The sequence below is a fragment of the Sinohyriopsis cumingii genome, chromosome 13, assembly GCF_028554795.1.
Source record: "Sinohyriopsis cumingii isolate HCF-2022 chromosome 13, ASM2855479v2, whole genome shotgun sequence".
Classification (NCBI taxonomy): Eukaryota; Metazoa; Mollusca; class Bivalvia; order Unionida; family Unionidae; genus Sinohyriopsis; species Sinohyriopsis cumingii.
Genome location: NC_142973.1, coordinates 30,052,613 through 30,124,701, shown reverse-complemented (window position 1 = coordinate 30,124,701; position 72,089 = coordinate 30,052,613). Strand labels below are relative to the sequence as shown.

Below are 72,089 nucleotides of genomic sequence, written 5' to 3'. Positions count from 1 at the left end.
TTAGTAAATTACATACTTCTGATCTCATTTTCTCGCTGCTGCATTCTAATTGATCCTTGCAAATGCTAATTTGTTCTCATAACCATTTTACTTGCAACTGGGCACTTGGTACACACACAACATACATTGTTTCTTGTTGGGATAAATTATCATGTGAGATGAGACATTTTACTTTTGTTTGGTTGGTCATGAAAATTCAAAATAACTGTGACTATAAATAACTTAATACTGACAAAAAATAGTTTCCTTTCCTGTTATTTTTTAAATAGTCACAGGAAAATCCTCTTTACATCATTGTATTGTACACATTCCTTTTGTTTAATTGTTTTTAAATTCTTCAAGAAAAATAATGTTGATATATACAAATATTTCAATTCTCAGAATCAAATGGATGCCTTTATTCTGCTTGAAATAAAAGGTTGTACCTTCTGGCCAAACAATGGTTCCATTTGGCAGACAACCTGGAACTGGTAGAACAGCATCTTCTAATAGGTTGAAAAATACTGGACACTGACTGTGATCATTGGCCATGCATATTCCTGCCCCAAATGTAGCAAGCATCTGCAAATCTTTCTTCACTATTTGACATCTTTGAAAAAACACAGAAAAACTGATCAGCATTACAATCAGCACCTACATAAAATATAAAACAAATTATAGTTCTTAATTTACCTGTAATGAAACTGTCAATTTTTCTTCAAACATTGAAGGTAGTTACGTTCAAAACCTGCACTTTGATATAGTTATCAGGGTTCAAAATATACAGTAGGAACAATAAATATGTATGAAAAAACTGGTCAAATATTTGTGCTACACATCATTTTAAAAAGAAAGCACTCCCAATGAAACAAATGTCTGAATTTGACTCATAAAAACCTTTCAAACACCTTGCTCCTAAGGCAATTAGAGATCAAAATTACAAACTTCTATATGCCCTAAACATTTGATCAATATTTTCAGTATATTCATGAAATTTTCTAGCAAGCACCTTCACAATTGGAATAAAAAGAGCATTTGGTTTCTTTCAAAAACGGCAGCACAGCTGAAAAGATATGGAACTGTTTTTTTTTAATTTTTGGCCTCTGGAACCAACCGTTATGCTTGGGATTACTAGCAGTAGTCTCTTATTTATCCTTTACATTTCAATGGCTGCACTAACACTCATTGTGTCTGTATCAGATACTGAAGCAATGTCCCCATTATTATTAATTTCTGTTAATTAATTTTCTACATTCCATTAATGCATAATAATAGCATTTATATTTATATTGGTCAATATCATCTCCAGTAATTTAAGTATTCTGCATGACAGAGTCCATTGTTTTTGAATACCCCAATGATCTGCTTGCCCAGAAGTATCTCAAAATGTGATGTAATATTGAACATTGAGAACCCAACCACATGGTCTAATTGTTACAATCAAGCCTCCTGATGAATTTGAGGACTTTCCTAACAGATGACACATAGAGCACAAGCTTGAAAATAAGCTAATAAGATTGTTGTCGCTGTGTACATTTTATAATGTGCTGTAGATGTCAGCATGCACTTCTCATAATTTTACTGTGCTAAAAGCACAGCCTGGAGAAAACTGCAGATAAAAACTATCTGACACTTGATTCAGTATTTTGATATTTGATTTTTAAAAAAAGTAGCAGAAATGTGCTACCTACTTCACATATAATTCTAACCATTAGTTATCCTCTGATCAATACCTGTCTTCAATACTTATACACTTTATAAGCAACCAAGGTGGAATGTTGTTATTAGTGATAAAGATTCATCAATAATATCTATAATGTCCAATATTAAACAAGAAATAGACATAACAGAGACATGCAGCTTAAATCAAAGGACATATTTCCATGACTTCATAACCCCAAACCAGGTGTATGATCCAGGGGCAAACAAATATGTGCTACTATTATTATACATTCCCAATAGTGTATAAAATGAATGCAAAAATAACTGTAATAGGGACAAGTATTAAACTTCTTGACTCAATGGCCCCAATCAAAGACATTGCAAAAGCAGGAGTGGTACAAAGTGACACATAAAGAAGTGATGTTATATTCAAACTATACATTCAACTGGATAAAAATTTATTACAATAACAAAAAGAAAATCAAAAACATTGAAATTTTTAAAAAATGTCTCCCACTTCTTGAACACATAAACCTAAAAAGAAACCTGGAGCATCAATGGTATAGGGAGAAATAGATGTTTGGCATCATATAGTATCATTACTATAATGTGACCTCAGGAGATATTTCAATATCAGATATAAATTAATCCAAAGAGTCCTACTTCTTGACCATATGGCCACATCTAGGGACATAAACCATGGGACAATGGATCATGTCATATTCCAAATGTGTAATAGATATACAGTTGTTGCGGTTGTTATGGGCTTAACACCACTTTTCAGCAAATCAGAAGTAAGTAGCCAAGAAAACCATGGGAAGAACCACTGACCCATGGGAAACTGCTGGCAAGCTTTCTCAATACCCACAATGGCTGAGCCCTTGACTCAAACCCACATGGACAGAGGTGAGATGTCAGTGATTTTATAAAGCTTGTAATAAACCTTAAATGCATGAAAAGCATATTACAATGTAAGAGATGGAATAAAGTCTTTCAACAAATTGCGTTTTACAGGTTGGCTTTTGGGCTCCACCTAGGACAAAATTCATGAGTAGAAGTAGCTCAATCCATATGGCCAGTGTGTGATTATATTATTTTCCGAACACAAAGTGAATTGTTTATGGAAATATAAATAAAAACAATTTTAACGGAAAAGTTTTACCATTATAAATTTTGAAACCATTATGACACCCAGAGTAGGAGTGGTGTTAAAAGCTGTGTATTCATGTGATGACATATTCAAAAATTATTAAGTAAATCGGAGAAGTGGTATCTGAAATGCGTATGACAAACTTCAAACAAGAACTTAACCAAAATGTTATTCTGAAAGCATTATTCAGCCTATCACCCTGCCCTGAGGTAGAATGCTGGGACAGGAACTGTACACAGAGATGTGGTGTTATGTGATGATTTTATATTTCAAATTTTAAGTGAATTTGTCAAGAGATTATTGAAATATAAGTAAAGAAATGCATTTTATCCACAACTTTAACCAATATGTTTAATTTATGACCCATGGCCCCACCCATGAGTAGGAGTGTTACTGAGAAATGGGGAGTCTGTGATAATGTTATATTTAAAATGCAAAATGAAGAAGGTAAGGGCTTCAAATGTTGGAAAACATTTTAAGCAAACTGTATCCACAATACAGTTCTTGACCCCCTGATCTCACTCTGTACCAGGATCCCAAGGCAGAAATGATACTGACAAAATGGGTGTCATTTGATGATGGTATATTCTCAATATCAAATTAACTGGTCAAGATATTGTAGAATTACATCTTATGAACAAGAAATATGTCTATAACCACCAATTTACCCATATCATGCAATTAAAAGGCAAAGTTTTTAATTCATACTGGGACCATACCTACATAACAAACACGAAAAAATCATTTAAAATCAAATGCAACCTCATCATGGAGTTATTGAAATAAAACTTCATATCAAATCTTGTTTCAACATATGACATCCTTTAATAGTGATTGAGTGCTTATTAAGGGGGAAAAGAACTAATTTAAATGGGTCATAACTCCTTACAGTTTTGCTGGAAAAAAGCAAAAACTTAACATGATCAAGTTCTTCATGTAAAGCCAGATGTTAAATTCTACTTTATTCTATGAAATTTGTCAAAGTAATTAAAAGCAAAACAAAATGAAAAGATCAGGTTTTAATTCAAACAGAGGTCGAAACTCCATAAAAGATACCAGTAAATGGTGAAAAAATAAACTTTACTCTGTTACATGTTTACCCTCTAATAAACAGTAACAAAGAAAGAGTGAAAACAAAAAGCTTTGAAAAATTTTACAAATAATTTATTTCCCTGGAAAAACAATGTAATAATGAAAAAAAATAAGAACTTATGGTTTTAAGAATTAAATACAAAGATAATCCAAGAATAATCCACAAATTAAATTTTAGAAGTCCTAGTAATGAAATGTTCTAATGAATTCAAGTTTGAGTCCCAACAACAAATCCAAAATGGAAGGCAATGACATATACTGTAGCCTTTATATTACGGATGTGTCTACAGTTCTTTGTTGATCCACAAACAATATTCCATTATTTGAATTTACAAATAAAATTTAAATAAATGTATTTGTCCAAGAATTCTGTATGAGGACTTACATATTCCCAGAGAAACAAATTAATCTTTTAGAATCCAAATAGAGAAAAAGCAAAACGCTTTATGTCCCAGTGTTTAGAAGCCTGACTGACTAATTTCTCTATAGACAAAGGTTATAAAGCAACCTTAGATGCAAAACAGATTCCCGGATGAGGGTCAATCCTCCAGAATTTCGAGAACAGCATAGAAGTATTTACGTCTAAAGTCGCGAAGTCCCAGTCAGCCTCAATTACACTATTATCATTCACACATTAAGAATGAATTAAAAATATGAAGTTGTTTACTTGACTCTCAATCAAGTTCAGGAACTAGGTCAGCAAAAAGATACAAAGTTCTATTTTTAGGTGTTTTCAACTAAACAGCCAGGTCACACTAATTTCTGGAAAATATCAAATTCCTAGTAAACAAAATTACATTACTTTGACAAGTAATGATTTTTTTTTTTAAATTTAAAACTTACAAACAGACAATTAAATTAAATCAAATATAAATTAAATCAAATATACATAACAACTCTTTCTGTAAAAACACAAAACAAACTCTTTCTGTAAAAACTCATACCAAATTTGATTTCATTCCATGTAGTCCTTCAAATGTGTCTGAGTGGGAAAAAAACCTAATGCATAGTTATAAATTAAATTGGATCCAAATAGCCATTTAATATTTCCAGAAAAAAGGTAAGCAATCTAGTAATTTATCATGTAAAGCCCCAAACTAAATTTCATTTTGATCCATTTAGACCTTCAAAAGTTACTGAGACAAAATGAAATGTATGACAGATGTGACAGACAGAACAGAATGTGAGAAAGAGAAAATACAGACATTAGTATCACTACATGATCCTTTCATGGATATGGTAGGAGCAAATTCATTTTAACCAAAAATATGTCCCTATTTAATTCCTGACCCCATCTCCTCACAAAGGGAAAGAACTAGGAGTAAGAGTTGTTCTGAATGAATGGGACTACGTGATAACATTATATCCAAAAAGGAAATAAATCCTGGAAAGTATATTTAAGCTACATGTACCTAAATACACTTTTGACCAAAATGTTTCCTCATTATAACTGTTGACCCAATGGCCTGACAAGGAGTAGAAGGGGTATTAATTATAACTGAGTCTGTGATGATATTAGATTCCAAGTATAAAACAAGCAGTGAAAGGAGTTACTAAGCCACAGGTGCTATGAGAAGAAAACAAACCCTACTTTAACCAAAGCTGTCCACAAGCACATATAAAACCCAACATTTGATTCAGGAGGATAAAGATCGTACCAAGACATTTTCTCATGAAAGCTATTAAATGCTTGTAGCAGGTTTATGATACTGGTGCTCAGAATCTGAATTAAAAATGTTTGCATAAAATGAACCATTTTCACACTTTCGGATGACTTTCAAGGATCATTATATACTGAAGGATCAAGTATCATTTAAAACAAAAACCAGTATATACTTCTGAATTACCTAATCAACATTAAAATGCAAGAAAAGATAATTTCTAACTTACAATCAACCATTATATTTGTAGCTATTTTGACAATACAACAATTACCTTACAACAAGCTCCTGTTCCCCAACAAGATTGAACTTTACACCAGTTGGCCATTCAAAGTCCAGCCCTGAAAAAAATGCAATTAAAGTGAAAGTTTTATATTCATAACAACACTTAATGACATTTTTTTTTTAACCATAAAACTTGGGCATAGATTAATGTCATAAAATTAAACACTGTAATAAAAAGACCCACCAAATTTGGAGCATAATCAAGGCATTTTCTCTCTCCCATAAAATTTTCATATAATAGTATTATTTTCAAAAACAAAGCACTGAAAGTAGAATTACATGCAAGGATAATCCATCATCATTCTTGTTTCTGGATGCTAATGATAACATTATTAAAAGCTTTACCAAGGTAACAAATTCTATAAATGTTAACTCCCTGTCCATTTTTTTAAAGACATTTTGTTCAAGATGAGAAGCACTAAATACATGATATAACTTTCAAAAATGTCAACATGTTGAAAAGCTACAACAATATCAGTGAAGGCCTGGGTCTGCATGTTGTGCACACAACATCTTCAAATGAGAAACTTGACCCAGAACCTTAGCAAAATGTATAGGCTGCCAATGGCAGAAACATGACCCATTTTCTCACTTCCGACTAAGTTTCACTCAAACTAGGTGAGAAAAATAAATTTTCCCAATGATTTTCCTCAATAAAAAGACCACACTTGTAAAAACTTATCAGTTAAATTTCATCATTTCTATTAGCAGATCTCAACAGTTTCTCAAGCAATGCAAGTAAGACAATGTAAAACTTCAATCTGAGGAGAAACTTCATGAAACAGCAAAAATGGCTTCTTCTGATTCTTAGGGCAATTTTCAGATGTAGAACAAGGAAGACATTGGGTACTCACCATTGTCGAGTGCTGTCAGGTCAATCGTATGTTTCCAGTTCTCAAAGCCCATGTTGAGAGTGTGCTGACATGGATCAAATCGTATGTATCCCCGAAATGTATGAGCAAATATCTCAAACAGTTCTACCGTGACACAACACTGAACACCAAGGCAAAGGTCATCAAATGAGCAATACACAAGTCCTGTGTTAGGCATAGTTAATGATAGCTGGGGACAACCTAAAACAAATGTGGAAATAATTAAAGAAAATAAAAAGCTCTTCTGTATGAAAGATATTACTATTAACCCTTTACCTCATATGGCTTTTTAGCCCTCCGATACACATGTAGCTAAGTTACCCAGTGCAGTGCGCTATAAATAGAACACCTGTTACATATTCGACTCCATACACATAGGCCTGCCTGTTAACTGTTAAGCAGTGTAGTGTATGTTACGTTTAACAGAAATTTTAACCATTTTACATATTTGGTATCTATTATGTATGGAAAAATTTAAGAGTAAAATCTGATCGTTATAGCTTTGTAAGTATTTTTTATGGAAGAATTTTTTTATGTGCCTTAAAATCTTGAGAGAACCTGTTCACCGTTAAGTCAGTGAAGCCGCATGACCAACCGTAGATGCCATTTAACATACTCGAAATTTACAAGTTTTTTGTCTGCGTCTACATCACTAAGTCATCTGAATTTGATAATTTATAAAAACTAATTGCTACCTACATCAATATCAGAGCCTTTACCTAAATTATTGAAGCTTTCATAGCTGTGATTCTAATCATGAAAAGTACTGAATGAAATCCGTGACCTCCGTTCTGGAGAGTGGAGAATATGACCCAGTTACTTTAAATAGCAGATTTTGACCAGAGCATAAACAACGATCACGTGATCCGACATAAGTCATTCACAGCAATGAATGAGGTATCCAATTATGGATTTTCTCCGAAGGTGGCGCTACAAAAACCTGCTGAAAATGGCCACTGTTTACCGCAGGCGTCAAAATGCGCTTCCATGCAAATGGAGTAGAGGCGTTCAAAGGCACTTGCATGAGTTAAAGGGTTAACTGAGCAGTAACAAAAGAGCTTTTAATCATTCCAAAAATTAAGATGTACATCAGCATAATAAGACAGCCTCGGGTATTGTTCATATGCTACATAAAAAATATAAGTAGAGAACATAAATATATCATATTAAAATTCTTTTCTGGTTCATAGTATACTTTAAATTTAGTGAATCATATACATATACTAAGACAATCATGTGCACAGAAATATGTGAAAAACATCCATCCAATTTATATGACGAAAAAAATCTTGTTAATATGAACCTTCACATCTAGTTTGACTAAAACCAAACAATGTGAATGTGTTTGCACATTCACATGCCATAAGGATGTGCCAAGTTAAGAGCTCAAAAAATACTTTTGCCCCTCTAAATCTAAATCAGGCCCTTCCCATATTCTCAGTGAGATGCCCTTTGGACTTGTCACCAGAAATGTGTTATCTAATTTAGTTATCTAAACCTTAACTAAACCTTATGCCTACCATGAAGTTCTTGAGAGACACTGGTAACTTATTAATACTCATCCCCCTGTTGGGGTTCCATTTGTAGGTCTCTACACCTTATGAAGGTCCTCTGCTCAACTGTATCTAAAGCTACAAACTTTATAACATGAAACATATGACCTATGAATAAAACACTATTATTCTTGTTGCTATATTTCTTTGTTACCTATAATTAGCAATCCTCGTACTACATGATTAGTACCAAGCTGTCCTTCATTCAGACTGATATCAAGTGGTACCTAATTAATTGTTTGACAATAAAACTACATTATATTTTTCTTTTTAAAGGAACCAAGAAAATTACATTATATTTGAATTCATTTTGTTCAAAAAGATGGTGGCTGCTGATTCTACAGATGTGGAGTTTAGTGTTTTCAGTAATTATGACATTTTTCAGAAACCTTGGTTCAAATGAAGCCAAAAATATGAATACTTCTGTATACAAGGCATTGGAATCTTGGTTTTTATGTCACTCTAGGAGGGCAATAGCTGAAGAAAACTAGATAACATACACATCATCAAAGTTTTCAGGGTTCTTGTTAAGATGATGCTTTTCACCAAATTAAGCTGAAATCAAATGCAGAAGTTAAAGCCAGAGTGTTTTAAAAAAACTATGTCTAGACTTGTGTACAGACAGATGGAATTATGGACACTATTTCTTTGTTCTTTCAGCTATGTCGCAGAGGCCAAAAGTTGCTTCATACATAAAAAGTGTTTGTTGAACTTACTACCATCTTTATCGAGTAGCATTTGTATTTGTTCTTCCCTGCTGCCCACTGTGCTCAAACCCCGGTTTGACAATTCATTGCTCAACTGATCATCTGTCATGTGACGAGGATTTTCACAAGGCTTGTTATCCAGAACATCCTGCACATGTAACATATAACAATTATCACCTAACAACATATTTATACACAAACATGGAAAACAAGCTGCATGTAAAGTATCCAAAAGTATGTCATAATCAAGTCATTGTTTAGAGGATTAATGACTTTTATTATAGTGTAACAAACCATGCAATGTTCAAAGTATTTCCTTGATATGGAAGAGAGCAAACACGATGTGGGAAGGAGGGACGAAATTCATCTAATGATAAGGAGACCATGAACCTAAATTCATATTTTAAAACCATATTCAAACTATTAAGAATAAGACAGATATCTGAACCTCATTGGAACAAATGATAAAGTATGCTGTATTGATGTAACTTATAAGAGTAGAGTTACATGATAAACATGCTTCTGAAGTCATAGGTACAGTTACTTACATGATAAACATGCTTCTAGTCGTAGGTACAGTTACATGATAAACATGCTTCTGAAGTCACAGATACAGTTAATCCTTCAAAGTCATTGGTACAGTTACATGATAAACATGCTTCTAAAGTCATAGGTAGAGTTACTTACCTGATAAATATGCTTCTAGAGCCATATGTACACTTACTTACATGATAAACATGCTTCTAGAGTCATATGTACACTTACTTACATGATAAACATGCTTTTGAAGTCATATGTACAGTTACATGATAAACATGCTACCAAAGTCACAGATACAGTTACTTACATGATAAACATACTTCTAAAGTCATTGATACAGTTACATGATAAATATGCTACCAAAGTCATGGATACAGTTACATGATAAACATGCCTCTAAAGTCTTAGATACAGTTATATGACAAACATACTTCTAAAGTCATAGGCAGAGTTACATGTTAATGCTTCAAAGTCACAGGTACATTTACTTACATGATAAACATACTTCTAAAGTCATAGGTAGAGTTACCTGATAATGCTTCAAAGTTACATGTACAGTTACTTACATGATAAACATGCTTCTAAAGTCATAGGTACAGTTACTAACATGATAAATATGCCTTATAGTAATAGGTAGAGTTACATGACAAACAAGCTTCTAAAGTCATGGGTATCAAATATCATACCAACGTACCTGAAAAAATATGAGGGTCGTACTAAGAATTGAAAGGGGTCAGATGACGTACCTTTATCGTCTTGAGAACCTCTGCCATTGCAACTTTACTTTTATCCATATGAAGGAAATCAAGAAATTCAATAATGGAACCCAATTTTATTTTCCGGAGTGAGAACTTTTTCAAGAATACTGCTGTTTGATTGATTAAACTCTTTATCCCTCCAACAATTTTATCTGCAAAAAAAATTTGCTGTTAGACATGATTTTAGTTTAGCCTTTAATTCCTACCTGAATCAAAGTTTTTATAGAATAATAATTTCCTTTGTAAAGCAAATCTTTCCCCTTTCTCATTCATGAAAATAATTAAAAGTTACTTCAATCTGAAATGTTACAACTGTACAGCCCAAAGGTTCAAAGCCTTTAATGAATGCTTTGGCAAATATTTGCCCACAGCAATGTATGATCACTCTTTCATGATCAATACAGTCAAATATGTCCTAATGGCCACCCTTACTGCACAATCATCAACTCCCACCCAGTAAATTTCATATATATATATATATATATATATATATATATATATATATATATATATATATATATATATATATATATATACAATCTGCAAATTTTTCTTATCTCACTTGTATTTGTAGCTTTAGTCAAACTTAAGTTTTACTCATAGGTGTCAATATGTCAAAGTTGAAAGTGAAGCACTTTTTAGCATTTGTGTAGAAAGTTGAATCAATCCATCTGCTGGATAGTTGGATAGTCAGAAAGTAGTTTTGTTATTGCAGCATAAATTAAATTCACCTTCTGTGTCACTGTGACAGCTATAGTCAGATATCTTAATATATATGCCTGTGAAATAAAGCCATCTCTTAAGTTCATCTTTGTGAAGAGATATATCGTTTTTCATTAGTGTCAGGGATCATTTGATCCTCAAAACATGTCGGTAAAATGCAGGTTAAATTTTGGTTCATGGGTCAGAACAAACAGCTGTGTCTTCTTTGATTTTCTATTCATCACAGGCTTCTCTGTTGAATGTCTGTTGATCCTGATGAGTCAAGCAGCAATCCAGATATTGTTTTCATAGCATGAACAAACTAAGACTAAGATTAGTGTATATTTCTGAAGTCAATGGCGATTTCGTTTATCGGATGGATGAAAGTTAGCAAGATACAGTAATCTTGTGTGGAACATAAATTTGGGAGAGAACAATATATTGCCATAATTATTATTTAGTTTTACAGTGCACAAAAAAACACTGATAATGTAATAATGATAATAATAATAATAATAATAATAATAATAATCCTATTTGGACAAGGTATTTGTTCAAAAATCAATTTTTAAAGGTGAACCTGTGTACAGCAGTCACTTGTGTTCAATAGCCAGTTTTGTATTTTCCTATAAGTGGCACTAGTGACAAGTTTAACTGAATTTAATTTATGAACCATGTACCAAGTAACCATTAAATAAGTTTCTGAACATGAACAATACATATACTAAAACAACACTCTGAGTACAGCTGATGTCGTAAAAGTACAAATAGCAAAACAACTAACTAGCATAATCGTGTACAATTAAATACTTTTAAAAAATCTGAAAGCACAGTATTTTTCAGTATTATTTTCATGAATGTTATAATGAAAGAGAGAAAAGGGTAATCTTTGTGTCATCAGTAGTACCTCCCAAATCAGCTGGGCTAGCTGCTGTATCCATAGGCACATCAGAACTATCTTGTAATCTGCTGTACATTGAATTGCTATCACCTATCAAAGACAAATTGAAAAAAAGAGTAATACAGCCTGCATAGATTTATAAAAAGAAATTTCAAAATTGTGATGTACACCTCTCCCTCAGTAGCTTGTGCAGAAGAGGGGTACAAAAACATAGACTGAAGCAGAAGCAAAGGTGAAGTTACAGATGGAGATCTGAAAAATTCAGAAAGTGATGGACAGTGACAGTGTGAATGAATGAGTTAAGTGATTTAAAATTGTATTTGGACATTTGTCAACAAATAGCATCTTCTAATGAAATTCTTCTTGTTTCTATCTAAATTACATTTTTTTAAAAATATATCCAATCTCAGACAGATTGTTAAAAGCATTACTACAAGTGGTTTCAACACACTTTCCATGTGTACTAGCGAGGGCAAACATTATTCACATCTTTTCATTGTGAATTGTGCATGCATTTTAGTGTTACTGGAGATTCAGTATTAAACAAGATTCATTTTTAAAAAAGAGCAAAAGTTGTTACAAGAAACGTCAACATTGAAACTTATTTTATTTTGTTTTAATAGTAAATTATTGGTGCTGTGATTTCTCTGCAAGTAATAACAGACTTTCTGCTCATCCCTGAGCAAAACTCTCTGAGTGCCAGAGAATTTTAAGCTACCTAATCTTTGGAACTCAAAATGAATCCTATCTGTGGTTTTTCATGCACTCAGTCCACCTTTCACTTGGTTCCTTTGCTACTGTTGATGACAATTGTGAATGGGTACGATAAACTACTGATTAAAGTTAGATACTTTAATTATGTTACATACACGAACAGTGTTTTCAATGCTCAATTAGTCAATTAAAATGAGTACACTTAACACACATCTTTAACCTCTAGTTCTTATGAATATAGAACTTGCATGCATAACAACTTTAATTATTTGTAACCCTATTTACTGATCTGATACAAAAGACTAAGGAACAGACAATACACTGCAGGTCAACATTTAATTCAGTGTAAAAATGTAACCAACATTTCCATAAGTCAGAAATCAAAACAGAGCTGGTACTTAATTACATCCTCATGGAAATGCTCGTTGTTATGCTTGATTGACATTTTTCACATTGTACAAAAAGACATCATATGTATGATGATTACACAGACTTTAAAACTAAAAAATGAAGTTCACTTGACAAAATTTATTTAACTGGTATTATTTCTTATAATACTTCCAACAGTAGGTATTATTAACATTTTTATTGATTAAACTTTCATTGTACTTTGTTACTTAAAGTGTACGGAGAATATTTTTTACAGAAAAGTTTTAAAAAATATATCACTGGTTAAAGATTTGAATTTCTGGGCACTTACCACCACTTTCAACTAAAACAAGGAATGTATCAAGAATATATTTACCAATTTTGATCGTAATTTCGTTCATTTAAAAAAAAAACAGGGTCTACTGTTTGGCGTTTTCTATGAGAAAAAAAAAGGATCCACACCTAATTTCATGTTATAAGCATGTCTGCAATTTATCCAAGTGCATTATAGCAAGGGAGCAATTTATAATGTAATGCTTCTCAGAAACTGAGCATAATGAGTTTCATTTCAGCAAACCACTTTGGTTTCCCAAAGAAAAAGTGTTTTGATGCAAGTTACTTCACTTTACAACCTTTTACTCAAAACTTCAACACAAAATCTGAATGTTGTACTTTTGTTCAACCATGACTCTTGGGGTGCTTAGTAATATTTTCACAATACTTGGGCCTAGCAACAAAAAAAAACTCATAATAATGTTCATTATTGTAATACCAAGACAAAACTAACTCAAAACCTAAGACCAACTCAAAAACTGATAAAGTGCTTTCCTTGACTAATAAGATGAGATGATTCTGCTGTCATTATAACAATAAGATGATGTCACATATTCAGGTACATTTTTCTTGGCCAATTTTTGAGATATGCCTCGGTCATTAGCTGTGCCTTTTAGTTACATCCTTTTTAGTCTTAAATATAATTTGGCTTTAACAGTTGCAGAAAATATGCTTGAAAAAAATTTGGCAGAGTTTAGACTTTTGTTTCTACAAAGATACTAGTAACAGAGATTAATCTAAAAAAATGTTACCAGATGATCTTACTAAAGAAGCCTCATTTAAGTACACAATAGTCTGGGTTGAACAAGATTACAGATGTTGAAATGCCAATATTATTGACTTAAAATGATATCCATGTCTCACTTTCCACTAATCTACGTGACAAAAAACATACGATAAGATACATAGTTTTCAATGGGGGCCCCGAGTGGCCGAGTGGTCTAAAGCGCTCTTCGTTACAGATCACTGCCATCTCTGTCTGCGGCGGTTCGAGTCTAAGATTCATCCAATGTGGGCATGTGAGAAAGCTTGCCAGTAGCTTCTCGTGGGTCGGTGGTTCTTTCTGGGGTTTTCCGGATTCTTCCTCCACCATTAATACTGGCCGCCATGTATAGCCTGTTGTGCTGAAAAATGGCGTTAAACCCCACAACAACAAGTTTTCAATGTACTCTTATGACTGGATAATAGTCATATAAAATTACATATAGAACAATTTACAGGTTGAGGTAATGAGGATACTTCATGGCTGTAGATGCAGTGAAGAAAACTGAAGCAAGCAGTTGATGAGCACAGCATATATAGCTACATTAGGAAAACTTAATGGACTTGCTGCAAATCATTATTTAGTATGAATAAATTTTCATTAACGTTTTAAAATTAGCATTCCTGAAATCAAAAGTTTGGTGAATACTGATCATTAATACTGTTCCATTTACTAATTTATGTCTAATATTTTTTCAACAGTGGGTTGCAGTAACCTAATTTTGGTCTGAGAGGCATCATTATCCCCAAGATGCATACAAAGTATAATCTCAACAGACCCACTGAGATGAGAGTCACAGTCAAGATAGAGAGGAAAAAAGGAAGACATACGAAAGTGCACCTTCTGTACAACCCACTTATTGAAATTTACACAGTCCACAGGTTAATCCATGATTACATCCCTATGAAGCTTTAAGTATTTCTCAATAGCCATTGTAAACTTTAATTATGCAGAAAATAAGATCAGATTAAACAAATTTTGACTCAAAATATTGGAACTTTTTATAATTAAAGTTCTTTTTGCAATTTGTCTGAGCCCAATATGCAGTTAAACAGTAACAGAACATACACACGTCACAGTTACCAATGACATCTTAATGTAGGTGTGACATATCACAGATTGCGAATCAATAAATGGATGCAAATTTAAGTATTCAGTTTACCGTGATGGCATAAATGGACACAGTAAGAGAGCGATAAAGTGATAAAACCATGACAGCACTTGCATTGTCTGCTTAAAAAAATGGAAAAAAGCACCTGTCCTGGACTAGCACCTTGGAATTTCTTGTTATGCCAACTTCAAAAATGAATAGTCTTATACATCAAACTATGGGATTTGAGCAGTACAGATATATGAATATACTTTTATCTGTGCTGTGGTAATATGAAAGCTCTACTCAACTTCATAGACATCTGGAAACTAACAACCAAACCTACTTTTGATGTTTTCAATATCTTGTCCAGGTTCCTTTTTATCATCAACTTCACCAAGTTTGGGATCTTCTTTATTATCAAGTTCTGGAGTTGTGTCATCTTCGTCACGTCCTTCCATGCATACAATGCAGTCTTCAGCTATTGTATCATCCTAAAGGTTGATCAAATAATTGTTATAACAACTTAACTTGTTCATGTATTTTACTGACATATCACTTTATTTATCTCTCATTTATCAATTAAGGTCTCATTATTTATCAATTTTATAAAACTTACTAACTCTTTAGTCTCATTGTCTTTATTTATGATTTGTAAAGAAATTATTTTCAAAGTAATGCACCCAATCTTTTTAACTGCACAAAGGGAAGCATTAGTTATGGCTAATATAGGCTTTCATACCATATCTAATTTCCACTGTGTACATTGTGCAATGAATCTTTTCTTATATTATTTCATTTATATTTTTTACTGTCACTATTAGAATATCATATAATGAATAATACCATGAACACTAGTTTGTAGTCATCACATTTCTGTACCCAAACTGGTAACTTGGGAAAACGTGGTGACAGATAGCGTGTTGGGTCCATGGTGTCTTCTCCTTTCTTGATGGCAAAATGGATGTGATCCGTTGCTTTACATGCAGATCTTGTTGCTGTACCAATAGGATCACCAGCAGCAACCTATGATGTAAATACTTTCTATGATATTAAGCTACAATGTAAAAAAGCTATGGTACATAACAAAAAATTATAAACAAGTTCTACCTCAAATTATTTTGCAATTTAAAAGCAAACAGATTATAACCTTCAACTACATTACACAAAACACACATGGATGGATGTTATCTGGTCAAAAGACAAAGCAGCATAAAGAACTAATGCACAAAGAACCATTAGAAGAATGACCAATTTCCCCAACAAACCACTTCATGTCCAGTGTCCTTGCCCTTTGAGTCATTAGCTGCAGACTTGACAGGTTGTTGCCCTTCCTCAGACTGTAGACTATGTAATGAGTTTAGTAACAACACTGGATCCAGGAAACTTGTTTTACTGAGTGAAAAACCAAACATGTATGTAAACTCAAGTGACACTGACTATTGACCTGTTGACATTAAAATCAATAGGTAACTGTCCCTGACCAAGGGTAGTCTACCTATTAACTTTGATGAAAATTATGCCCAGGAAACTTTGCATATCAGGCAGAAAGGCAAATCACATTTTCAGCTCCAAAAATCATTAGACAGCTGCCTCCACCCATGGGTAATACACATATTAAGACTGAGAAAAACGTACATAGCAAACTTAAGTTGTGTTGGCAGAACCACCTTGTCAACACACAAAGTGATTATTATATACCTCTACACCTTCTGTTGGCAGGATAGAAGTGGATAACAATACATTGTTTAAGACAGTGATGATTTTGTGTTTTTCCCTAGAATTTCATAAATTATATGCCTTGGTTCAACAGTGATTTTTATTCCAAGCAAACTATTTGCCATGAAAAGTACCAAAAAAGCCTGTCTTTTTTCCAGGTATTTCAAGAATTAAGTCCCCTGAATGTGTTAAGATATTTTTTTTACCTCCATTTACCACTTACCTCTATCAAACAGATACTTTCAACAGTGCAGTCTGTCTTTTTCTGTTTATTTGTTACATGTGTCAACTTTTAACATCAATCAATATTTATCATCCCCAAAAATGTCCATGGGATGGAATGACATAGAATAGTTAAAACATCTGGTTGCACTTAAACAGATGAAGTTTAGTTAACATGTAATGAAGCATGGTTATCATTCAAAAGATAATCACCAGGTGTGAATATTACTGCAAAATAGTTTTTTTCATCTAAAGCAATATTTAAAGTAGGATATACAAAATAGTTTTTTCATCTAAAGCAATATATAAAGTAGGATATAGCCAATATTAAACATTCTGTCATTGTATACATTCTATGAAAGTTCTATCAAATGTGTACAAAAATCAAGCACAAGAAGATAAATAGATGAAAGGGAAATGAGGAATATACCTAATAAAATGCAGCAAAGGTTTTAAAATGTCAATAAAACATTAAATTTACGGTCTGAGAGATTTTTTTTTTAAAGTCTCTGCAATAAATTCAAGATAATTCTCCATTAGAGCTTATATAGTTTAATTTGTGATAAAAACAACACTACATACATGCTTATTACCTGTGTGCAGTCAGCAATAAAATAGCACTATATTTTCAGATACATACACGCAACTCAATGTAATCAGGATCGTCGATGTGCAGTATGCTACTGTTAGGGTACACATTGGTGATAACAATCTCTGTACCCTTTGGCAGCTTCTCCACATTTGTGATGATAACTTCACTTTCATTTTCAGAGCGGATGGCAATTCCAGCAAATGGGGCCACAACCTTATTAAAAATAATTATGTTAAAAATCTTCATAAATTGATGCATCATAAGACATATGCTGGGAAATGTAGATCAATGTCACAAGTCTCCATTTTTAGTTTAAAACAATTGAAATCACTTGCTGCAAAAAAAATCCCATAATTTAAACCTTTTTGACAATATCCTTATGACAAAAAACTACACAAATGCATGCACTAATATTAGTGCTTGTATTTTAGCTCATTACTGCCCACACTTCATTAGATACAATTCGTAAAAAAAAACGTATTGAAGAATGGGCCCAAGCGAAACTGAAAGCAATTTTGAATAAGCAGTGCAATGTAGGTTACAATTACCTAAATGTAGTCCATAATGCATGTCCATTTTCATGTGTGACCACACATTCAATTTACAATGTTGGTAAAAAATGACTTACTGATAAGAATTGCTGCTTGAACAGGGCTTATAGCTTGGCAGTAATATGTTTGCAGAGAAAAAAGGACAATGTGAATTCCAGCAACAGTTCATTTCTACATGCAGAGGTACAATACCTTACAGACTGTAAAAGGAACTAATCAAACTAAAGAAGTAATTTAAGAAAAAATATAAATCAAGTATTATATACGACTAACTTTTATTGTGTGCATGCTTTTGGATTATGACCGTCTCAAGAAATATATACCAGAGAATAATTTAGAGTAAAAGCATGGTAACCATGTAAGTTTTAAATTATTACTATTATCAACGTTCCCATGCTTTTCTAAAGATAATTTTCCAGGTTGTTGTTGTTGTTGAGTTTAATTATAGTGGCGTGCGCAGAACTGTGCATGTGCCACTTTTTTCTGACTGCACCGCAGCCTGCTAGTTGTTCCTAGGGAAGGGAATGGTGCCACCTCCCCCAGGCTTTTATGGGTTCAAGGAACCCTGATAGTTTGGCCTCAATCTGTGGGTCCATAAAGGTCCCTTACAGTTGAATGGTTGGCTGTCATCATTGGGAAGGAGAACTTGGGAACGGGCCTGGTTGCTTCACATCGCTGGTTTCTTGTTGCATTTGCCTGGTGTCTCTTGCTTTTTTTATAAAAAAATTATTTGTTTTATTTATTTATTTTTTATTTATTTATTTTGTTTTGTTTTTTTCTTCTTCAAAATGTTCTAAAAAGGGGGGTGTTCTATGCTGTTTATAGAGGTTGTTTGTGAAATCATGTATGAAGAGAGATTTTCAAGGTTATTATAGTATTACTAGTCGAGGTGTTTAGGGTATCCTTCCTTCGTTATGTTATTTATAAGTTTTTTAGATATTGCTTCTTTAAGTTATTTATTTATTAATGTTTTTTAGAGATTGAATGTTATTTATAATTTATTTAGCAAGAGACCGGAGTCCTAGCCGATTACACGGTTCGTTAAGGACATCTAGGACCGGAGTCCTAACTGATTACTCGGTTCGTTAAGAACCATGGAAATCCGATTTTGTGGTTTCCTTAGTTTTTTATAGGTGCTTTGTAAGTGATTTATTAATAATTTTATAAAATTGAATGATATGTTATGGGTTTTTATGTGGGGGCTTCAAAATTTATTTAGCTAGTTGCTAGGTCTTTTGCTTTTGTGGGGATAGTAATTATATTTTGTTCCTAAGTCCTGCTGAGTCTATGAATTTATTTATATTTTTATATGCTGATTGTTTATTTATATTAGAGTCCATAAGTAACTCTGGGTATGTGTGTGGTAATCCAATCTCTTTTTGGTTTTTGATAAATATTTTCCTAGCTGGTTGATATTTTGGGCATATATTGAATACATGGTGTAGATCTTCGGTGGTGTGGCAGTTAAAGCAGTTAATGGTTGCTGGTTTGGGTCCTCAGTAAACCTTCCAAAACTGCTTGCTAGTTTAGTTTTTCCAGTTATTATCCTGTTTATGGTTTTCTGTTCTAAATAGGTACCCTTAAGTAGCTGCATGTTCTTATCTACAGTTTTTTGGGTTTCATGGTGCTTTTTACCTTTTGTGAAGGAGTTCCAAAAATCTTGCCTTTTTTGGTCTATATATGTTTGTGCAAAGTTTAGTGCTTCTGTAGAGCTATAGTTAAGCTTGATTGAGTTTTGATCTCCTAGTTTGGTTTGTGCAACTTTGTCTGCTGTTTCGTTGCCAGAGATTCCAATGTGCGATGGTATCCACATGAGCTCAACTAATTGATGTGCTGTGGTGATATCATCGATTAATTGGCATGCTCTGTCAAGGAATAGTTCCCTAGAGTGTGTATTGCGATTTTGGATTGATTTGATAACGCTTCAGGAATTGCTCATAATGACTGCTTTAGGTATTTGGTTGTCTTTGATCCATTGTAGTGATTCAAGTAAAGCCCAGAATTCAGTGGTGTAAATGGAGCAATAGTCAGGTAATCTGGATCCCATTTGTATGTTGAATTCAGGGATAACTATTGCTGCTGCTGTTCTTGGTGGGTTGTTTGTTTTTGATCCATCAAAATCGATATATAAAACCCTAATTAGATCAAAACTGGACTATGGTTACCAAGCATATAACTCGGCTAAGCAACCTGTACTACAAAAACTTAATACTATCCAGAGAAAAGCCTTACTATTATGCATAGAAACATTCCCCTCAACATCATTAGAAGAACTACAAATACTAACAAGAGAACTACCCTTAAAATTATGTAGGCAAGAACTGCTCCTCCGATACTCCATTCAATTACATACCCACCCAGACAACCATCCCAGCAAAATAGCTATAAACAAGTGTAAAGTATCTTCAAACCCAAAATCATACCCATCACACCAAGCAGCAAAGTAATCCTTGAACTAAGAGAAAAGATACCTCTACTAAAAAGACAGGTAACAAACAATACAGACCAGAACAAATCACCATAGTTACAAAAACCAAATTAGGCAATAAAGGACAAGAAAACTTACTAAAACCTGTACTGTAAACGAAATCAACCAAAAATACCCAGACTAAGTTAAAATTTCCAGGTCATTTCAAGGTTTTTCCAGGATGAAATTACTTTATTCAAACTTCACATATGACCATTACTGAATGGAATAAAAGAACATTTCAGAGCATGAAACATGTATTTTCTAAATCTAAGGACTTTTCACGATCAGGAAAAGTATTATCATTTCTCTCAGCTTTTTCCCATTTTCCCGGTAGTCTGAAAACCCTGTATTATAAGAATTGACCCAGAAAAGATTGAATTATCAGTGATAAAAAACAGTCATAACTATCTGTTCATTAACACAAAAATCTAACGGTTGGACAGTTTTAATGTGGATAACAGATATTCCAATCTCTGGGTTTTAATAATTGTTATGTCATTTAATTGATTTGTGATTACTTTAAAACCTACCACGTCATCTTCTTGTACTCTCAGATCCACTCCTTGATACTGGTATTCTTTAACATCTGAACCAGCATCTAATTTAGATGGATAGAAGCCATCTCCCTTACATCCACCACCCTCTACTCTTGTCTCCCGTGGAAAATCTTTGTGGCACTTTGGACCAAATATTCGGTCAATAATACTGCGGGCAATTCTATACCTGAAGTTGTAACATTATTTCATTACAGTTTAGCCGCGATGCAAAAATAAAATTATCCGTCTTCCATCTAGTCATGTATAGAAGGGTATTGCCTTCAAGTCTGTAAACCCACAACTAATCTCTCCCTCTATAACCTTTGATGTCCACCCTGCCTTTATTTCGTTTATTTGACTGACACCCTGTCCTTTTACAGTAATGTGCCCCTTTGAATTGATATTTTGTCCCAGCAGTGACAGTCCAGAGTCAACTTTTAGTATGTGCCAACATGGGACAGTATAAATTTGTGACTTTCCAAACGTGTAAGAAAAGAAATGTTTGCAGCAAAGAATGGTTTCATTTATCGAGATACAAATAACAGCTAAATGTAAACTGTACATATACAAAATTGCAACCAAACTAAACATTGGGAAGATGAACTCTTCCAAATAAATATAAACATGAAGTCCTACAAGACAAAAGAAAGAAAAAAATCATAAAACAAAAATCTGTTTCACATGATAGAATTTGAAACATCATCAAGAATGTGTTACACTGTCAGTGCACACAAGCATGGTATGCAATCTATTTAAGGTTTGCACTTTAGAGGATATGAATGGGTTTGTATGGGTCCTATACATAAATGGCAAAATACCACCTCATCTCTGCAATCTATGTCAGGAATGATGTTCTTCAGTGACACATTCAGTGTTCTAATCTTGTTCATTGAGTTATCATTCCACATATTTTGACAAGAATAGAGAGCAAACCAATTGACATAATACTCGATGCCACCATAATGACTCTTCCTATCTAAATGGGTGACTGTGGCAACTTTATCTGATACTTCATTATATAAACTGGTAGCCAATAGTAGAAACTCAAACTCTAATACAGCTTATGTTGATAAGTTACTACATGTTATTTCCATTATATATATATATATATATATATGTAACTTCATTTGGTACATTATTACAGTTGGAGATGCATTGTCTCCTATATTGATATGAGTGCCCTTTTAAGAAATTCCCTGTTCCTTGTTGGGTTTTTTTGGCAGGACTGGCACCATCACCACACCCATGTCAGAACAATGCCAGTCATTGGGTAGTGATGGGTTCATTTCAAACTATGGCCACAGCTGTTGTGCCCTTAACTAAGCACACTTAACCTCCCTTTTGCAAGGATACGACCAATGCCGTTTCACCCTTGAGAAACACACTTAACCTCCTTAGTTCTAGTCAACCACTCTGTAAATGGGTAGTTTTGCAAATTAAAATAATCAATGACTGGTTAAGAACAATTCATAAAAGTAAGTTTCATATGTGAAATTTTCTCTGCAATAAAACATACCAATTAAAGTTTTAAAGTTACGGTGAATTTTTAAAAACCTACCATGAAATTAAATCTGTATTTATTCTTACCCTTCCTTTATTATGTCATATGCATTCTTGATATTCTTCACTAGTTCAATGACCTTAGTCAATTTTTCAAAAAACTTTCCTCCAAGCCCTGTCAAATTCTTGAAAGGTGCTGTGATCTCACGAGCAATGGATAGCAGTTCTTCCACAACCTGATTCTTAACTGATGCCTGCAACGACACATTCAAATATATGAATCATATTTCGATAATTTGCATAAAAAGGTAGTATTCTGACTCCAATGGCAAGTAATGCACAATAAAGATTTATAATTACATTGCTCCTACGTTTTTCTAAAGATAAATTTCCAGGTCATTTCCAGGGGTTTTCCAGGATGAAATTATTTTTTTCAAGGTTTACATATGACCATTACTGAATGGAATTAAAGAACATTTTAGATTGTAAAACATGCATTTTCTAAATCCAAGGATGGTTCTCTTTCAAGACTTTCCAAACATCTAAGCCAGAAAAGATGATGTACAAAACCTTAAAATGTATCACAGAAAACAAGTTTGATTATATTCCTATCAATTGGCATGTATAAAGTCATTTCAATGTAAAAAATAAAAATTCTAACTTTATTTTGCTGACCTGCATTATGTTGATAAGTGGGAAAAACACAATGAACATAAATTAGTTTTGTTTCCTTTCAAACCTTTAATTCTAAAGAATTCTATAGCAATACATAAATATGCATCTTATAGAAAGTAAACATTTCCCATTACAGTATATATAAAAAACAATAAAAGCAAATAATTAGAATCTTTTCTTGTAACGAAGAGAGTTTAACCCTGAATTTATCTGTGCCAATAAAATCCCAAACAAGATTTTTCAAACAACCTAATATCCTTAAGACAATCTGGTTAAAAATCCATCATTTAAAAAGCATTTTCAAAAGGTTTGATTTAAATTTTGACAAAAGACCTTCAAAATTATAAACTGTTGTACAAACAAGATCTGAATTATCTGTAAAATCAAATTATCTTCTTGTAATTTGTTAAACCAGTCCCCAAACCTGTACTGATACAGGGGCTCAAATTGTTTTTTAATATACAATATAAGGGACAAAAATTTATCATTTCAGCTCTGTGATTAAAAAATTTGGACTATAAATTTGGTTTAAAACGAATAGCAGTCCATTTTCTAATCCAGGTTTCCTCTGAATATTCCCACCCCATTTTTCATATTTGGCCATTTAGGTTGGGGTGTGGGATCTTTGCAAATGAATATCGAAAATTTGGAATTGGCAGCCACCGTGAGGTAGCAACATATGGTAGTTGCTTACCAGTGGGCCTAGAAAAACTAAACTTATGTTATATTGTCTTATAACCACATGAAATCGATAGGAAAATGATTTATTTTCTCAGAAATAGCAAGTGTTATAATCGTTATGTCTTTAATCAAGTGACAGACTAGATGTAAGTAAGGCATTGATGAAACCTGACCCCGTACTTGCCATTTGCATTACTAGTCACTTCACAAATCTCAAACGATGACATCAGAAGTTCATTAGTCAAGTAATATCAATGAGAAGCTCCATTTTAATGTTGTTGTAGAGAAATTCAATTATATTAAATGAATATCAGATACTTTTTGTAAAAACCAGCAATCTGAACAGTATTATTTATCAAGCAGTGAGCACATGTCAGTGTGGTAGTCCCATAATACAACTCCAGAAGTTGTTCTCGGAATATATCAATATGGAAAATTTTGTGTTCTTTCATTTTTGTATTTTTATTACAAACAGTATAGACTTTCATTTAATTTTTTATTATTTGGAAACATAAACACATTGTAGTAAAATTATGGTGAGGTTTGAGTAAGAAATTCTGCCCATTGAAAGTAACTACAGTTTTTGGCAACTTTGAAATACCAACAAGAAGCCATTATTCACCACTTGATTGATAATAACATAGCATAGAATATCCAAATATGGTCTGGCAAGCCTTATATAGAAAAGGGGTCAGGGCGAGAGTATCACCTAATCTGTCATGGCAGACAAGTTGAGGTTAGTGTAACCATGCCAATTTATTTTACTGTGTAAGGGCCTAATAAATTTAAAATAAGACAAACTTCTTTCACAACATGATTATACTTATGTAGTAGATTTCTACACTGATTGTTTTTCCGACTTTAGTGATGATTTTTTTTGCTCCATTACATGATATGGGATCAGTTCGTAGCCTCAACCACAACAAATCAAGTTAAGGTTATGGCATCATAGCTACCAAATGATCCATACCGCACTGTCCAAATATTCAGGTTAGAACTCGATAAATTTAACTCACGATCAGTTTAGTTACGACTTAATTACCTGACTGTTTCTGGCATCAAGTGGTGGTGGAAAATTACCGGATTTTTCCCAACTTTCATCAATATTTACGAAATTCTAGGACTTTTCATGGTCTGGAAAAAAATTATCAGCTTTCCTGACTTTTTCCCGATTTTCCAGTAGCGTGGGAACCCTGTAATTATTCCATTTCACTGCCCTCAGTAGAAATTCAACTTTGCACAAAAAGCATGAAGAAAAACCATTAGTATGATTCAATCTTCCACGTAATTTTCATTTTAGCTGTTAGACTAAGCATATATACAAGACAGCACAAAATTTATCAGAACTTGAATACATAATGTGGGCTTCATACCTTATGCTGTGATATTTTACACTTATTGTTACATGTACTAAATAAAAAAAAACTTTAAAAACTTATATTTACTTCAAGAGCAAATAAGTTACATGCAATATAGGATGTATCTTACAGACGTATTTCTTCCACCTGTGAACTGGCTGATGGGATCATTTGTATGGTCTATTATCTTTGCAGCCCACTCTCTGCCACCATCTGCAAGTGCCTTCACTGCCTTGACAGCCATATCCAGGATTATTTCAATTTGTGAGCCAAGATCCATCCAGTTGGGTTTCTTATCTGAAAATATATTTCTAACTTAAATATGCAAGAAATAGAGGTATGACTCAAACTTTCTATGATTACAATATAATTTCTGCTACAATTGTTAACGATATCTTACTATGTCTATTCATGAAGAATGAACACATGTAATTAGAAAATATTTTTCTTTGTGCAAGAAATATTGTGCCATGAATTGTTTTAAGACAAGACAGTGTACTATTTAAAGATAATTATGATAACTGATTCAGTGTACTATTTAAAGATAATTATGGTAACTGATTCATTAAATGAGAACTTCTTACATCATGCAAAATATAACATTTGACAATAAATATTATTTTTTAACTGGAAACCACTGTATATACTCATAAGCTGACCATTTTTTTTACAGAAAATTTGATTCATCCAGAGTAAGGGTCATCTTTTAAGCACAGCATACCAAATTATTTTATAAATCATGGGGTAATGTTGGAAACTTGAGATATCTGCAGTGCACAAAAATACTGTCAGTTCAAATATTTTTACATTTTCATGCCCATATTCTCACTGAGAAATGCTTATATGGTATTCACTGTGTTTATCTATTTCATGATGGTATTCACTGTGTTTATCTATTTCATGATGGTATTCACTGTGTTTATCTATTTCATGATGGTATTCACTGTGTTTATCTATTTCATGATGGTATGCACTGTGTTTATCTATTTCATGATGGTATTCACTGTGTTTATCTATTTCATGATGGTATTCACTGTCTTTATCTATTTCATGATGGTATTCACTGTCTTTATCTATTTCATGATGGTATTCACTGTGTTTATCTATTTCATGATGGTATTCACTGTGTTTATCTATTTCATGATGGTATGCACTGTGTTTATCTATTTCATGATGGTATGCACTGTGTTTATCTATTTCATGATGGTATTCACTGTGTTTATCTATTTCATGATGGTATTCACTGTGTTTATCTATTTCATGATGGTATGCACTGTGTTTATCTATTTCATGATGGTATGCACTGTGTTTATCTATTTCATGATGGTATTCACTGTGTTTATCTATTTCATGATGGTATTCACTGTGTTTATCTATTTCATGATGGTATGCACTGTGCTTATCTATTTCATGATGGTATTCACTGTGTTTATCTATTTCATGATAGTATTCACTGCACAATACTTGTATCTAATGTTATGAGAATCAAAATAATTTGAAAATATTACACTTAAATTAAATAGTACCCACCGTTAAGTGAAATGCAGGTCAATATTAATTAGCTGGGGCGTTTACTAGCAAGTATGTTGCTTCCATTTTCATGTTAGGCCCATCAGCTTACATTTGTATTAGTATTTGTGTTTTGCTGTACAACCACTGTTTTTGATGCATCAAAGGGTTTGATTCAAGCTGTATTTTTCCATAAGTTAGCTTTAATTATGAAGTAATATTTCCAAAGTTTTCTGTCTTTGCATGTGGCCCAATTAAGCTACTGGCTTGTAAAGGCAGCTCTCATTTTGTTCCTGGTTGAAAATCTTCTGACCGAGCCTCAAATTTAGTACACATACTTGTTCAATGCAGTTCTACATCTTCCTGCTAATCTTTGACCTAATTCCTAAGCTTATTTTCCCATGTGACAACCCTTTGATCAAGCCACAAAATCTGATACTTTCTGAGTGCCAAATAACACAGAGCGATTATTTGATCACATGTGATCTTGCCACACAATTGACATGTGTTCAGTTGCAGCCTTTAGTTCATACATTTCACACACTGTATGACAAAGCTCAGGCATTACATAAGCACCTGTATATGACAGTGAATAGACGGAAATGGAGTCAAACAATATTTACAATGACTAGATGACCATGAAGGGTTTTAGAACTTACAGACAACAAGCAAGAATTCTTGAATTTGGTACCAGATGACATCAGAGCTGGTATAGAATATTGTGAATCACAAAAATATGGACTTAACTTTCGTTGTTTATTTGTAAGAAAACAGGAATTAACATATTATGCGATGATATGAACTGGATCATTATGACCTCTTTTTATATCAATATGTGACCTATAATTGAAATTCATGGAGTTATATATATATATATATATATATATATATATATATATATATATATATATAGTGTTATGTATATTTAATTTTAACTGTTTGTCAGTTTAAAATTTTTAATTACATGCTATTGTAATGTAACATGGTATGCTAGACTTGACCTTGTCCAAAACAGCGTTAATTTCTGCTTGACCTGCTCGACCTTTTTTATATTTTTTTTATTTCATTTTACGTCAACAACTAATACATAGCTAAATTATTCTCTATATTTATGGGCTTAATATCAGGATCTTTATTAACAGAAGAAGTAAATATGTTGATTTGGGTCAAAGTTTTGGAGTTTCCAAAGTGAATTTTATAGGTTATGGTTATTGTTTTGTTAACATTAGGATTATTTTAGAAGGTTATTTTCCATTAGGTAATGAGTTTTTAGAAAATGCTAATTGTGACCCGAGGTCAAGTAGAGAATCCTGTAATTGTAAGGACTTGGTCGTTCATGCTTTAACAGCTAGCACTTTTAAGTTGTACTATATGTTGTGACCAGGAGTTTTAGGCTGGAACCTTTTATTGTTCAAATTATTGAATTCAAGTGATTTTTTCTCTGGAAATACAAACGTGCTGTGATAAAATTCTTGGATAACAATACTCACTGGCATTTATACTGAATTCAAACCTGGAATTATATTTATGCGATTCAACAAAAGACTGTTGACACATCAACACTTCAATAGCTACTGCAGACATGTCATCAACTTCAGTTTTGGGATATTTTCTGGACTTTTACTGAATTTTATTCAGGACTTTAAATTACTAGAACTTGTGTCTGTAATTCTTGGATTATTTTGGGATTAAATCGCCAACCATACGTTGTTTTATCTCATTTTCACTTTGTATTCTAGGGAAATAAACTTATTTGTTACATTTTACAAAGCTTGATGTCTTTCACTCTTTTATCTTACTTTTTTGAAGAGCATAGACTCGTAACAATGGACGGATTTAAAACGTCCAGCATTGTTGTTTATTTTAACAGAGATTGACCCAAACCAAAATGCATCCTTGCTGAAAGCTTGTGGCAAGCTTGCGGTAAGCTTGCGATAAGCTAGTTTGATGTTTATAAGCTAACATGGATGCTTGTGCAAGCTTGTACAAGCAAGTGCAGGCTTAGGCAAGATAGCTGGATATAACCACAAGCTTGCACAAGCTTTAGCAAGCTTGTACAGGCTTTCTTGTTTGCTTCAGAAATTAAAACTAGCTTGCACAAGCTCTCTTGTTTGTTTCATAAAGTAAAACTACCTTGCGCAAGCTTACTTGTTTTCTTCAGAAAGTAAAACTAGCTTACGCAAGCTTTCTTGTATGTTTCAGAAAGTAAATTTAAACTAGCTTGCAGCAAGTTTCTTCATATATATATATATATATATATATATATATATATATATATATATATATATATATATATATATATATATATATATATCCATTGCTTGTGAAAGTTTGAGACCATGTATCCAAGTAGCATGCACCATCATTGTCACGCCCCTACGAAAACAAATTCATGACTTGATGAACTATCATGAAGTGTTCATGAAAGTTCCTCAACTAAGTTCATGAACTTCAAGAATTTTGATGAATCATGTACTTGAAGTTCATGAACACACCGATGAACTTTTATGAACTATTATAATATCTTTGAAGTTCCTGAAATGTCATGAACTAATGGTTCATGAACAATTCAAGTATAAAATTGATGCAATACCAAGGTATTTCTTAAAAAATGTATATTAAATATCTATATCATTATATTCATAAAATGTTCATGAAAATTCAACATACAAGCTTCTCACAATATTAGTGAAATTTAAATAAAGGTGATACACTGTATAAATGTTCATACAGATCTTTAATTCAATACTTGTGTACTTATCCTGAGTATTTCTGGATTAATATGGGAAAATATTTTCTGGCCAGCATCAACAAAATGTATTTGCTTTAAAAAGCTTTCAATGACTTTGTCCTAATGTTTTTTTTCTTCTCCATTACTGTTATAAACTGCATATTCTATTGACTTAGTCACTGGTTGCCAATTTGCAGTAAAAACCGAAATATATTAACAACGATTATCCTGATTGGATGACTATGAAAGAAGATGTGATATGATTGGTTAATATACGCACAAGATTTCAACAGTTAAGCTTCCTCTGAAACCAAAGATCATGCAGATGGTTAGGCAAAAACCTCGAACAAAAACCGTGGACTCCATGGAATGGACAGATGAGAAAATTTTCAATATCATTTTTTTAAAGTAAGTAGAAATGCAGAGAAGCGATTTTGAAGAATATGAAGGAAATGATTTGGTGAGAGCAAAATTAGGCGGAAAAGCTTACCAAGCCTGGATGACCAAAATTAGGGCAAGTATCTTTTTCTTGGTCATTCGTGATCATTTCAGTAGTAGTTATATGGATATTTTATTGGTTTATATATGTGATCATATTATTTATAACCAAGCTAATGACACGATTTTGTTCAGACCTAATTTAAACTTGCTCATCGAAGTTTTGAAAATTACTAAACATTATCACCCCCACCCCCCAGTTCTCGATACCAGACGTGGTATGATATCGATAGGAGTTGAGATGTTCGAGATTGTTTTCTTTTACATGACATCACTATTTCTATAATCTGATGTAATTTGGTAATTTAAAAAAAAAAACTCAAGAAAATAGTTAATGCGTGAAACTGTACACAATACAGGTGCAAATAACAATGTGATGAAACCGGAAGCAGCTATATGCAACATGCGGAGTCGGAATGGATGCATTAGTAACATACTAAGGGCCTATACCACACAAGTCTGGCGTTTTATCAATAAAAAATGGCGAAAATATTTGAAAGCATGAAATAACCGTTATCTGTAATATATACGGTTATTTAGTGTAACGATGTTGTCAAAAAAATTGTCATATTTTATTGAATAAAACATCCGTCTCCTGTGACTATACCTATGGCTAGACAGATTCAATTAATATAAAACTAGTGACAAAATTCTGCAATAATATAAATGCTCAGTATTATGTGTAAGGGATTAAATCATTTTTGAGTTGGATCATATTATTCCAGTAAGTAAAGTGGGGTACAATGATAATGTGTTAAAAGTTAAAAACAATGTTGATCAGAGATTATCTGTAATTAACTAGCTTTACCTTTTTTTTTCAGACCAGATAGCAGAACAGTAAAATTGTTAGAGGATGAAGTTTGTAGGTTAAGGAGAAAAATTTGAAAACTGGAGGAACCAAGATGGAAGAAACATTAAATTGTGACTGCTGCAACAATGTTAAAGATCCAAACAGTAATCGGATGGAACAGCTTAAGTTGCAGATGGAGACATTCAGTAGTGACAATGGACAGGATTTGATTAAATTATAGACCCTGAACATCTTCACAAAAGAGTTATCAGACAGGTCAGTCTCTGGAAGAAGACTGGTCAGGAGAAACCGCAGCTGAAAGACAGCCCCATGACGTTGAAATATGCTTCAACAGTTGATTGCAGGCAACTGCCCCAATATCTCTTGAACATTTTTCAAAGAAAAATTACAGAACATACAAAAAGTGTTGCAATGGGTAAAAAAAAAAAAAAGAATATCACTTGTCAGTTTAAATTTATCTGAAATCAAATACAGTTTTTAAGATAAATATGTTGCATTTTATACTGTATTAACCCCCTCCCCCATCTAAGGTTATTGTATGATTCAGGATGAAATAGGTATTTGTGACATGTCAGGTAATCATACTTTGTTTTATAGGCACTGTTCATGAAGTCATGAATCATTGAGAAACTTTGTTCATCATAGTTCATGAATATGTTCATGCACTTGTTCATGAATGATGATGATCCAATTTGTGGACTGTTTTCAGTTCATGCACATTCATGAATAATTCATGAACCTTTTGATGAACTTTCATGAATGGTTCTTGAACCAAGTTCATGAACAGTTCATGAATTATTCATGATCATTTCATAGGGGTGTGACACTTGCAGCTAGGAGAACACATAAAGCTTCTGCAGCCTTAGGTAAGCTTGCAGTGAATGAATAAACTTGAACAATGGAATTAAACTTAATGTTTTGGCGGAACAGATTTGTTTTCCACTGCATCGCAACTATAAGATTACATTATTTAATCATTAAATATGCAGATTACTTCATTGGAATGAAGTAAAACTTTGCAATATATTATGATAATATGGTCCACCAAGAGCAGTTGAGTCTAAAATGCATTTTTGTGCAGGGGCCTTCGGACTCCCTGACCCCCCTTCACATTTTCAGGGTTTCTTTGGAAGGGGGGAAAACACAATCATGTCTGATTTTTGAAAGCCCAGATGCTTGTAGCAAGAAATCTCTGCAAGCTTGCAACAAGCTTGCACATTTAAACTAGTAACAAGCTTGCGCAAGCTAGTAACAAGCTTGTGTATACTTATTGTACTAGGTAAATAAATAACAAGCTTGCGCATGCTTGTGCAAGCTTAAGCTTGTGCAAGCTTGTGCATGCTTATGACACTTTTGTTAAATAAGCTTGCTGCAATGTTCCAAATACAAGCTTTATAAATAAGCTTGTGGCAAGCTTGCTGCAAGCTTTAAAACAAGCTTGCAATTTTGGTTTGGGGACAAACTGAAAGTTGTCAATTTATTTGTTACATATTCCATTCAATAATACAAGAGTATTTTACACTTGTTTTTTTTGTTGTTAGTTTTCCTATCTATCAGTCTATCTATCTATCAATATTTATCTCTATTTAGTTGGGCTTGTTTATTTTTTCAAAATGAAACTCTGACTCAGTCACAGACCAGTTTATCTGTGACCTTCCTACAAGTTGGGTACTAATTTCAGTTTGTCCCCAAACCAAAATTACAAGCTTGTTTTAAAGCTTGCAGCAAGCTTGCCACAAGCTTATTTATAAAGCTTGTATTTGGAACATTTGGAACAAGTCACCCCTTCAGACAGATCAAGCTTGCAAATTAGTACCCAACTTGTAGGAAGGTCACAGATAAACTGGTTTTTTGTAGCCCTTATATTTTGAATTGACTTATAAGTGAGTATAGATGGTACAGCATTTCAATTCATTAATGATCACTTTATTACACAAAATAAAACAAATCCCGAAGATGCTAAAATGTATGCTTCCTTTTTTCATACATGAAATTTCATTTTGACCAAAATAAATTCCAAGAATTATTTTACTTCCCAATCAGTTTTTTACAAGTTTCAAATAGTTTTCCATTTGTAGAAAAAGTGAACTTTTGAAACTTTTCATGCAAGAAACATTCATAAGGTCCACCAAAACTCATGTATAGTAAGAGCAGTTCTATAATGCTAAGTTAATAAATCTAAATGTTCTAATAGTTTAATTCATTAGAAATAATACTGTTACATTTTCAGTGACAGCAATAACAGTATAAAACAATTTCTTTCAAATTCCTTTACCATTTAATTTAAAATTAAATTAAATCTATATAGAAAATAGCTGCATACCTTTAAAGGAAAAAAATACTTCCATGATATCATCCTTGGCACGGAGTACTTCTTGGATTGACATGGTAATACTACAAAATATGATATATATCAAAAGCAAAGAATATTCACAGGCTCATCATCAACCCCAAAAAATCGTAAGTATACATGCCTCTACATTCAGTTAAGGAATGACTGCTTATTATTTTAGGTTTAATTAACTATAAACCAATATTTGCTTTTCAAACTGTATTTTGGGGTGTGGTTGTCTGACTTGACAATGTCACCTAGTCATTCTGGTGATTCTGCATCATAAATATTGTATGCTGGCTATTCGGCCTTGAAAATTCTGTCACTCAGTAGTACTGGCTATTCGGCCTTGAAAATTCTGTCACTCAGTAGTACTGGCTATTCGGCCTTGAAAATTCTGTCATTCAGTAGTACTGGCAATTCCAACTTTAGAGCACGTCAGCTATTCCGTCTTCACAATTTTGGCATTCAGTAGAAATGGCACATACTAAATACAAACTAAGATGGTATGATCACGTCTCATGCTCATCTGGCCTGTCAAAGCACAAACTTTGCAAAGTCCCAAAGAGCAGTGGAGAACAGGGCAAAATGGAGCATGATTGTCTCAAAGTCATGAATGGCTCCCCTACAAGCAGCCATGTTACAAGAGAAATGAAAAATGAAATGAAGAACTGGCAATTCCACCTTACAGATACTGGGTAATTCTCTACAAGTTTACCTCAACTAACCTCGTGCAGTGGAGGGTGAGACCCAAGGAATGTGAAAGATATATGTAAATATGCACTGTTTAATAGTCGTATTATAGTTGTTAAATTAAACATTTTGTAGAGACTACTTCTTTATGATTTCTTCTTAGGCTATAAGGCATCTTATGTACAGTTCACCTGTTCATCGGTCCATTTAGCTGTACATTGATATTGAATAAATTGACGGTTTAAGTTTTCAGCCTGTCCAAGATCCAATCTATTGTATATTCTGTAAATACTGCTTCTTTCAGACAATTATGCCTATATGAACAAAATGAAATCCTTGTTGTATAAAAGCACAAATGATTTTAGTGAAAACAATTCCTGTTTACTGCTAATTAATGTTCAAATATGTCAAAATCTGTGGGTAGTGGGAATGGCCACTAAGAATGGACCAGAGTCCAAGCATAAAGTATGGATGAGCGGCCTTGATAATAAAAACAAAATATTAATGCAACAAAGGAAGTGTTGATTTTCTAAAATCAAGAACAAGTGACCTGGCGAAATAATAAATCAAGCTGCTGCATAAATATCTGACTTATTAAAGTGTATCAATCATGAGTTATTTAAAAAAACACTTAGCATTTTCTCTGTGAATCACAAAACACGCTTCAGCAGATTTTTCATGCAACTTTTCAAACACCACATGAACACCTTCCACATTATACGAGAGGGAGTTAACTATAGTAATACAGTGGAACCCCGCTATAACGCGATGATCGGGGTCCATAAAATCGGATCGCGTTAAAAGCGGGGTCGCGTTAATGCGGGGTTTTACAATATTTAACTTTTTTTCCGAGAACATATACGTGTATACATGTACAATGATCAAAAGTCGGCTTATCATCAGATGAATATTAACTGGAATGCATTAATTAAGATATATTCAAAATAATCGATGGCTAATATATTTATAGGTTATTACTGTGCATTAAAAACATTTACTAATTTTTATTTGTTTGAATGATAATACAGATTGACCGATAATACCAGACTATCGCTATATCATGAAAAGTGTATCAACACCGTATGCTACCGTGCCGTCGTGGCATGCAGTTCATCCATAATGGATGTAATTTCATTGAAAATCGTACAGATTTAAAATATTCAATAATTTTGTAATAGTCTGAATTCGTCGTGTAAAATATAGGATGAACAAAATATTGAAACCATTTACTTGCCGTCTGATATCGTACGGTCATTGCATGCAGCTATTCCCGGGTCTACATACGGTGTCTGTACAAATTTCATACCGCTAAAATTTTATCATATGCGACAACTGCAAGAATAATTAACAATCAATGCATGATTTCAGCGTGCAAATAACTTTTATTTCAGATTTTGTGAACATCAAAAGAAACATGTGAAAACTGATAAATTAATCGTTGCGCAAAGTGCAAAGTCAGTGTGGTTCCAAATTTAAATTTCATCATTTCTTGAAAAATATATCCAATGACGTTTGACTGTTGGGTTCTAGCAAAGTCAAGAATGTTTCTTAATTGAAGGACTTTGACGCTGTCAACATCTTGTGTTTCCAGCCACCTTAAACTTGCTTCTAAATGTACTACTGCTTCAGACACTTCTGGTGGGGGAGTTGGGGTGCCATCGTCATCGTTATCATTATCGTCACTGGTTTCAGGTTCTGATTGTGCAGCTTCATTCTTCCTGCTGACATTTGTAACAATTTCGTCATCTGATATGTGTTCGTATATAGGGCAGATGTCATCTACTGAATACCAGTTAAGGATATCATGATGACTGTGCTCGTATTTTTTGAGTGCTTCTTCTGCTAAACGTACGTCGTCTTCAGTGAATCCTGTAAATTCAAGCTCATCGTCACTATCATTTTGTGTCGAGGGCGTAAAAGCTGGCCCAAGACCCTTTATCCAGCATCATTCAATGCAGCGTGCAGTGATAGCATCCCAGGCTTTACCTCCAAGGTGACATACTTCTTTTAAGTTGAGTAATGCCAATGATGTGTCGATGGATGCGTTATTATCTGCTACCATTCCCTTTATCATTTCACGGCGATAATTTTGTTTAAAATACGGAAATTATGCCTTGGTCAAGTGGCTGGATTTCTGACATAGTGTTTTTCGGGAGGTACGAAACTTTGATCTTGCCATCACTGCTGACAAGATTTTCTGCTGGGGGGTGGGCAGGGCAATTATCCAGCAGGAGGAGAGCTTTTTCCTCCAGCTTGAGTTTTCGTAAATGAGCCCAAACATCTGGAACGAATGTTTTGTGAAACCAGTCGTCAAATATGGAGCTATTCATCCAAGCATTCTTGCTGTTAGTGTACTGAAATGGAAGTGCCTTCATATTTACATGATGAAAACATCTGGGAGCTTTCGATTTTCCAATCATCAGAGGTCTGACTTTGTGGCTGCCAGACTTGTTAACACAAAATAAGAGTCACTCTGTCCTTCCTCTTCTTGAAACCTTCTCGTTTGTGACTGTCAGTCTTGGTTACAAGGGTGCGATCGGGTAACATTTTATAACATAAACCAGTCTCATCGCAGTTGTAAACTTGGTCGGCTGTGTAGCAACCGTCCTCCAGCAACTTTTTAAGCCCAATCGGGTAGGAATTGGCAGCCTCTTTGTCAGCAGAGCGGATTTCCCCAGACACAAGAACTTGGCTGATAGCGTGCCTTTTCTTGAATCTGTCTAGCCAGCCATTACTCGCGTTAAATTTGGAATCATCTCCATTGATACGGCGATCAAATTTCTCTGCTTGGGCTTTTAGAATTGGTCCAGAAATTGGAACACCTTCTGAGCGAGCTTGTACAAACCATTGGTACAAAGCTGAATCTAGGACATTGTCATTAGCTAACTTAACCCTTTTACGCTGTAAACCAGTTTCCTCTTCAAGAATGTTGGGTAGACTACGGAGCTTTCCTTCATCTGATTTCCACCCTCGCAAAGTGGACTCGCTGATTCCTAGATCTCTGGCAAGCTGAGTTTGTTGTTTGCCCTTCTTTAGTTGATCTAGGGCATACAGTTTCTCTTTAGCAGAAAACGACTTGCGTTTTTGAACTTGCTTTTCCATAACAGTAAAATATTTTTTTATATAAGCAAACAACGTACACAGATAAAGCTCGATAACTAAGTAATGAAGGCCTGCAATGGTTACGAATCACTTTTTATATAAAACAAAATTAAGCTGAACGGATGTACAATTTCATACCCTTTTAATTTACAGATAATAAAGTGGATATTATTTACTTTCAACTGTTTGTTGTTTGATCACACCGCCAAGCACAGCATACATGTTGGCGGCTTTCGTCCTTTGATGTTTATTAAATTGTGTGACTCTTGTATCAACCACAGCTTTGTCTGCTGCTTGGCTGTGATTGCAGTTAAATAAGAAGCCCATGTCGGCTATTGTTTGAGCAACGACTGTATACAGAATTCATGGAAGACAATCACAAAGATGATTTACTGGCTTTACTCATGGATCCGTAATAAGTAACACTTCCGATAATGTTTACTTCGGCTTAACAATTCAAAAACCTAATGAAACCAGTTTTCTCTTCTAGAGTAGAATACGGAGCTTCACCACAACCTGTTCAAATTGATAAATTTCAGAAGCCAAGCGTTGTACACACTATTTCTCGTACGTTATATATATCGTATTATTTTAGAATTCATACACGATCACTTCTCCAAAATCACTTAAAGAACCTGGATAAATTGTTAAGTCCGATCGTTTATTATTAAAAGTCATACGCGAATTCTTCCACCAAATTATAATAAACGTTTTACACACTATTTCTCGTACGTTAAACAAATATTTTCACGGTCCGATAAAAATACACGTAAATGAATTTCAAATTTCAGGAACCATGCCACGATTATATTATTTTAAAAGTCACAACTAATCTCATGCCCAAAATGAAGTTAATTTCTTGTTTTGTTTTTTTTACTTTTCTCCAATTTTTTTTTCTCCATGTGTGAATGAATATACAAAATTTCGGGAGCCATGCTACGACCGCGTTATATCCGAATTCGCGTTATGGCGGGGCGCGTTATAGCGGGGTTCCACTGTATCACATAAATTCTACACAATTCTTTCTTCAAATTGCAACTAAAACTAAACAGAATATGCACTTCTATCAAGTTTCCTTTAAACCATAATTCCATGTGAAACATAAAAATATGACTTAGCTAAACAAACGGATGAGTCCATGCACTTATTCAATTTCACTTATATAATCAATCATGACCTTGATAGATTTTTTTTTAAATCATAAAATGTACCATTGACGAGAAGAATGTGGAGTGGAATCTCATGGATCCCTCTTCCTTCATGTTATTTTCTCTAACAATCAAATTTTCAGCTTTATATTTTAAATATTTTTTGCATGATGAATTAAGTATTGTCATTTTCATAGCATTTTAGGTGGACAATGTAATTCCTTAGCAACTGGAGCTGCAATTTCCATGATGCTGATCTTGCTGTCAATGTTAAAAAAGCACAACATTGTTTTGCATGCAATTTATTTTACCCATGATTCTCTGTTAGTGGTCTGATAAGTAGTGCCAGTGCATGGGTCCTAATGAAATTATTATAGTTCATGAGTGTAAATTAAATAAACTCAAACAAACATTTAACCTTAATCTATGTAAAAGTATGGGTCTCAACAATATCTCAGCAAAGTGACAATGTTTGGACAATTCCAATTACTTTTATTTTGTTCTACTTGAAACTTTGCAACTAAGAATAATTTCCTCTATGATCCAAATTCTATTTTTTGGGGAGCGTACTCCACTGAGAAATGATTTGATCACATTATGATTCAAACAGCCAAAGTTTCTTACACTCTAATGATCATGAATGACTACAAAAAGTTTTCAATACAGTGATATTGATATGTTGTGAACTAAATTTGTGTGAATAGGACATATATTGAATGGTTTGAATTGTATATAAAGATTAGACATTGCATTTTAACTGTTAGCAATACATAATCCAGACATTTAAGTATATTGTGAGGCGTACCTCAAGTTACTAATTTAGGATTCTTCATTTGTGTGTTATGACACAGTTATCATGTTTTTACACATCAATCCAAGTTGCATTTAAAAAAAGCTTAGGAAAGAATCAGAAACCTGCAATATCTGGCTCAATGAAAATATGTTATCATTACATTTGAACAAATGTGTGTGTGTGTGTGTGTGATTTGGATTTTTTAACATAGTTTTAACAATTTTTCAGTTTGAACTCCTGCATTCGAGGTGGACGCTCTAACCACTCAGACCACCAGAGTGGTTGCTGAATTTGAGGTGGACCCTCTAACCACTCAGACCACCAGAGTGGTTGCTGAATTCGAGGTGGATGCTCTAACCACTCAGACCACCAGAGTGGTTGCTGAATTCAAGGTGGACCCTCTAACCACTCAGACCACCAGAGTGGTTGCTGAATTCGAGGTGGACGCTCTAACCACTCAGACCACCAGAGTGGTTGCTGAATTTGAGGTGGACGCTCTAACCACTCAGACCATCAGAGTGGTTGCTGAATTCGAGGTGGACCCGCTAACCACTCAGACCACCAGAGTGGTTGCTGAATCAGGAAATTTCATACCAAGTATACTCGTACAAAATCTGAATAACTTGTTAAGCAACAAAAAAAGGTTATTCAAAACCTTGAATGCAGGGAACATACCTTTTCTGCAGAGGTGAGTCTCTGAACCTAATTTCACTTTTTTGGGGTGTGTGTGGGAGAGGTTTATAAATTTAATTTTTTTTCTCTTGATGGTGATTTTAAACTAGCGTTCCTCCCCCAAAATCCATGCCATACTGCAATGGAATATCCCTTATACAAGAGAAGTATTGAACACATTTTGAAAATTTTGTCCCAAAATGTGACAAATTACATTAATTTGCAAAAATGTAATGACTGAAACAATATAAATAATTCAATAGTAAAAGTCATACAGGTCATGTATTCATTCAGTACAAATTATTTCAGTAACGGATGTCAGTTTTGTTATGAATTTAATTACATACCTTTAAACAGTGATTATGCACTTTATCTGGATCCACCTCCATACATATTTCTTTGGATTGTTGATTTTTTTACACACCCCAACAAACATGTATGGCAAAACACAATGTTAAAGTACATGAGCATTTTTGGACGAGATCAACCTAATGGTGTGATGCCTTTTTTTCACTTAGTTTAGTACCTGGCCACCATTGTAAAAGTCTAAAGCAATCAAATAATTTCACCTGAAAGTTTCTTGATAACATTTACAGTGCAGATCACATAATAATCAGGACCGAATAGATTTCAGTTAAACTATCACAGGGTTAATATTAGAACAACAATATTTATTTTAAGATGAATAAATGCATTAACATAAACGTTAGCAAGGGTCTATCAGTTATATAAATTCCATTCACAATGCACCTTGCAGAAGATGATGCAAATATTGAAACCTAGCTTACAATTGAGTTGCTGATACACCATGATAACAATAACAATGCTTGGCAGGAACTACCTGTGATTCTAATGGGGAAATTTAGATCAATATTATAAACTTACCCCATGATCCCTTTTCCAATGTCACCTATTGCTGTCATTGGATCCTTGAATATGTTTTTGAATCCCCCTATAATCCCTTTGATCGACTGAAAAATCTGCTTTGCTGATTGTGGAATAGTGATTGTTACTGCCTCAACAATTTTCTGTTTTACAAAAGAAAGGAATGTAACACAAATTGACTATCATTTGCAGGTATCCATTATAGTTACATTAAATTATTATCATATACACTTTATAATGTCATAGCATAATGACAAAAGATAAAAAAAAGAGTTTCAAGGCAATAATTCATCATTACAATGATTTTATGAGCCATTCATAGCATTAGAGGTGCATAATCATATCCATTTTGTAAATTTACAGTGGTATATTCAATAATGTAAATGCAAATATTTTATCCCACTACTTACGGAGTGATTTTACATGCCAGTGAGGACCTATATTTCTAAGTATTTCAAGGTGAATAGTATTCATGAAACACCTGTTTTTGTGGACTCCTAGTGCACATATCATATAGACCAGCACTCAGATTTTTTATACCACCTTTGGCCAAATCTTTTTCGGGATTGTCAGAAGAGTACAAGATGTAATAGATATGACAGGATTGCTGAAATGAGTATGTGCAAGATGTGACAAGATTGCTGAACAAAATGTGTGCAAAGAATTACATAGAAAAAAGTTATCCATCCTTGTCATGACTTATGACTTATTAGGAACAGAATTTAATCTATTTGACTCATCACATACTACAAAAGTGTAATTAACTAGCATGCATGCAAATAATGGTCATTCAAATTCTTTAAAACATTACTAATCATCAAAATTATTCATAAACTACTTACATTATAAAATGTCATGACACCATTTTTAATTTCATTGAAAAGATTGGTGACACGGGTGACCAGTTCTTTCAGTGGCCTTATAAAGGGAGGTAACTTTTCAACATTCAACTGTCCCAGTTTGGACACTAACGCTCTGACAAAACCAGGAAGGTGTGTTACCTGAAAAAGAAGTCACTTTTTTAAAACTCCAATGCTTATTCTGAAAACAGGTTGGGCTAGTTATTCTGTTTGCAATCTAGTCACAGTAATCCATTGTTCCTTTTATATACATACTTTTACATCACACCAAGAATTAGAACAATCCATTTAAGGTTGCTCATAATCATGATCAATGCTGACAATAATTATTACGTGATTTCAATTGTTGGCTTAAATCCAGAGTTTTGCTAATTAATGATTTTGGGTCCAATTAACATATAAAGCATTTTTTATTTTATCAAACATGATATAGCATGAATTTCACGAATTACAAATGTAAATTAACTGATAATATCAACACTCAGGTACAATCTAAAACAACTGCAACAAGATTAAATATCTCATAGGACCATCCTCCTCAATACTAAAGAGATCAAACAGTAATATGTAAAGGGTGTGGAATTATGAAAAAAGATCTATACCTTGAAAACCAATTGTAACTTTCAACAGGTAAACAAAAAAATCTTCATTAAGTTCAGAAAATGTACTCAAAGGCTGCTATCAAAAGTAGGAAATTGGCACAATTCATGTGTTAAAAAATTTAATATACCCATTACATCTTTCTGAATAAATCCTCATCAATTATCAGAATATTAACATTTCAAGACATACAGGAAATGATACAGTATTTAAAAATGTTACTATGGGCAACAATGTGCATTAAACATGATTTTTTTTATAGACTATACCTTTTGTGGTGACTATGATTCTAGCAATTCAGTTTAATTCATTAGATATTAAATAATGAAAAATTACCATATTTGGTAACTCTTCAAGTGCTTGAACAAATCCAGCAATGAAATCATTAAAATTTCCATTTATCAGATCCCTGAAAAGTTCTATTCCTCCCTTAATTGCTCCAACTACATTTTTCACCAAGGCATCAAACTGTTTGACCAAGTTGAATCCCATGTTTGGATCCATCTCCTGCAATAAAGATAATGTTTACTCATAAATTTGTTATCTATAGTTTATTTTTAAAAGAAAATAAATAATTGTCAAGATGCTATTCATTCAAACTTTAATATCCCAAGAATTAAGAGTCTCCAAAAACATATATTTATTTTTAATCAATGAACAGAGAATGAGATTAAAAACACACATGCATATCGCATTTACCTGAATAAAGTTATAAGAAATCATAATCATCAAATGGAAAATACCGATATTTACCAAACATCATAAAAATTGAGAAATGTAATATCAGGACTTAAAGGAGACCAGAAATCAAACTTTTCCTTTTACGTATGTAATTCTCTACAGATTTTAATTCAATTGTAATGTTTATAAATTAAATATCGTAAGCAGGTAGTGATTATATTGCATGGAAGATACCATGATTCTGTAAATTGCCAAGTTTTTCTGAGTTTTGATGAGACCACAGATCCTCGAATACAAACATAAACATGGTGAGCAAGACAGACAGGAGGAGACCAGATTTGGGTTGCACATTCAAAAGTTGAATCTGCTGTCTGGTATAATAGTGTATGTACTGTACTGGTCAGTGCTCAATAAAATTTCTTTAGGCACAGGCCCCGGGCTGGTGACTTAAATAAACTCAAGCCCTGGCTGAAATTCCACAAGCCCAGACAGTTCATACCTGTCAATTCTCAAGCCAGGAGAAAAACATCCTGATTTTCGGGGTATTTACTCATCTACCTCCCGATTTTGTAAAATCTCCCAATTTTTCACAGAAGTCCCGATTATTACATTATTTCTGTCAATTTTTATTTCTCAAAAGAAGAAAAAAAAAACATACAGAAATAGATATAACATATGCAATCCACAGATGCCATATTCTATTTTATCACTTGTGAATACTGTAGTGATGAAATCAGTGCAAGATTTAGGCATAAGCTAAACAAGCTACAGCTTAGGGCCTCACAGTCTGAACTTACAGTCTGAAGGGGCCTCTCAAATTTATTTTATATCAGATAGGGCCTCTACAGCTTCCCATAGCTTAGGGCCTCACTATGTCTAAGCTGCCACACTGCAGACATCATAGCGCTATGACTTAAAAATTGTTAAATCTACATTAAAAATCCAAATCACACACACACACACATCTAAATCTGTACAAAATAATTAATATCACACAACAGTTTTTTTTCTTCAGTAAATAGAACGTTAAGATTAAACATTATTCACGCAAATTTCAGATGTTTTTAAACAACTACAACAGTACTATAGTAAAAAGTAAATTAAAAGAATAAAATTGTCACCAATTAGCTTAAATAAATGATCACTATGAATGCTGTGAAATTTTCTCTGCAAACAAAATCGCATCTCCATTTCTGCCAAATAAACTCAGCCAGTTAACACCCGACATTCCTCTACCGTATATGTAAAGTTTAATTACCAAGACTAAATCAAAAGAAGGAATAAAACAAAATATACCATGCAGTATATGTGCCCCTAAAGAAACTAATTCAGAACAAAAAATTTATTCAGCAAACAGTGTTACATGCATTAAGACTTAAACCTAAGGAAATAAGGTGGAGCATAAAATGTGGAAAAAACAGTTGCCACATGTACGGTAACCTGGGACTGAAAATTTGAACTGTTAAAATAAGTCCTAGGCACTGCAAGTTACAACAAAATAAGCATCGTTTATTTGGCAATCAATTGCTGGTGCTTACATACACACACTGTTGAACATGGTTTCTCTGAAGTATGTCCGAAGGGCAGTCCTTTTCACAAGATAAATGCAAGGATAAGGATTACCTGTTAATTAGTCACACTGGCTTTATTGTTTGCATACTTAAATAAAAACTTTAGCTATTTTTGCAGTTTAGCTAGAGCTGACCAGAATATGAAAAAGGGGCTTGTCCTGGGGGAATAGTAAGGCGTATCACAGGGAGAAATGACATGTCCCATGGGAATTCACACATTGGGGCAAGGGAGTGGAGTCAATAGTCTCCTCCCAAAAATTTATATTGTCAGCCAGTTAATGTGAAACTTTGACCTCTTTTCTTTTAATCGCTGCTATTTAAACTGCCCAAGGGATAGTTTTACATCAGTTCCAATTTTTTTTTTTTTAAAGATTACTGAATATTATGTCAAGATCTTGAAAATACATTTACTCATTTCACCAGCGTGATCAAAGTTTCCTCAGGCAAACAATTTTTGCTTCAACAAGCCTGACAGGCACCTCACACTGAATACAGGATGTGCCCGAACTAAAATCAGAGGGGCCTCGGTGTTGGGTATCAGATTTTTTTAGCGCTGCTGATGTAAATAAAAGATCTGTGAATTGATTGTTGCATTTTGTGGTCATTTACTCGGCCTTATGCCTATTTTCGTAACTCATGCTTAACACTTTTCACAGGATTTAAAATATCCAACAGTATATCTGGAACAGAACCAACTTTTAGTCTAGGCCTAGCATTTGCATATCCTAAAGCTGTCATTTTTTCAGGATCCTTCTCGTAACATTCCTTTGAGAAATGCACAGAGTGCTGTATGTTTGTTGCTTTGAAATTGACTCACTTGTAATAATGAAGCCATACTTTCTTGATGCCTTTATCTTTTGGAAAAGAAAAAGAATGCTGTCCACGGGCTTTTCTTAATGTGCTATAACACCTGTAAGCAATGCAAACGGCATTGTCTTTTTACTCTAGCAACTCCCACTTGGGATGCTGGAGTTGCTACTATGATGTCACATCCCAAAAGTAACTGAATAGGGGCAGAAATTTTGCATATGAGGTCACAGAAATTCAGCTCCTGGTAGATGCCAATATTTAAATATTGGCATGATGGTTGCAGACGATACTTCAGAATAAGGTTTTCTTCTATGCTGCTTTTATTATTATTCTATATTTCCATTAGTTTCTGGTCTCCTTTAAGACTATACATTGAAATGGTAAGTGAAAATTTTATCCAAAAGTTTCACATCACCTAGCCTTGCCTGAGTGTCAAAACAATGGTACTGTTCATGAGGTTTAAAGAACAGTGCTTACTAATTCTACAGTCTAATCAGGAAGGATAACCATTTCAGGATTTGAGACTTATAATATTATTATCATAAAGAAAATTTTACTTAAAAACTCAAACTAGGATTTCCAAATGATGGCTTTGCATTGGAGTCAAAGGCAGAGTAAGTATTCATGGGTTTAAAAGGTCAAAGCTTTCAGATTCTACAGTTTAAGTATGACAGGGTGTGCAACTACGTTTTACATAACCATACAGAAAAATTTAAACCAGAACTATAACCAAGATTTTCAAATGACTTTGACCTTGCCGAACGATCAAAGAAGGGTTGGGGTACAGTGGACTGAAGAAGCAAAATTTCCTGATTGTACTGTTGAAGTAAAATAGTAATCTTTTCAAAAGTTGGCAACAAATGACCAGAGATGTCAGCCCATAAGTATCATTATCAGGAATCATAGCATTATTTTTCCAGAATCATGTCAGCCAGACAACAAGAATGGATAACATGTTCGGTAAACAACACCAGCTTTTACAATCATACTGCATCTTTCTACAGCTTCTGTAACAATTAAGATCTGATGAGAAAAATGGTATATCCATCACTCTAATTTCAGACACTTTAATATCTTCAACACTGCTGCTCAAACAATCTCACCATCTTATGCTATGAGCATTCTGAATAATTCAGTCTTTATGGCAATGGCCTACTTGTCAGCTAACCACAATTTCTAATGCGACTCAAGTGGCTGAGGGAAATAGCTAATATTTCTGTGTAGTTTTTTTTAGCATGTTACATAGTATTTGCAAAAACATTACCTATAGTGTGGGTAAATCTTGCTCTTATTGTAACGTCACATCCAATTGGAGTAAAGTTTTAAAATGTAACTCTGATACAAAGTTTTGTAAGCACCAGAGACTCTGAAGTTGCAGCTGATTGTCTGACCATTTTTGTAACACTTCATGTTATGTTAAAGCAGAAGAGGCGTAAATGTAAAGCCCATTGTAGGTGTGTGAGTAGGAAGGTAGGTGGGTAGGTAGGTAGGTATCAGTTTAATGACAAGTCAGCATAATACTGGCTATTATGGTTACAAATAAAAGTTGGAAAAATGTAAAATTACAAAAAAATTAAAAATCTGTAGGAAGATAAAGCTTCCAAATGAACATAACACAAAGTACTACAATATATAAAAGGTAAAAATATTAACATTCTGTAAAACACACATTAAGTAAAATTAAACTAAAAAAATAATGAAAAATACAGGGTCAAAATATATAAGCTGCTTTTTCTCAACAATTCAAATACTGTCTGGTAGTACATCAGCACACTACAGAATGAAGGTGAAAACCAAATGCATAGCAGTAGGATTTTAACTATTCTTGCTATATCAATTAACAGCAGTTACACACAATTCATAAAGGCAGTAGATCAATACTTACACCTAAAGAAAAAATAAAACTATGAATAAATTGTATGATTGGCATAGCAGCAGATATGAAACAGAATGCATGTACTCTTCTATAGTACAAGTCACATGGTTCATGTGTGCATATTTGCTCATTTTAAATTAAATAAAATTGTTCTTTTAAAATTTAACACTAATTTTCTTTAACCAAAGTCTAATCAATCCTGATTATTGAATGCCCTGAACCTTAACTGTCACCAAGAAACTTCCAGATGAAAAATATCTAGAGCTATGGACTTTTACAATGGTGGCTATGTACTAAACCTGGGTCAAAATAAGAATGTATCGAGTGAAATCATCACAATCGAGGTAGTAAGAATTTGTTTATCAATATGCGTAGCTTTCATTGTGACATCACAGCACACAACATTAATCCCAATTGTAATGGATCACACCTTTAGGCTCATTTTGTCCAAAAATGTCTATGTACTTTAACATTGATTTTGCTGTATGCACCTCTTGGGGTATCTAAATAATGACCTTCCAAAAGAAATGTATACGAATCCAAATGAAGTGAATACTTTCCACTTAAAGGTATGTAGAATCAAATTCTAGAAAATGACACCCATAATTGAAATAGTTGAATGCCTACATGACCCGTGTGACTTGTACTATAGTTAAACACCATGCAAACTCGTCTCTTGCAATAGTTTAGGTTCACAGTTTTACTAATGTTTGCAAATTTCAAACACTGACCTGAAAAATATTAAGGTTGTATTCCGCTCCACCAATGAAACAAAGACGGGCAAGAAAGAAATTGAAGTTGATATTTAACATTCCTATATGCGCTCGTGCATAAGCCTCATTGTTAACCTCCACTTTCAAATGACCTTCAAGGGGAGCTAATAAAGACAAGAAAAAATAGATGCATATAACTTAAAAGAAGCTATCGCCAAAAGTGTACACAATTAAAACTTGAACCTTTATAATATAGAATACAATTTTGAGAGTAAGCAAACACTTTTTTCAAATTAATGAAGAGCATATGTGATTGCTTTAATATTAATTTATTCGTTTATCAATAGTACTGCAATCTCTCAAGATGCAAATATTTGTACAGTTTATATATTCAGGCCCATCAACTAAATTTATCATGCTGACTTGCTAATTAAGGCAACTGTAAGAGAACTTTTTACTTTACTGACCTTGTTTTTCATTTACACATGTATATATGCACTTCCACTATTTTTGCTACAAAATAAAAACAGAAGGCTCTTGTATAATTATATTTTTCCACATTACTGACCAAAACTTAATCAAATGTCTAATATCTCTGCAGCAAATCAAAATATAGGACGGTTTAGTTAATCTCTCATTAATACTGTCTTTAAAGTGGGGGTGGCCAAGTATTTTAAGGTGCTTGCCTATACTGATCACTGCCTTCTCAATACTGTGTTGGTTCAAGTCTTGGTCTTGGCCAGTGTGGTTATGTGAGAAAGCTTACCAGCAGCCGGCTGTGGGTCGGTGGTTCTTCCCAGGGTTTGCCTGGGTTCTTCCTCCACCAGTTATTCTGACTGACATGTATTGTCCTGTGCTGAAAATGGCATTAAACCCATAAAGCCAAAAATACTATCTTTAACCTTTACCTTCAACAATCTCATCTAAATCACAAAGATTGATATACAGAAAGATTGACAAATGAAAAAAGATTAAAATACAGGTTCACTTTTATACAGACTGATATAGTCAAACATATAGTCAAATGTAGCTTGACAATGAGACAGACAGGCAGGTGGTGATAGCTAAATGGAAAGATAGATGGCAAGAAGGATGAAAGATTCCCAGATATTCATGAAACAGTGACCCTACAAATTGTACTCATTTGATAGCTTCTCCAAGGAATCACATTACCAATTTTTATGTCCAACATATTCTTTAGAACAATTCCAAATGAGGCCCCAATATCTTTAGACCCCAGTTCCTTTCTCCAGTCTACTCCTGGTGCCTCTAGATGGAAGTGGAGATTAAGTTTCAAGAAGTTCATCAAGCCTCGTCGATCCCGGTGATGAATAGCAACATCCTGGATACCAGATGCATAGGGATCAAACACATACGAGTCATTTGGATGTGCTCTGGATAAATGAAAATAAAACATGTATTTGCACCTAATCTAATCATCTGTAAACAAAGCAATATGCACATGCAGCTGCCTAAGATAGATCTACAAAATCAATGTACTGTAAATGAAAGTATGTGACATTTTAAAAATATTTATACTATCATTTCTTACCATTCAATGTTCAAAGAGTCATTATCACAAAGCATGCATTTCTAATTTGTTTACCAAGATTACTTCATGATAAAGCAATTAAAAATATTTATAATATTTATGTATGTGAATATATCAACACGGTACAGGATAGGTACTACTCAAATATAAAGCAAATTAAGTAGTAATCAAATCATTAGTTCTGAATCCACGTGAATCCAAAAGTAGTGATAGAAATCTGTGATAATTTCATAATAAATAATCACTTCCACTTGACCAACTGATAATCGATTATAATAGGTTACTAAGAGTAAATGATAATCTTTGTTGTACAGTTATATCTTTGCTCAAGAGCTCAAAATCCGAATAATGTACAGAAGTAATCTTTTAGTGACATGTATACTTTAACCAGATAAAAATATTAAACTTATTCAGATTGTGTTGGGTTTTTCCCACATCTTTGTTTAAATGAAAGCAACATTTTATGGCCGATCAGTCTTATGTAACTGAAATACTGTTGCAATCCCCAAAACCCTTTCATTCATATGTGACATGTCTATAATTTAAAGAACAGAAGGACATGGTTTTCTTCTTTGTCATTATTTACAAATACTGCAAATGGTTTGACATTTAAACTGAAACATATTCTCAAAATTGTTTAAATTTATTAACACAACAATTTGACAGCTTAATCATGTAATCATGACTATATGCTCCTAATTATGAAGGTTTGTACCTATGGAATATGGTATGGGTTTGGTAAGTTATGAAGGGAATAAATAATTCAGATCAACTTCAGTGGATTGAAAGCCCTATTTAGTTTACCGTTTTCAATTTTACCAACCTTTGTGTTCTGCATGCAAGTAAAAAAAACGTAGTCTCCCTTTACACACAACTGATTATGGATTTTCACAATTGATTTTCTTATTGGTCTGCTCAATCAGATGATGATTGATTATAATCAATAATCGGAACAACACTACTCAAAAGATAGTAGTTGTCATCCATGATAACAATATAGCTGGTAATGTGACCAGAATATATAATGAATTATGACATTGTAACTGACACCGCTAATTATCAATATAGCTGGTAATATGACCAGAATATATAATGAATTATGACATTGTAACTGACAATGCTAATTATTTATTGCATTTTTTAAATAATTATCAAGAGTAATTATAATTCAGTTCTTGACAGAATACATAGAAAACAATTTCTGTTTTCCTTTTCCCATATCACACATTAAGTGTCTTTAATTATCCATTTAGGGTTCAGAAGTTAGTTGTGTGTGTGTGTGTGTGTGTGTGTTTCTTTTTATGGACTATTGTTATCAAAGACCATTTTCATGTCTCCTTCACAACTACTATAGAATATATGATACACAACAAATGTAAGTTTCATGCAGGCATTCATGTGGCAGAATAAAATCCCTTGTGTTTCAAATTATAAAATGAACTATCAGACTATAAATGAATAAAAGAAAGTAAATGCCACCAAAATGAAGTAAAATACCTGTTGTTCAAAGGGGAAATTACTCTAGATTTCGGATGAGCCTGATATTGGAGAAGGGCCTCAAATCGGACATTCTCATCATCATCGTAGAGTGCTGTAAACAGGAGGTGTTCTGCAGCCTAGACATTTTTATAAAAAAAAGTCATTGCTATATAATAACCAATGCAAGGCTGTAATGAATTACACTGAATATCATCTCAGAGGAATCTAAAACAAGGGCAATTCCAGGATAAATACAAATAATTTTAAATATATTTATCATTAAACTATAAACATTTTTGCACTTAATGTTTGCCTGTTTATTTGTGTTAGCCTAAACTTGGTATCAAAATTTTTTTTTTGGTCTCTAATAGGCATAAGACATTTCAATAAAAGAGAACTGATGCAAAGTTATACTCAGATAAGCATTGCCAAATAATTAGACATACTTGCATGGCTTATAAAACCTGGGACTCCCACTAAATCATGATTGGACCCATCCCATACTGTGATTTGTCCATTTGTCTTTCAAAATAGAATGTTATTCAATCTGTCTGGTACACAGATGGATTATTAATTTTCAGCATGCAGCTAGGGATCTGTTCATAAGTTACTCACATTAATTCATTAATGAAGATGTCTGCTTATTTGGGCCAAAAGCCAAACACTTTAAAGCAAAGTGACTTGTGAATGGGGAACAATACTATGTATGCACTCCATATTTCATTGGTTGCCTACAGTAAATACTCTGTTGTCATTTATGAATAATAATGAGCTGTCTCTTGTTCATGCTAACTGGATAATGCATCACTAGCTAGTGTATTCTCGTTTACATAACATGCAACATTAGAGGACATCTTCATCATAGAGGCACAAGTACAAAGTATCTGGCATAGAGAATGGAGCCCTTGGATTATGAAATTTCTTCTTTAGAATATATTTGAAGGAGAGAAGAAACAGAGACAAATATCTTAGCTACTATTTACATCCAGTCTAAACAGACTGAAAGTAATGATACTGTAACAATTTCTTATATTTATTTTAAATGGAAATCTATTATTAAATTTTAATATCTCATCAACAACCAGAGCAAAACTGACTCATTATTTTAAAAATATTAAACGCAAAACTAATAGCTTGTGCTTACATTAACTGTCCAATTAACTAATATTTCATTTAAACTTGATCATAAGCCAAACTTGTTCACATTATTCTGTTTGGTGTCGTAACATCATTAAGCCAAACTTATTAAAATGATTCTGTTCTGTGTTGTAATATCATTAGGCACAACTTATTAAAATGATTCTGTTCTGTGTTGTAATATTGTTAGGCCGAACTTGTTAAAATGTTTCTGTTCTGTGTTGTAATATCATTAGGCCCAACTTGTTAAAATGATTCTGTTTTGTGTTGTAATATCATTAGGCCCAACTTGTTAAAATGATTCTGTTCTGTGTTGTAATATTGTTAGGCCGAACTTGTTAAAATGTTTCTGTTCTGTGTTGTAATATCATTGGGCCCAACTTGTTAAAATGATTATGTTCTGTGTTGTATTACCATTAGGCCCAACTTGTTAAAATGACTATGTTCTGTGTTGTATTACCATTAGGCCAAACTTGTTCAGATTGTTCTGCTTTGTGTGTTGTAAAATAGAACATATCACGGTAAGTTTTTTTTAAAATAGATTTTGGTTTTATCACAATTTGAATAGGGACAGATATTAAAATTGATAGTCATAATATCTGCACTAGAATAACTATGTCGGCACCAGTCTTTGTTACACAAATTTTGCCCTTGAAAAAATACTGAAGTATTCAATTCTAAAGTGTACAGAAAAGGGACTTGTGGCTTTAATTTTTATTACTTTTCTCAGCATTTTATTCATGTATTGGAAAAAGGATACTATTGTTTCCAGAGAGATCATTATTTTTAGGGCTTTAAAATTTGTACTTTGAAGCAACCCCAATACTAATGAACATCAATACCCCATGGACAATAGTGAATACAAATAATTTCATAAAGTAAAATGGATATAATGTCATAATGTCAAAATGCAACTAGCTAATTAGGTGACATAAAGAAAGGGACTTTACATTCTACTTACATCATCATGATGGTAATGCCTGAGTGCATGGACACCTGCCCTTTTGATCCATGGGGAGTTAGTGGCATTGATATGAGATACAATATAGTCAAATGAATGATTCATACGAGCATTCCCCAAGGCTTCCAGCAGGACTACCTTCTCTCTGTCATGATCATACTGTTCTGACTCTGTCATTGTTGATCTCTTCTGAATATACTTCCAGGGATCTATAATCATTAGCATCATTAGCATCATCAACAAAAACAGTAAAAGCAACTGCAACAACAAAACCAAAAACTAAATTTGTCTTTTTTAAACACATCTACCAAAATATTCAAGTTTAAAGAAGTTCAAACTACAGAAGATTATTTTAAACATTTCTATAATGGCATGAAATGTAATTAGTTCATGTACACATAAATATAAACTGATAACATTTAATTTGTCTACCTCAAATAATTTTTGTGTAATTGTGTTAATAAATAAGGTTTCTGTCAAACTGTTCAAGAAGTTCAAAAATGTTTCAAACTTGAATAATTACTACAACAGCCTACAAATCTAATCAGTCCATTGGTCTAAGAATATATATAGACTTGCAAAATATAACTAGTCTACATTATGTGGATTAGACAGGACCAAATCAAAACGTCCTGCTGTAAACTGTGGGGTATTAGACCAACAATAATAGCAAAATTAGTGCTCACTATCACAAGCAGCATATAAACCAAACAAGATAAAATCTTGATAACTGTGAATATTTAAAGATTATAATACAATAATGATTATGTCATTATGACATAGAGATAATAATACAATAATGATTATGTCATTATGACATTGAGATTATAATACAATAATGACTATGTCATTATGACATAGAGATTATAATACAATAACGACTATGTCATTATGACACAGAGATTTCTATACAATAATGATTATGTCATTATGATATGGAGATTATATTACAATAATGACTGTCATTATGACACAGAAATTTTTATACGATAATGATTATGTCATCATAACAGAAATTATAATACAATGATGATTATGTCATTATGACATAGAGATTATAATACAATAATGACTATGTCATTATGACATAGAGATTATAATACAATAATGACTATGTCATTATGACACAGAGATTTTTATACAATAATGATTATGTCATTATGACATTGAGATTATAATACAATAATGACTATGTCATTATGACATAGAGATTATAATACAATAACGACTATGTCATTATGACACAGAGATTTCTATACAATAATGATTATGTCATTATGATATGGAGATTATAATACAATAATGACTGTCATTATGACACAGAGATTTTTATACAATAATGATTATGTCATTATAACAAAAATTATAATACAATAATGATTATGTCATTATGACATAGAGATTATAATACAATAATGACTATGTCATTATGACATAAGGCAGTGAAGAGATATGCTAAAAAGTACATTTTTTTTATTTAAAGGGATACATGTAGCATCATATTAATGGAACATTTATATAATTCAGAAAGTGAACTTTTTAAACTTATTGGATCATGACTTTGTATGAAAGGATAAATGTTTTCATTTTAAATGGGGTTTAATTATCACTAAAATAAAAACCAATTATTTGGACCTAAATTAGTACTCTATTATGACAGTTAATTTGCTTGGTTTAAGTTTTGATATATATATAGGTTCCATGTTATTTGTCATTTGTTTTACTCATTTATATTTATTTTGTATTTATTTATATACTACGGTACCATGCATGCCCAGCATTTCATGCATTCTCCCAGTCAGGTGCTTGCTGTATGTGTCATCATTTTCTTTCATCTTGCGAATGACAGACCCTAGAGCCATTTGTGCCCTATGACAAGTCGTCATGCTGACCTTTCTGCCTCCAATAGCTGAATCAAAGGCCATTTCTTCTATGATAGTGGTGATGTTCTGAAAATATCAAAAATGATTTTACAGCATTACAGATAGTTCCATTATCTGAAATTATAATATCTAATGTAGACTTACACAATAAATTTAATCCTGCAAAGTGTTTCAACCATTTTGCTTCAGGAATTGCTTAAAATGATCAAAAGGTTACCAACCCTAATGGAAAGTTATGAAGCTGTCTTTATCTGAATTGTGCAATCTTGCTTGCTCTTCAGAATAACAAGAAATACACACCATCAGACTTTAAAGTGACCAGGGAAGTTGAAGTCAACCAAATGGATATAGAATATTATTTTGTTGTCTTGAAGACAGTGAACTTCAGCACTTTTTATTCAATGTTCTTTGCATGGCTAGAGTGTACTTTAAAATAAAACATCCATTATAGAATTTTCCAAAGTGATTTGACAAAATAAATCAAGGCAGTGTATGCAATATTGTGCACAATTTGCATGCATAATGTTAAATTTAAGCAATTTTTAAAAAAGATTTTAGTGCGAATCTCACATCAAAGAATATACCCCATGTGGCCAAACCTTGTAATTTTATGCATTTAATAATAGTTAATGTTGACTTTTTCTTTATCAGATCTCCCTTCCCCAGCATACTCTTTAACACCACCATAAAATCTGCTATGTTTTGCTTAGTTCAGTTAAACATGATTGATACATAATTCTTTTTTATAACCTTGCTGTCGAAACTGAAGGCAGATGATAATTCAAATGGGAAGCAGATATAATATTGGAAATTTTTTTAAAACTTGAATCCTAACTGCTCTGCATAGGCGCTCTTGTGTTCTACTGCTACAGTGGCCTGGAGGTTAGAGCATCTGCTTCAGACATGGGAGGTCACAGGTTCGAACCCAGTCCAAGTCATATAAAAAAACTTATAGAAATTGTACTAACAGCTGCCTTGCTAGATGCTCAGCAATGAGAAGTTAGTGTTATGACTTGTCGGTCTGGTGTCAGTATAATGTGACTGGATGGGACAACATGCTACACATCTGCAGCATCATACCCCAGATCTAGACATCACTATAAACTGCCACACTGCAGACATAATAGTGATATGACTGAAAAAAATTTAAACTGTTTTAAAAAAAATTCAAATCCAAATCCATGTTCTACCTCTGCATGTGTTTCAGCCTAAAAATAGAAAAGATTAAAACAAATCATTATTAATAATTTACCTGAATGGGTGGTGTTTTCATAGCTACTACTTGAACCAATACCCTCTGAACCAAGTCCTCATCCAATGTTGGGGCCAGCAGGACCCTCTGTAGGAGTATTGACTGACTCTGATTAGTGTTTAACACTCCATATGCATCTAGCATGTTGTGTCTGGCTGCCGCATTATCTGGATAACTATGTTAAAAAGTGTTCGACAGATTATTTATAAAGAACATTCAAAAGATGATTTTTTCATGTGAAAATTATTAAATAGGTTCTATCATAAGAAGGCAATATCACGGAATCTAGATGCTCCATCACAGTACCTGACAAGATCGAAATACAAAACTTAACTAAATCTTATGGAAAATTGTATGGATGTATAGACAAGGATGTGGTGGAGCATACAAACTTAAACAGTCATTTAAATTATCAATCTTTTAAAATTATTAAGAAATATATACATGTCAATTCCATTTTTTATATCACAAAACATCAATATTTTTCAACTTAGATATGTGCTTGTGAAACATGTATGCTCCCACTGCACCACTGTAAAGTAAAAGGTTTTAAGTACAAAATGTTTAACAACTCTGACAAGGGTTTATAATGGGATGAAATCTATTCAGGTCATCTACATATCCATACAAACATAGCCACACAGTTTTTTCAATCTCCATCTCAACCAGATTTTGCTTAATGATGGCAACATATTTTTCATTAAAAATAAATCTAGACAAAACAATTAACAAATTTCTAAATTGCTAAAATTTCCTTCAAATCTGCCATGTTGACAATCTGATACCTACATATCAATAAAAAATATAACCCCATCAAATTTTATTTGTATTTGTGAACCTCATGTGGTTTTTGCTTAATTTTGTCCATGCAAGGATTTTGAGAAAAAGTCCAGTCACCATTTTTTTCCATTTAACTGCTCAGTGTTGATGTTTTTCAGCAATAGAAATTTTTTCAAATTGACCGCTATGGTGCACATTATGAATGTTAGCTTGCATACATGCAAACCAGTTGCTAGCTAGCTAGATATAACAACATGCATTTAAACATACACAAACACACACATACAATTATCTACCTAAATAATCTTTCCTACACATTTTTACATCACAGTAAATATACACAGAGTCAACATAGCTCACTTGGTAGAGCATCAGATTCAGAATCCAAAGATCAAGAACTTAATACCAACCCAGGTCAGCCATTAAAACAAAATCAACCATTGATAATCCCAACCATGTATTGTCTGGATTATCCAGTCTTAATTATTCAAACAATTCTGTTTATTCAGAATGAATCATGTACTTCAGGACTGCAAAGGTATATATATATATATATATATATATGAATGCTTTATTCCATAGGGGGCCCCGAGTGGCCGAGTGGTCTAACGTGCTTTCCGTTACGGATCACTGCCATCTCACCTCTGTCTGTGTGGGTTCAAGTCTCGGATTCAGCCAATGTGGGTATGTGAGAAAGTTTGCCAGTAGCTTCTCGTGGGTCGGTGGTTTTTTCCACCATTAATACTGGCTGCCATGTATAGCCTATCGTATGCTGAAAAATGGCGTTAAACCCTACAACAACAATTATTCCATAGATGCATGTACAGTTGTTGTTGTTGTAGGGTTGAACGCCATTTTTCAGCACAAGATAGGCTATAGACGGCAGCCAGTATAACTGGTGGAGGAAGAACCTGGAAAACACTGGGAAGAACCACCAGCCCACAAGAAGCTACTGGCAGGCTTTCTCACATACCCATGTTAGCAGAGTCTGAGACTCAAACCCAGGCAGACAGAGGTGAAATGGTGGTGATCTGGAACGGTGAGCACTTTAGACCACTCAGCCACTCGGGATCCCTGCATGTACAGTGTTTATCCAGTGCAGGATCACAGGTTTTGGATCATATTTATTTATTTGTCCCCTAATTATTAATTCCTTTGAAACCGAAGGATGGACTGTGTTATAAGTATGTCTATATACTTTAGAGAAAAACTGAAAAATTCACACATCATTTTACCCAAGTTGGTGCACATACAAAATAAGTACATGTATATATAAACTTTTACATCTTTGTTAGTACCAGTGATTGTCAAAAGTGTCAAAGATGATCCAGATATTTAGATATTTAGCTCACAATTCATTTCAATTTAAACACATCTGGAAACTGACATATACAAGGTCTGCATGCTTATCAGATGTTTCTTTGCAAAGTTGCTGACCTTTGGTAGCATGATATACTTTCAGATTTTATTTGATGACAAATGGCAGTTAATTTTGTAAGAAATGAGTGAAGTACATCGTTTATTATTTAATCAATGAATTAGTAGTTTGAAAAGAATAATTCTGAGAAAAATAAACTTATACAAACTGTGGATGATAATCGGTGAAAAATAAAGTTAAATAAATGCTAGGTCCACACCAAAAAAATCTTTATTGCGTCTATTTTGGGCAAAACAAAAGTGTAATGAACCATTAAAATGGGTTAGTTCAGCATTTTATAAATCTTTTAGGACAATCCTGTAAGCATCGATAGATAAGATGGCAGTACAGAGCAGACAATGGAATTAAAATGGTTTACTATTACTAGTGCCATGAGTGTTTGAAAGTAATTTCTTAAATGATGTGTCCCACCCCACTCATGTGTTAACTAGTTGTATGACCATTAGGACAGATGTGTGGATTTAACATACATGTATATTAAAATATTACTTGTCTGAGATAAAAGATAGTTTTAAACTGAATAAATTAAGTATCCAGGTTTGTTAATCCTCTTCGTTCCATCTGGGACATAAAGCTACAACTATCTTCTGCCATCTAGGTTGGTCTTGAGCAATGGCTTGTGCCTTACCCCAGAAAAGTCCCATCTCTTCCATCTCGGTCATCACTGTCCTTCACCATGTTATCTTTATCGAGGTGGAATTCCATTAGTCAATACAATCTAACAATGAAATGGTGGTTGCTTTTTAATGACACTTTCAATTCATTATTGGCTTTATGATCCTGGGAAATGGAAGCTAGGTGCATTTCCCAAAGGACACAAAGAGCAGCCCTTCCAGACTGCCCTGGTTGGGTATCAAATTCGTGACTCTTGGGTTACAAGTCTGATGCTCAAGCAAATGGCCTGTTGCAGGGCCCAACTAAACAATAACGATAAGTGGCACCAGTGCAATTAACACATTATTGTATATTACATACAATGATGACAGATTTGTGAAGTAGAATTCTGCAATGGTGTCCAGGTGTTCAGCAGGCAATCTCTTCAGAACATTCACAATGTCAAAGAAGCAAGTACTCAACTCTGGGGACCCTGTGTAAATTGAAAGAGGCATATTTTAAATAATGGTTCATAAAAGCTTCAAGTATACACATAATAATTAAATGAACCTGTTCAATTTTTATTCTATTAAGTTAGCGAGAACTTATGCTGTTTATTCTGTTAAAGATCAATAAATTAAGTTTACCCAAGTTATGCTATTTGTTCCAAAATGTTTGTAAAATAGTTATATAGATATGTTTACTCTGGTTTTCAAATAAAAAGGAAGCAATGAAACAAACAAGAAAAAAACATTATCCCATTATTTAAATAAGTTTACAGTTAGCAAGCAATTCTCACTATGGCACAGAAAGCTGAGTATCCTAAAACCTGGCAGCTTGAATGGGCAACCATTACACATGTGGGTACAGGAATCAAACTCTGGACTATAAAATATGTAAGGTGCAAAACAGATGGCATTTAGGACTGTTTCATTTGACTATCAGTGGATAAACACACTTTTATTCTTCTGAGTGGTGGTGGTGCCTTGACTTACTTTATTCTGTATATTTATTTCCTTCTGTAAAGCATTATAAAAAATTCTCTTCTAAAGATGATAACCCTAGAAGAGGCATTCACACTTTTGTCGTAGACTGAAATGGAATAGCTCTTACTACTGAACTGTCCACTTTATCTTGTGATCAACATGCCTTTCTGAGATATCACTGCAGTTTACATAAATTATCCATGCTATTTAAATAATGCAACTGACATAATGCTCTACCTTTAGCAGGCTGATTGCTCATGCAGGAGAGATTGCCCCTAATTGCATCCCATGCCACATCTATATTCTTTTCCACCAGCAAACGACGTGGTATCTGTAAAAACAGTACACATATAATTACAGTCCAAGCAATGGCTTATTTTCTTTACCTGGGAACCACATACAAGTGAATTGTGCTATCCTAACACATCCACTGTGAGACATTTAACATAAACCTATTAAACAAACTGATTTCAAGCCCTGTTCACTATGACAATAAGTGTCGAATCGTCCAAATTAAATTATGAAATATTTCCAATTTGATTTTTCCATTTTGGCAGTAGTCACATATTTTTAGGTACATTTAAATTTGTTGAAAAAATATTATTTCTAAATTTCTTCTCCTTATAAATATACATTTCTATTCAGGAACACTTTATCGACTAATTAATTTGTAATTTAAAAGATAAATGATTCCTCTATAAACATTTCAGCCATATGCCTATTTAGTTCAAAGTCACCTAATTTTGAAATTACACAAATGGTGCCAAGTATGCAAACATTCTACACAATATGTAGCCATTGACCAGCAAAAATGCTGATAGAATATTCAGGTAAACAAATATGGTGATTATAGACAAGAGTCCTTCAAAGGGACTGATGCTCTAATGGGTGAAAAGAATTTCCAGAAGTCAAGACCATTTTTTCCTTTAAACTGCTGAGTGTTAAACTATCTCTGATATTCTTAAGCAACTACAAGATTTTCAAAATAGCTGCTGTAGTGAACATCCTATGTCAGCTTGGTATCTTTTGCATTTAGGACCTGCGGGAGGTCGTGGGTTCGATCCCCGGCTGGGTCATACCAAAGACTTACAAAAATGGTACTAATAGCTGCCTTGCTTGGCATTCAGCATTAAGAGGTTAGTGTTAGGACTGGTCAGCCTGGTGTCAGGATAATGTGACTGGGTGGGACATCATGCTACATGTCTGCGGCTTGATGCCCCAGAGCTAGACATCACTATAAACTGCCACACTGCAGACATCATAGCATTATGACTGAAAAACTGTTAAAGCTACATTAAAAATCCAAATCACACACAAATCACACGCGTTTAGGACCAAACAGCCATCGTAAAAAGTCATCTGTTGTAAACCCAATGTTGATATTATTTTGTTCTGGGGGAGCAACAATAACTAGGATTTCAAGATGATGTGACAGTGGACATATTCAATATCAGATTGCCACCATTTCTATTTTGTACCAACTAGACATCATAATAAGTCTTCCGATGAAAGCACAACGTCAACTGGAGGAACCATCATGGAGAAGTAGTGATAATAAGATTTTTACGGTGGCCATTATGGCAGCCATATTAGAAATCAGATCAAATACATTTTTCCAACTAGACATCATAATAAAAAAGTCTTCTGATGAAAACCTCATGGCAATATTACTTTTCAATCAGGTCGAGTCATGAAGAGATTTTTATAAAGGACATTGTGGTGGCCATATTGGACATCACATAGAACCATTTTCATTTAGGACCAGCTAGACATACAGCATACAAAGTTATTTACAAAAACCCCATGTTGATATAACCTTCCATTCTTAAGGAGTGATTACAATACTTTCAGGATTCATTTACAATAGAGCTCACATATATTTTCAGAACCCCACACAATGTGGCAGTGGTGGAGAGAGAGTGGAAAGGGTTAAGAAAAAAAAAACACCATCTCTCCACGCATCCTGACAGAATTGCAATAGCTTTTATATGTGTATTGCTCTGCACTCCACACTGTCTTGCTGAATCATTAAGGATGACCACTACGGAGTGGACATAGTCTCTATCAGATGAGTGTGGCTTACTGTGTATGACCCATATATGCATATATATATATATATATATATATATATATATATATATATATATATATATATCACTGATTGCTGAAATGGAATTTGATTGTTAATCACTAATGACATATCTTTCTATGGGTGGTCTTCATTATTATCTCTTGAAATGTCAATCAATAATGCAAATCAGGAGCTCCACAGTGGTGTTGCCATCAGTGTGACAGCCATTAGGTGCAGTGGTGATTTGTAGTAGTTTATTGTTCCATCGCAGAGCGAAAGTGAAGGGGATTAAGCCCCCCCACCATGATGTGAGCTGTACCGTACTTTACATTGAAGGATGTAGTACTCGTGATGCAATTACATACTAATGCAACTCCACAAATAATAGTCCCTGAGAAAATAAGCTAAACACAAAGGTTTATCAAATTCAATGAACCAGGAAATATAGATCATGGTGACCAAATCTGTACTGATAGCTATAAAACTCCTGCTGATGTAATAACATATTAAGCTATGTGACTCAAATGACAATATGCAGGAGAAAATGAGTAAAATGCAAAAGTTAAACCATAATTTCTGGACTGTGAACTACTGGAAACAGTGACCTGATTTTAACTATTGACACACAGGACATATTTAGATACCAACTTACAAGACTCTACAAGTAACAGTGATTGAGAAAGAGACCTATATGAAAACCTTGAGTATTGAAACCAGACAGACCTGATACAATCTGACAAAAAGCAGGAAATAAATTTTTTAATGTTATAATATCATTCACATATGGTTTATTATTATTATTATTATTATTATTATTATTATCTCTTTTCTGCAAATTTCCATAAATATGCTATTTTATTTTTTTTTAATTTCCAATTTACTAAATTGCTAACTGTATGGACACCAGGGACACAGAGTCAATTTGTTAGAACAAAATCCCTTGGACTTGCACTCAAGATAAAACTGCCTTGCACAAAACTGCAAGAGTCAACTGTGACTGCCAAAATCATCATCACTATCTCTCACACTCCCCCTCCCCTCCCCGAAAAAAGACAAAAGTTAATTTGATCTGCTCACAATATGTATAATAACATATCTCTTACATTTTTGTTAACATGAACAGATGCAGATTTGATGGTCTCCAAAGGTTTCGTGATATCAAATAATGCCCTCTCTCTGGTAAGAAAATGCAGCTCAGCATCACTTATGGCTTTCATCTCTGGGTACTCTGTTGATAATGAATAAAAAGACCCAATAACAATTAGCAATAAACAGGATGGCAGCAAGGAATTTATACTGAGTGGACACCACTCCAGTAAAATGTAGTAAAAAACTTATAAATGTTGTGAGACAAGGTACCATAAACCATAGAATGTGTGATACCAAGATTTCCATAACTTTTTTAACATTTCTCCTGAAGCCAAGATATTTCATTATCTTAAAATACTTTTTAGACAGTTGGTTTGGGAGGCTAGGCTTCTTATAACCATGAATGGATTTAAAATATCTATAGTTTGAAACTTGTGTAACTGAATTTGTTCTGAAAAGATTTGAAGAATTCCACAAGTCTGGAAATTTACAACCTTTCTTAAGAGATTAAAAAATACCCTTTTCAATTCAATATATTATCACTGTACATTAATAACATTAATAACTATACAGCTAAAACTTCATTTTCAAAATGAAACCAAGAAAGATATTAAAAATCTCAACCTGAGGGAGAAAATATGAGCTGATTGGTAGAACTAATATCTGCAAGCCAAGCTCAAACTTAGTGACTGACGACAGACGTGCTTTATTCAATTTAATATGGTACATTTTGCTTTAATCTGGAGCATGTTTACCTTTCTTTTAGTATAAGATGTCATATTACCATGCCATGCCTTTTACCACAGTATCTAAGCATTTCCTAGGTCTAAGCATTGCTGAGAATCTCTGTCATGATGTGTCACATCTGAATGACCCATATCGGAAAAAATGCTCAAACTGCTAACATGTTTCAGTTCAAATAAATTCTCTATTCATGGTAAAATAAAATATAAAAAAAATTAATCTTACATTATAACTACGTGTAGACATTAAAGTACGTGATAAAATGCCATATCAAGATGCAATCCCTTTTCTGTACTTTTTAGTCATAATATCGTCCACGTCGTCAACAGGTCCTCTGCTTCTCATGCAGGATTAGTCACATGACTTAAAATCGTCAATAAAAAAATAAACCGGTATCTAACTTGTGGGGCACCCAACTCGTGAATTTCGCTTCAGTGTTCTAACATCGTGAGTATGAAGGCAAATTAACAAACCACATTATTTCTGATTTATAGCATGTGCTTTCCAGGCATGGACACTGCAACTTGATTCTGTGGGAAATAAAAATAGCATCTTCCCCAGTATGGGGAGAGTGTTAGCATTGGTTTCCTCCACGAATCAAGTGGAATAAAGTGTCGGTTGACATGGAACGCACACAGTTAACGGGGGGGGGGGGGGGGGGTAACTCACTCAATTTGGACGCTATGCCATTTTGACAGTGTCATAAACTCAGTTTTTAATGACATCTCAACCATTTGTTTATACACTTATCAAAATCAAGTCATGCAGACACTAATATTAAAAATCATATCATTATCAGTTGTAAATGTAACAAAGATACATACTATGAAAAAATGATTTTACTAATTATCTTTTTTTCCAATCAGTAAGTCCTCATAAATTTTTTATCAGCTATTATTACGAATAATTCAACTTCCCGCCATAATAAAAATTCAGTCTGCTACTCAACCCGTGTTACCCACGTGACTTACGACTGGTAACTGCATCAGTAACAAACTTGACAACCAGTTGCAATTTTAAAGGGTTTTATGTGAATCTGTCATTATATATATATATATATATATATATATATATATATATATATATATATATATATATACAGGGGCGTATTAACCATTAAGCAGACTAAACACGTGCTTAGGGCACCAGGGCCAAAGGGGGCACCACAAAGTTGAGAAAAGGGTGAAAAGAAAAAAAAAACGAATGCAGATTTGTAAAAGAAATTGATAAAACTAGTGCAAATTGATCATAATGTTCTGTTTCTTGATCAATGTGCACCCTAGGGTTATCTTCCCAAGTGTACGTGGAAAGGAGGGGGCACCAAGATTTGTCAGTGCTTAGGGCACCAGTGAGCCTTAATCCGCCCCTGTATATATATCATAATTAAATCAATATCCTCTATATTTTAGCCAATGAAAAAAATATTATCAGGATTTTCTTAGAAATAAGAATTTTTACTTTAGCAGCAAATTTTCAATCAGTCTTGAAAAGAATTTAGATAATTTTAACTTATTTTCGCTAAATTATTCTTTATAAATTGGTTTTATAACGGTAAGAATTACATTAAATGAAAATAAAACCTTTTCCTGTAACTGTATGCCTTGTGTCTGATTATTTACATTTTAAGAATACATTCTGAATGATGCAACCCCGTTTTAAAGTTCTAAAACCAGTACATTCAGTGATTCGCGCTTTGTATATTCACAATCTCAGTTAGTTATTGGAGAAAAAAAAGTCATACACAAAATGTAATAGTTTTATCATAAGTAGATAATTTTATTGTGATACCAACATGATTTTTCCAATTTGATGATTTTACCTTTTGCAACAAAATCAGTTCCAAAATGAAGATTATGAAAATATTTAAAGAAAGCTCTGCGAATAATCAGTTAAATATCTCTTTTTTTGTGGTAATTTTACATATAAAATGTCTTATGTGCTATTGATTTTTTCCCGCAAAATAGCTTTTCCACGGACCTTATGTACTATTTTGTCACAGTATGCAATAGACTTCTGTAAGGTTCGTCAAAGTGGGTGACGTAATAACGATCTTTACGACAATGTGTCATCTGGTTCAAAGCATCATAGGCGCGCATCTAAACATATTTTGGCCTACATCCGTAAAACTTAATAGCTGACCACTACATGTTTGCACACACACACACACACACCGCCCGAAAATAATTATGCGGTGGCCCCTGCAAAGCATAAGAAGGGTGTCAGGGAATATATCATTATCATTTGTTATTCATACTTTGATTTAAAAAAAAAAATATTGTTTCTCATGTAATGAGAGACATCACAAAGAAAACAAGTATATTTGTGAAAAGTGCGTAAAAACCTAGGATTGCAGGATATAACCAAAGAATATCAAGTGTGTGTGTGTGTGTGTGTGTGTGTGTGTGTGTGTTTACCTAACTGGCTTTTATAATTCGATTCGATGAGAGAAAGATTTAACTGTCTATAAGTTGTACAACGCATTCTACTTACCAACATTGCCGAATTTCTGCGCAGGCTCTACTTTACGCATCGCAAAATACGGGTCAAACCTAAAAGTAAATAAATATTTATTTTTTTAGATTATATTAACAGAAAGAAAAGATTTATTGCCTTTTGAACTTCGATTCTTCTCATATTATGATGTTTCTATCAGCGGTGTTTTTATGGAAGTGCGGGCCCGGTACAAAATGGGGACAATTGGCCCCCAAAATCTAATTTATATGTCAAGAAAGAAATTCTGTGAAATATTCGAAGAAAAAAATACATGCTTGTTTTATTTTTAAATAACATTCTTTAATTATAGTCTATTGTAAAGAAGCAAATAAATGCCCCCCACCCCCCACCCCCACTAGCTTGCGGGCCTTTCGCACCTCGCCACTCGCTAAGGCCGCTACTGTTGAATTGGTTTGACTGAAACTAAATGTTCAACTTTCATCAGTATTTACCACGAATAACTGTAGCACATAGAATCGTATATCTTACTAAAACAAAATCATGTTTCTAAATATTGTACAATGGAGCAACATAACTTTGAGTACACTTATAATAACAACTATTATAGGACTGCGGTTTCCCATCCACAATAGGTGGTACCTGATGGCGATGATCTCTGTTACAGTATGAGCTTAGATTATATTTCAGATAAATGTACCACAAGTAAGTAAAAGTAAAGATAATAGACAGAGATGAATCCATTATAAAACCTTTTTTTAAAAAAATGGTTTCAGTTGTTCCAGTGACGTATCATATCTATGCTAAGAATAAAAGCATCCCATCCTTCAAAATTACTAGCCTCGATAAACACAAAACAAAAATGGTCACCGAGGCATCCACCACCTGCGCAAAACTACCTATAACTGCAGACGTTGCTTAAACTAGTGTGTGGTGGTGGGCTGTGGGATGGGGGGATAATCCACTTTGAGGTCGGTTAAGGAAGATTAACAATGAAAAACATACCCTGGTTTACTTTTGGTGGGCCCAGTGAAATCCTCTTGTACCAAAATCTTGTGTATTGTACCAAGCTCGTCGTGAAAATGAAGGGTCTTAAAGAATATTAAATACAAGTAGTTTTATTTTTCGTCAAAGATGCATGTTCCGGTTTAGTTGACGCAAATTCTATAAAGTTTATATTATATTTATGCTAACAAAGACTAATCTCTCTCTAAAAAAAATAACAATTATACAAACTGCAAATCATCAAAGTCATGATCCAGAAACGATTCAATTTTATATATAATTCATTTCTTTCTTTTTTTCAAACGAGCTGCGGTATATGAAACATTTTTGCATAAACGAAATCTCATATACAGGACATATCAAAAGTATTCCTACGTGTAAAATATGTAAAATAAAAGACCCTGAAAAATATAATTACAAATACTTGAAATGGAAGTAGCCATTCTCACTGTTCAATAGTCACGTTATTTGAGTACAAAAGTTAAAAGGCTCTCTCTTTCATCAATGGATTTCTTTTTTCTTTTTTAAATTGCATTCGAAATATCGAGAAATAGTGATAAACTTGATAAAATAAATACAAATAGTCGATTTTTTTCAAACCTTTTCAAAGTTGGATTTCACATTTTCTACTTGGTGGTCAAAACTGGTTCGAGTTTTCTTGAACGCCTTTCCCTCTGCTGTTGGAAAGACAGTATAGTCGGCAGTGTGTGGGCCTGAAAATAAAGAGTTAACAGATATAAGTACAATTATGAATCTTCGTTGGTTGATGTATTCAATCCTAGCTTGCACTTGATTTTTTGAAAAGCGGGTGAAGCCTTTATTCAGATCAATAAGATTTAATTACGAAAGAGAAAGTTATATACAAGAAATATATTTTCATGAAGTATAAATGTCAGCAAGGTCATGAGTTTTGACTTCCTTCATGTCGATATCTTGATTTTAGTTCTCCTCATGATGTTGTTGGTCTTATGGTGATGGTAGTGGTGGCGGTGATTATGGTGATTGTGGTGTTGGTGATCATTTTAAAAAGAGATTTGTTCATCCACACACCTTCGTGTCCAACTTCCTCTGTAGTGTAGCTATAGTGATCTCCCTTAGTAGATACAGGTACCTGCAGTAGCAAATAAGCAACTTGTTAAATTATTGTATGTTGTTGCAATTGCTCGTTAAACAAGCGATAGGAAACTTTTTGCGAGAATGGTTATTCGTTAGTCTCTGCATTTACTGTTGTGCTGATAAGGTATTTAATTGAAATTACAGTAAGTGTAGCTAATTACGTTGTCATAGTAGTTTTCTTTTTTTTTTTACACTACTATAAACTACAAACTTTCAAACTACTACAAGAGTTTCTCTATGATAACCTCTCGAGCTTAAAAATATTCTTTTCACGAGGGTTAAAATAAAAAAAAAACGGGGATAATCATTTCACACGAATACCTGTAAACATTTCACCCCAGCGACAACAATAAATAATCCCCAATCTTAACATCACAAAGCTTATCTCCGTATTTTAATTTCTCATTGCGTCCTAAATACATTTCAACCACCAGTACCCGCGCCTCCATTACCGTCTCAATGTACAGAACATATTCTTTATAACAGAATGATCTAAACAAAGTAAAACTCTTCGATATATAAATCTGGCTATAGTATCCTATATACTCCCAATCTGCCCATACTACTTTATATATTTATACACACACACACACACACATACACACACACACACACAACTACTCTTAAACATGGATCGCCAAAATTACAACTCTTTGGTAATACTGTGCCTCATTAAAACAATACTCAGTAAATATATAACAATTTTGGTAATTGATTATATGGCATTTCAACTAGTTTCAACCAATATTTGATAGGTCAGAAAATATATACAGATTTTATACAGTTCTGGACTAATTCTATTTGAGCAAAATAGGGTTAAATTTCCCGTAATATAGTGTATGAGAGAGTCGAGTGCAATTCCGTCTGTTTTTGTTTATTGCGCATGAAAAGGCCTCATCGCGAGTTTGTCGAAAATCATGTCGGCGTATTCGTGAGGCTCAACAAGAAAAGTAAGATGCACTCGTTCTTCTTTTCGCTTTATTTCTTTTTTGTTCCTTGTTGTTTTATACATTTCTTCTTATACTTTCACTTTCAAACAGACTTTTAAAAAATTACATTCACGCTGTCTCTATTAATATATCAGCAATTAGCCCAGTCGAAAGCTGTATCATTATCGAATGTTACTTCACCTCGTCTTCCGAGTGAAGCTTGGCGGACAGAAGTCCTGCAATCCCTTTCTTTATAGCTATAACTTCGTCCGGGTCGTCCTCATCGTGGTACACTCGTAGGATGACGCCATGCTTCGTGATGACGAAGGAGAACCTAAACGGAGACGAGATTAAAGTTAAATGCAATACAACATCCATTATCCAACGCGACTGGTGTTTCCTCCCATAAATAAATTCAGCAGTTATATGAAAATACCTTTGTGCGAATCTATTGTTTGAGTTGTAATAAGCTAGGATTCAGAATTTTACATGAATAAAATATCCTTACTACATAATTCGAATTTAGATTTTTTAAAAATAATTTTAAACAGAATAATGGTAAACTTTCCAAACTATAAGAATTAACATTGTATTGTAATAAATTTAAAGTATGCACATTTGGTTATAGCGCCCCGTTTTAAGGAATTCTTAGATTTGTATGATTACTTGTGTGATTATTGGAATTCGGCGCCATGGAAATATTCCTTGCCCGAAATAATCAACCAATTATTAGGAGCAAACGTCACGGAGTGAAGTGTTAGTGACTTTCCATGATGCCATGGTTCACTAGTAGTGAATTCCGGCCAAAACCGAATGAATGTCCCTGTCGTAAGATAGTCCATATTAAAATCTAGTGGTGTACATTGGTGGTGTGACTGCAAGGGCAGTATTTACGGTAAGAAACCTGTAAATTACACAAGGGAATAAATAAGAAGGGACTTGGCCGATACCGTTTATGTCGCCATGGGGACAAATTTGGTGCAGTTATATTGGCGAAATGTGCCTGGAAAGCATGCATTGACTGGCATAAGGTGGCGGAGTTAAAATAGTTCCCAGTGTTGGGGATACTCATATATTTTCTAAGGCGTGAACGGTTGGCGGTACGGAAACATGATGAAGATAAAACATGCAGATGTGCGGTTGATATATATCTGGCAGGTTGTTTTATCTGTGGTCTTGCATTAATTAGAGTAAAATTTAGGTATAGAATGGACAAGTCGGGGTTTCTAATTTACAACTGAAGTTGTATGGAAGTCTTTGGAAAGTTGGGGTAAAATTATGACTTCTAGCGAGAATCGCGCCAGGGTTTGACAACCGCTCGGTCAAGTAAATACCCATGTGCGTGTAACAGTATTGCCTGTTCTTTCGATTTGCGCGGTTTAATTGTTATGCGACTTTAATTTGCAGATTCTGAAGAGTCGTATATTTTAATGCTATTTCAGTTTACCTGCTGTAAACGTTTTTGGTTAAGGGAGCGTACGTCAAATGTTGGATCACTGATGTATTGCATTACGTTAAAGAAACACACAGCTAACGAGCTTTATAAGGACTGCCAGTCCTACAACCGTAAATCCCTAACAGTTCTCGGCTCTATTTCAGACATACGGCTTTACAGCAAATTGTATTAATTAAGATTCTTAATATACCAAAAGTAAAACATTGTGTTCATAAATTAGTAATGGGGCATTTTGGAATAAATAAAAATTATACATTACTGATTGAACGCTCTTTCTACCTCTATATATATATATATATATATATATATATATATATATATATATATATATATATATATATATATATATATATATATAAGCTTGCCTATGTATCTGTCCGTCCGTCCGTCCATCCATCCATCCATCTACTCATCTATCTACCTACCTACCTATATACCTATCTACCTATCTATCTTTCGATCTATCTATCTATATATCTATATATCTATCCATCCATCCATCTATTCATCTATCTATCTACCTACCTACCTACCTATCTACCTACCTACCTATCTATCTATCTATCTATCTATCTATCTATCTATCTATCCTAGTGAAATTCTTTTTGAAGAACTAAAGTATTAATTTCCAATATTAGACCATATTGTGCGTAATTATGTGAAATATAATAAGTTATTATAAAGGCAAATTTCAGGAAGATGAGCGCCGGAACTGTCTCAATCATGTATTTGGTACAAACTCGAAGTGGAATTTCTATGCCCTTACTAAACATAAAGCAACAGTTCTTAATTTTTCCAAACAAGTTTAGATAAATGTACCAAACAAGTTTAGATAATCGTACCAAACAAGTTTACATAATTGAAGAAAAAGCAACAAATGCTCTTACCAGCTGGAAAAATCGAAGTCATGGCCTCGAACATCTGTCGAAAGAAAATAAAACAAAGCTATAGTTATATACGGCAATTATTACATTTAATAAAGATGACACCAAAGGAAAAATGTACCCCAAAGTTATTAAATTCAAGCTAAAGTGATTTAAACTTAATTATGGCACTTGTGGAACCTTAAATATGCAGCCGACTAACTTTCCTTGACTAGTACGTGTGACCACTTATCCACGAAGTAAACAAAGGGAGGAGCTTAACGTAAATAAACAAATAAAATGTAACTCAACCTATAGAAAATACGATACATGCGTCTTAAAAACATTAAGACACAATGTAACGATGCATCGTTTATATTTATAACACGGAAAATGACAAAGAACCGCCTAATATTTATGACTGACGATAGCACTTCATACATACTGAGTATTACATGCAGTTTTAATAAAAACTATTTATTTATTTCCATATTTGTCAGATTCGAGGAATAGGACTTAGTTTGGTTTTTACGATAGAGCAAGTAAAATATACTATTTTTTTAGTGCAAAGGCAGCTGGAAAA

General features: G+C 33.5%; 1 protein-coding gene and 1 long non-coding RNA gene across 2 annotated transcripts; both read right to left on the bottom strand.

Annotated features, from left to right (window-relative positions):
• Positions 1 to 4,072: 4,072 nt before the first annotated feature.
• LOC149785131 (uncharacterized) lies at positions 4,073 to 6,896 on the bottom strand. Its single transcript, XR_016413486.1, has 3 exons — positions 6,684 to 6,896; positions 5,819 to 5,885; positions 4,073 to 4,645 (listed from the first exon to the last, which is right to left on the bottom strand). It is a non-coding gene; the product is annotated as an uncharacterized LOC149785131 (long non-coding RNA).
• A 33,429-nt stretch (positions 6,897 to 40,325) lies between these two features.
• On the bottom strand, positions 40,326 to 70,697 carry LOC149785130 (uncharacterized). The gene is made up of 17 exons (XM_089931277.1): positions 70,635 to 70,697; positions 68,193 to 68,253; positions 67,743 to 67,855; positions 67,143 to 67,228; positions 66,177 to 66,235; positions 62,957 to 63,081; positions 60,020 to 60,113; positions 59,178 to 59,289; positions 55,985 to 56,159; positions 54,610 to 54,798; positions 52,850 to 53,107; positions 50,770 to 50,888; positions 48,894 to 49,114; positions 47,739 to 47,884; positions 42,406 to 42,576; positions 41,452 to 41,610; positions 40,326 to 40,752 (listed from the first exon to the last, which is right to left on the bottom strand). The coding sequence occupies exons 1-17, from the start codon at positions 70,695 to 70,697 to the stop codon at positions 40,606 to 40,608; spliced, it is 2,298 nt and encodes a 765-aa protein (XP_089787403.1). The 3' UTR covers positions 40,326 to 40,605.
• Positions 70,698 to 72,089: the final 1,392 nt, after the last annotated feature.

What these genes read in the sequence shown, in the direction of transcription:
- LOC149785130 (XM_089931277.1), bottom strand. Translation starts at nt 70,697, where the DNA reads ATGCAATACATCAGTGATCCAACATTTGACGTACGCTCCCTTAACCAA. An exon ending in GGCATTACCATCATGATGAT is followed by an intron (nt 50,889 to 52,849) that starts GTAAGTAGAATG and finishes AAAAATGTCTAG; the next exon opens with GCTGCAGAACACCTCCTGTT. An exon ending in GTGTCATGACATTTTATAAT is followed by an intron (nt 40,753 to 41,451) that starts GTAAGTAGTTTA and finishes TTTGTAAAACAG; the next exon opens with AAAATTGTTGAGGCAGTAAC.